Raw genomic sequence first — 72,089 nt, forward strand, 5'->3', positions numbered from 1 at the left:
GGGCCCAACCTACACTTAGCTACTCTACACAGGCTGGCGTTGGTACCTTCGACCCATTCCTATTAAAGGAAACTCATCTTGCAAAGATGACTATGAAATCTCATGGTGAGGAATCTCTGACGGCTGCTCCAATGACTCCCCGACTATCATTATCACAATAACACCTAGTCAAAATCTGATAATCCTTCTTAGGATAAAATGACCATTTTGCCCTTGGTCAAAGTCAACATTCTGGTCAAAGTCAACGCTCTAGGTTGACTCAAATCGCCGAGTTGGCTCATCACCTCGCCAAGTTCTACAAATCAAAAACCCTAAAATCGCGATCCAACTCATCGAGTCATCCCCCTGACTCGCTGAGTTCTCTGGCTACTCATAGTTGTGATTTGGCAAATCAACTCGTCGAGTCCCTTCACATACTCGTCGAGTTCTACCTTAAACTGAATCGGGACAAAACGACTCAACTTGTCGAGTCCCTCTCTGAACTCGTCGAGTTCCCCAGTCTGATTGAGCCATCCTAACAAATTAAGCTCCTACCCTTCATATCCAAACTCCCTACTTCATCTATATACTGGAAATGCACTTTTAAGGGTAAAGCTGTCACACCCCAAACCAGGATGGCGGAAACAGTTGAATATAAATGATCAATGCAACATAACCAGCATATATATAATTGAAATAGTTACACCATTTGTATGCGCTACATGTTTCAAAAGACAATTATAATATGTTGTTAAAAGACTTGTTTAGACGCCTTAGCATCTGATCTTTAAAAGCCAGTGGTTACCTACTTTACTGATTTCTTGAGAATACAAGTTGTTTGAAAAGAGTCTCAACAATTTATTTGGTGAGTTCATAAGTGTTTGTAATATGTAAACCTCTCTTTGTAAACTAATAGTGTTTGTCTTACCAAAAAATCCTATATTTTCCATAAAAAGTATTGTTTTCTTAAATATACCAAGACCGTGATGAATAAGTATTTTCCATACTCAAATAGTATTACACAGTTTTAATCATGTATATAAAACCGTTTGAAGAAATGCTTATACGTAAACTAAAAGAGTCGTTATTGCTTTATGTGAGTTCTTATAACCGTACTACTGACCAATGTTGACCTGTCATGACATTCTTCAGGCGTCGGAATGTTATGACATTTGTCACCCCAGACCTACCGGTCTAACTGTAGCTAACTGTTTAGGTGTGGGATTATTAGTCCCATATAGATGTATACACAAGTATCGCACTCTCTCTCTAGGAGACTCTGGTTATAAAACAGGACTTTCTTTTGTACTTTGTAGTGTATCGTGAAGACTATGTCTCACAAAGTTGTTAAACGAATTTACGTGTTTTTGTACTGAAAACGTTTATATATGTAATTATTCCCTTGGTCAGAATAATAATGAAAATGATGTAATATAATTATATAATTATACCCTTTGCTTGAAATTGTAGAAAGTTCACTCAAAATGGATCACAAGCTCACACAAGGCTCTAAGGTTTTGTGGATTAGGTGTAACAACCCAATTTTTACAAAGAAAATTTGCCATTTTTAGTTAATCAAGCCAATCTCATAAACCATAAGTTCCCAAAATATTAGTTTTCAAACCAACTTTCATTACATCATTATTTTCCCTTTTTAAAACATCAGAGGTTCCCAAACACACAAAAAGAGAGATAGAGTGCTCGCCACATCATCACGCCTTGCCCTTGCCCTTGGGCTAAGAAGTACCTGAAACAAATCAACAACTTGTAAGCGAAATGCTTAGTGATTTTCCCAGAACATACCACACACATCCACATACACATATCCTGATAGCTAATAAAGCTATAATCACGCCACAAAAGCCATGCAATACGATTCAGCAAGAATCTCATGGGCTACCCCATATGATCTTTACCTAGGAATGTCATGGGCTACCCCATATGGTCTTATATCCAATGTCACAGGCTCCCCCCGGGGGTCTTCCATACCAACATAATATCATATAACATATCAATTCATAAATGAATAACACACAAACATAACATGTTCACATAATGGGTCGGCCTTGGTGCCGTAGACCCATAGGTATGGTGAGAAGACTCACCTCCATCCGATGAATACGAATACTGCCCTCCTAATAATTCGCAGCCTCCCAGCTAAATAACAACAATAATAATAGAATCAATGATAGGGCCTTAAATTACCCAAGTAAAGGCCCAACCGATAAGTCTACCCCCAAGGCCCAATTACCCTTTTCTTGCAAATGGGCCCCAAAGTCCAAGTCCAATATCCTTAATAGGCCCCATTGGCCCAATAAGGCCCAACCAATAAGTCTACCCCCAACGCCCAATTACCCTTTTCTTGCAAATGGGCCCCAAAGTCCAAGTCCAATATCCTTAATAGGCCCCATTGGCCCAATAAGGCCCAAGCGATAAGTCCACGACCCAATCAGATGAAAAGGCCTCTAACTCACAGAATCCAATCAAGCCCAACAACCAAATGAGGCCCAAAGGCCCAAAACAGCATAGGTCCAAACTGAGCTGCGTACGCCCAGCATACCACCCTGGTACGCGCAACGTACTGAAGGTCTAGGGACTACACGCTGCGTACAGCCAGTTACGCCCAACGTACAACCATTTTAATCACTATTTCCATTAAGTGCTTAATGCTCGAATCCTTCATGTCCAAAAGCTAGATCTAAGTCTGAAAAGATGTCCTGAGGCATAAAGTTGGCAACTTTATGCCCTTGCATGTTTCATACACACCCAACTACTCCATTAAGACCTTTCCAGGGTCTTTTACCCATGCAAGAGGTCAAATCTCTCATCAAGCTTCAATTTTTATACTTCTAAATGACTAGGAGACCTCAGATATGACTTTCATATCAAAAGGGAAGGCTTAACTCAACAAAAGAGGTCCAAAGTTCATTAAAGGGACAAACTACCAAAACCCTAGCTAGATCTCAAGATTAGAAAGGAAAGATGCAAGCTTTTTACCTCCACATGCTTTGCAAGATGATTTTGGTGCAGGATCTTGAAGCACTCACTTGATCCAATCTTGCTTGACCACCCCTTCTTCTTGAAATACCCACAAAATGACCACAAATGCACTCTTTAAGGCTCAAGAATGAACTCACAAGGTTTCTGGGAGTATATGGACGTTCTAAGGCTGTGGAGGCTCTCTAGGGTTTAGTCCAAGGGACTTCATGTTGCTTAAATAGGCCTCAAGTCCGGAAATTTAGGGTTTTGCGACTCTGGCACATACACCCCGCGTAACTCAAGGTACGCCCAGCGTACCCTGATTCCTCCGCGACCACTTCCATGCAGTACACTAAGCGTACACTTAAGTACCCCCATCATACTTAAGGGACCATTTATGCAAATATTATAAATCCTTAGGGTTTTAAGACATACCATAATTTTGGATGTTACATTAGCGTTTGGAACTTGGAGGCTAGAAATGAGGCCATAATGTGGGGATTAAGATGCTTAAATAGGGTGCAAAACCCCGAAAGACAGCCCTACTCGTTGAGTCGAGGCTCTCAACTCGTCGAGTAGGCAACTTAAATCTCGCATCCAATCTTGTTTCTACTCGACAAGTCTTGGGCTCCCAACTCATCGAGTAGCTCTTCAAAAATGAATAAATTATAATTAAATGCATACCAAGAATCAGGCGTTACAGATCCAGTCAGGCTGAAGGCTCTGTATGCATACTGTTTGTTTATGATATTGTTCTGGTATTTTGGGGGATCTCACTAAGCTTTAGGCTTACAATTTTGGATTATGTTTCAGGTACCTCTGATGATTGTAGAAAGCCAAAGGCTTGATCGTGCACCTCCTCATATTTTATGTTATGATTTATGGGATTACTCTGATGACAAACTATTTTGAAACAATTTGTAGTAAATGGTGATTTTTGGATGTTTGAAAAAGTTTAAAATGGATGTTACAAGTTGGTATCAGAGCCTTGGGTTGAGTGAATTAGAGGAACACTGGTGTGAATCTAGTCACAAACTAAGGAAAATATTTTTAAAATTATTTTCAAAAGGTTTTATGCAAGTGTACGCATAGCCAGAGCCTGTAAGTAGACCCCAAAATACCATGTTATTATTTAATATTGTGATATGTTAGAATAGTAGGCTAGTGATAGGCTAGGGATCTTCAGGAATTGCAAGATAGGATTGCCTGATTATATGATGTATGATAGCCTAGGACCTTTCTTTTATGAAATTGACATCATTAGAGTAGTTGCTTAGTATATGCATCACGGATATATATAACTAAGATCTTATAGCTTGAGAATGTTTGGCTTGGCCGTATTTCCTGTTCTTGTTTAATGAAGGGCTTAGGGTAGGATCAGATATTTGAATGTCTATAGGGTCCAGTGTTATATATGGCTAGCATACATGAGTGTTGCAGGGTTAGTGGAAGTTTCATGGTTGAGTTATGTGAGTTCAGTCGTCCAGTCATGAGATGTTTAGTTTCCTCTAGAAGTGAGGACTGTGCGTTCGATTATGCTTATTAGTATTTTTAGAGTGTTGTGATGATCCTCGAGACAAAAATGGGTAGGTGTGGAAGGTAGTATGGGCCCATACTACTGAAAGCACAAGACTCGTATGCATAGCGAGGAAGTCACAACCCCTAGGGCTTCTTTAGGAGTTGGTTCCCCATTATGTATTGTGACATCCCCAAAATCTCGGCCAGAAAAGACCGATTTTCATTTATGCTTTTAAAATAATTTCAGAGTACATCCTTTTGATTTGAAAGAGTTGCGGAATTTGTTCCCAAAAACAAAACATGATAAAACAACATTTACCAAAGCATTTCATAAATGAAATGTATTTTCATTATATAATCAAAACTCGGGGTGTCATGTTCCGATACAGACCAATAAGCATAAATGATAACATTACAAGTCATTCAACAAATATATACATATACAGACTTGTAAACAAAACAACTTGATGGTTCATCCATCTTACACCCTTGCGCCACTTCCTGTAATACAAATAAAACTGAGTGGGTCAGGCTTGGGAGCCTGGTGAGCATATAGGGTTTTCAACCCAAAATAAATAATTAAATTAATTATTATCAACCAACAATAACCCAATTACCCATTCCCGTTATTCTCACTTTATGTCCCTAAAATAACTAACAACAGGGACCTAGTCTAAGAATATTTCATCGGGGTAACAACACATGCTTCGGGGGTTCCTCAGCAATATAATGTTGGATATAGTGTCTAAGTCCATAACTTTATTTGGTATGAACTTGACCCGACCCGGCATGGTCCATTTGGGTTGCATGGCATTGCAATACTTGGATAGACTAAATGAGAGAATAAGGTACTTATGATTATTAATATATTATAAGTTCTAATATATTAATAATAGTATTATTTAATTAGTATTTGATCAAGTATTAATCTAGTATTAATTTGGTGATCAAAGTGAAACTAATTAAATATGTAAGGGTTGATTATGACAATCATAAATTCTTTTATGGTGGATTAATGATCCATGGTTTATGGGTTATGGATGTAACCATTTGGAGCTCCATGGATAGTCCATGGGAGTTACAAACCCATGGGTCATGAGAAACGAAGAGTCATGATAATTATGGGTCTTCTTAATGAAACCCTAATTGTGACACCACTATAAAAGGAACCCTTTGGCTAGTAAAATCGGACTAATTATGGGTCATGAGAAACGAAGAGGTTACTAGAGAGGGCATAACCGATTTTGAGTGCTACAAGTATTCTCTCAAGTTATTCCAAGTTTTGTGGTGTTGTGAAGCATTTGAGGCACAACATTTGGGGTGCTAGGCTCACAAAGTCTTGAAGGAATCCAAGCAACAACAAGGTATGTATTTCTACTAGTTTTATGTTTTATGTAATCCCCATGCCATGCTAGTTAGGAAATAACCTTGAAAAAGAAATTTGCATGTATATAGAGAAAACATGGATTCAAGGTTATTAGGGTTGCATGTACACTTAGGAAGTGTTAGAATGCTCAAAACCCATCATATAAGTCAAATAAGGCAACCATGAGGGGGATGAAATACAGCGAATGAACACCCAAGTTCATTAAAACCTACAGGTTATGAGCCTGCTAGCGTTCCATGGGACTGTCTAGAAGAGTCTGTGGTCGTCATCTAAATTCCGCTAGATGACTGGATCAAAACAACATCGAGGCCTCTCATCTGTTTATTACACACCAACTATCTACCCATGTTCTACCCAACATATTAGTAGATAAAAATATATATTTTTATACATAGTTTAAAACCTGCATAGCATTCTCATTCAATACATATTCCAAAACAACAGATGAGACACATACACATAACACGTATTTCATAGAGAACAAATCATATCTATGAGATAGATGAAAGTGAATATACCTTCACGCATATAACAACAAAATATACACATAACACGTATTTTATATTAAATACTTGATAATTATGCGTTAGAAGAAAGTAACAACACATTCACACATATAAACAACAATATACTTAATACACTCAAATCATACTTGTATTATTATCGTGTTTATGAAAGGTAGTATACACTCATTTGATCAGAAGATGATCGGACAGCACTACGACTTGCAAAAGTAGTAATCCTCGGCAGATCTGGAAGATCTCTACAAAAATCGAACTTCTCGCAGGTAGAGCTTCAGCTCGGAAACCGCACTTCTCGGTATCTTCGGGATCTCGGGACTTGCTTCGGGACTCGGGAATATTACCGGGGCTTTGGGGTATTTCTGGCATGGAAAACGATGCAAAACGGGAGAGAGAAGAGAGAAAAATAGCAAAGGAGTCGGCTGCCCTCGCATCCTATTTATAGGAGGCTGGGAGCCTCACTTACGCGGGGCGTACTGCTCCGAAGTCGTCATGGCGTTCATCATCCGAAGTGTCGACACTTCTCGGCGTACACAGGGCATACACGAGTACACGGGGCATACCTCGGATCAGATCAGTGACTCCCCTTCGGATAAGGCCGGAATTAAAGATTAAATTTAAATACAAATTATTTAATAAACTTCGGAAATCCATATCTTGTTCATACGAACTCCGTTTTCGACGTTCTTTATATCCACGCGAAGGTGAGACTACGCTCTACAACTTCCGTTTAGACTCCGTCGGAAAATTTTGACTTTATTTTTATTATTTATTTTTAATAGGCCGGGATAGAAAATTTCGTTATAAATTCATAACTTCTTCGTTTGACGTCCGTTCTCGCCTAACTTTTTATCGCTTCGATACTAACAACGAGATCTTAGATTCTTGTTTAGATCACTAAGGCTAACTATCGCTCTAACGTAAATTTCACTTTTTACGTCATTCAGCGTTGTCAGTTCTGTCGCGAAACTTCGACAGGTCATAACTTCTTCGTTATAACTCGGATTTCGGCATTCTTTATATCTCCAGGAACCTTGTTTCAACTACTACAACATTATCTAAAGATATCAAGTTCATTTTAAACCTAAATTTTGATGCTTATTTTTATTCTTAATTAATCAAACCACATAATTAAGCAATTAAGCACAAAACACATAATACTCAAATAATACACTTCTATTATTCCAAAACGGGTTACAAAGGTTAAGCTAGACTATTACATTGCTATAAATGGCAAGCCCATAAATACAGGCGTTACATGTATGTGACTTATCTGATATCTTCCTGGGGTATTTTCAGTATGGTAGTTACAAGACAATTTGATACTTGATCAGGTTCGGGATCGAGGACTGGCAGTCAGGATGGGCCAGCATTGATAGAGGACCGTGTCAAGGAGATCATTTGTGAGGAGGTGGTTACTATTGTCCGCGGCCAGATTTCGGAGATGCCCGGGTCTATCAAGACCACGATGATGGAGTTCTTTGATAACCACTACGTAGCCATTATTGAGACGGCTGTTGCTGTAGCCTCCCTAGCCATGGCGGCTGCAGGTGCTGAGTCAGGTCGGCCTTTTCAGTATCGGGACTTCAATAATACAAAGCCCTCGAATTTTGATGGAGTTTAGGATCCAATTGTGGCCATAAGGTGGCTATCTGATGTGGAGGGGTGTTTATTCACATTTTTATGTCTTGCTGACCAGAAGGTCAGGTGTGCTCTAAACCTTATGAGGTCCGGAGCGAAGGATTGGTGGAGACTTGTTACATGATCATATTCTGACGAGCAGAGGGTGCGGTATCATGGGATCAGTTCAGGGAGATGTTTTGCCCTGAGTTTGCTTTAAAGCAGGCTCAGGTGACTCATTATCTGAGCATGCTCAAGACGGACATTAGAGAATTTGTTTCTACTTAGTGGTGTGATACTTTGTTGGAGTTACAGGAGGCCGCCAGGTGGCGTGAACTGGAGATTGAGTTTCAGTTGAGGGAGTAGAGGCAGGCCCCAGAATAGTTGCAGTCGGTGCCGATGCGGCTCAAGGCCACTGATTCTAGGTCTAGAGGTCAGCGAGGCCGCACTTATAGAAAGTGTGGGAAGGTACATGCCGAAGCTTGTCGATCTGGTGGTGTGTGCCACAAATATGGCAAGGAAGGGCACTTCTCGAGGGATTGCCACCAGTTAGCCCTGGTTCAGAGTATGAGGATTTGCTACTACTGTGATCAGATTGGCCATATGAGGACCAACTTTCCGTTGCTTGCCTCTAAGCCGGGGAAGTCGTCCATGCCAGCTACATTCAGGATCACTTACAGGGGTCAGGGCAGGGCGGAGCCTCCGAGGGCTTGGGGTCGCACTTTTTAGCTCACTGCCGAGGAGGCCAGGGCAGCACCAAACGTCGTGACCAATACTTTCCTATCTCTTATCTTTTGATTATGATTGTTTTATGCTTATATGTTTATACCTTTAAGGTATGTTCCTAGTGAACTCCTTGCCAGATTTAATGTTATTTGACTTGGGTGCGAGTCGGTCTTTTTTTATCGGTCCTTCAGTAGGGAGTTCGCTTTGCCCACAGGGGATTTGGAGTATCTGTTGCGAGTTTCTATCACCAACGAACACGGGGTTCCTGCTTCTTCGGTTTATCAGGGATGTATTTTAGAGATCTTCGGGGTATCCTTTCTGATCGATTTGATTATGAGTCCTATGGGGGATGTCTGTGTGATCGTGGGTTTGGGTTGGCTGAGTCAATTTAGTGCTATGATAGATTGCAAGGGTCAACGTGTGGTAGTTCGAACCCCAAGTGGGGGAGAACTGGTTATTAATGGAGAGGGCACCAGGCAGGGTTCAGGATTTTGTTTGGAAGCCAGGGCTCGGCAGTATATTCAGCATGGGTGCGCGAGTTATTTGGTGTATGTGGTGGATACGCAGATCATGGATCAGGTTTCAATTTCAGATGTTCCAGTCTTCAGGGAGTTCACTAATGTGTTTCCTGAGGAATTACTCGGAGTGCCTCCTGAGAGGCAGGTCAAGTTCCGGATTGAACTTGTGTCAGGTACGACTCCTATTGCCAAGGCACTGTACTGATTGGCACCACCTGAGATGTAGGAGTTGTCATCTCAACTGTAGGAGCTGCTAGGCAAGTAGTTCATCCGTCCGAGCAGTTCTCCGTTGGGAGCGTCGATTCTTTATTTCAAGAAGAGTGATGGTTCGCACCGGATGTGCATCAATTATAGGGAGTTGAACAAGTTAACGGTGAAGAACCGGTATCCTCTTCCTCGTATTGATGATGTTTTTGATCAGTTGTAGGGAGAATCTTGGTTCTCCAAGATCGACCTGAGGTCTAGGTACCATCAGGTCAGGGTGAGGGAGGAGGACGTGGAGAAGACCACGGTCTAGACTCGTTATGGGCATTATGAGTTCGTGGTGATACCCTTTGGGCTCACCAATGCACCGGTGGTGTTCATGGATCTGATGAATCGGGTATGCAGGTAGATGGCGATCGCTCAGTTATTGTATTCATTGATGATATCTTGGTCTATTCCAAAACCAAGGAGCAGCATGAGGAGCATCTTCGCGAGCTTATGGGGTGTTGCGGCGAAAAAGGTTTTATGCTAAGTTCTCAAAGTGTGAGTTTTGGTTGTGATAGGTTCAATTCCTTGGACATCTTGTTAACCAAGATGGGATTTTGGTCGATTCGGCCAAAATCGAGGCGGTGATGCAGTGGGAGGTTCTGAAGTCTCCTTCGGATATCAGGAGTTTCTTGGGGTTGGCAGGGTACTACCGGAGATTTATTCGGGACTTTTCCAAGATTGTGGTACCCCTCACTCGTCTGACAAGGAAGGGGGTGGATTTCTGATGTGGCCCTGAGTAGTAGTCAGCATTCAAGACTCTTCATCAAAGAATTTGCGAGGCTCTAGTTTTGACCCTCCTGGAGGGACTTGAGGATTTTGTATTCTTTTGTGATGTATCCATCACCGGCTTGGGAGCAGTCCTCATGCATAGAGGATGAGTGATAACTTATGCTTCACGAAAGCTGAAGTCGCATGAGACAAGGTACCCTACATACGATCTTGAGTTGGGAGCGGTGCTTTTCGCTCTCAATATTTGGAGGCATTACCTTTATGAGGTCCATTATACTATCTACACAGATCACAAGAGTTTGAGGCATATTATGGATCAACCGAACCTGAACATGAGGCAGCGCAGGTGGCTGGACGTAGTCAAGGATTACGACTGCAAGATCCTTTACCATTCGGGTAAAGAGAATGTGGTGGCGGATGCCCTAAGCCACAACTCGGATGGATCTTCTGTTCTGATGATGTGCATGAGGATATATGGGGATTCTCCACTTGTGGGTTTGATTAGGGAGGCTCAGATTGAGGGTGTTCGAGAGGTGAATTGGAAAATTGAGAGGATCAGGGGTGAGATTACCATATTTATGCCTGACAGTCATGGATTGTTGACCCGTTGCGGTCGGGTATGGGTTCCTAAGCCTGGTGGGGCTAGACAGATTGTATTGGAAGAGGCTCATAAGTCTCGTTTTCTATTCATCCGGGGGCCACCAAGATGTATTGGGATCTGAGATTGAGCTATTAGTGGGCATGCATGAAGAGAGAGATCACCTGGTATGTTGAAAGGTGTTTGACATGCAGCATGGTCAAGGCCGAGCATTAGAGGCCACATGGAAAGGTGCAGCGTTTAGAGGTTCCCACGTGGAAATAGGAGCAGATATCGATGGATTTTATCACCATGTTGCTGAAGACGGCAAAGGTTTTGAATATTATCTGGGTCATCGTGGATCGATTTACCAAGAGTGCTGTAACATCCGGAATTTCAGGTATTATATTTATTCATTTTATTTTGAGTTTTGTGGAAGAACTCGGCGAGTTGGTGCGTGGACTCGCCGAGTAGAGACACGATTTCTCATCCGGATTAATGACCAGACTCGACGAGTCTCATTGGTGGACTCGGCGAGTCCGCGCTGGTTAATGAAACCCTAATTTCTCGGGTTTGGGGCCTATTTAAAGTGCCTTATGGCCGTCAATTGTGCTCACCAGCCCCCAGAGCGAAACCCTAGTGCACTTGAGCGTTTGGAGTGAGAGAAGGAGCCATTATCAACCTTGGAGGTGTTGTCTAGCAAGGGAAAGGAAGCTTTAGCCAAGAAGAAGCAAGAGGGTTAACTTCCTGAAGATCTGAGGTCCAGAACATCACATTTGAGGTACTATTTTCGAACCATTTTCTGTTGAGGTGATGTTCATGTTGATTTAGGGCTTATTGAGCCCTTTTGTGGCTAGATCTAGTGCTCCTTTGGTCCCTTAAGCGGGTTAGGTTCTGGATCTAGACCCTTGGAGGTCCATAATGTCCCTTTGTCCAAGCTTTTTATGAGTCCATGGAGGTTTTGGTTTGGGATCTTTGTGCTTGAGGTCAAAACACCATTTATGAGTCATTAGGTGTGATATGAGCGCCGAGACATGAACTTTACATGATAAATAAGCTTGGAAGGACTGGATCTATGAGTTAGTGGAACAGATCTGACCTCAGAAGGTCGTTTGGGGTTGTGCATGGGATGCACTTGCCGAGTCCATTAGCAGACTCGACGAGTTGGTGCGGGTTGTTCAGGGACTTCGAACCAGGGGTTGAGTAACCGAGTTGGGTGAGTGGCTCGGTGAGTCGGAAGGGACTCAGAGGAATTGGGTCACCATAGAGACTCGGCGAGTCCACGCCAGACTCGGTGAGTTGGGATTGACCGTTGACCATTGACTAGAGTTGACCGGTGTTAACTTAATAGGGTTAGTCATCCTTAGTTGGGAAAGTGTTAATTAGAGATGTATTGTGTTATAGGAGGACTATAGCTCAGGAGATCGATCACTAGTGATTTCAGGGATTTACGAGTTACCGAGATACGCGAGGTGAGTCTTCTTACTATACTTCACCATGATTAGGTAAATAGAGTTATGTGATACAGTGTTTTATATATATTGTTTGTTGCACTGCATTATTCTATGTGATTTATGTTGTGCATGCTTGCAGAGTTGGAACCTAAGGGTTCACAGAGTTTTGGGTGCACGGACCCACAGAGTTATAGCCTCGAGTGGCTAATATGTGTTATATGTGTTATTTTGGGGAATTCACTAAGCTTTGTGCTTACAGTGTTTTGTGTTATGTGTTTCAGGTACTAGTGAGGATCGCGGGAAGGCGCCGGCTTGATCAGTACACACACGGGATTTTTATGATATGAGATCTTTGGATTTTTATATGTTATAAATTGAGTATCAAACAATGATGTTTTTATGATTTACAAATGAATTATGTTTTTATAAATGCAAAAAATTGTTTTGGAAATTTACGGTGTTACAAGTTGGTATCAGAGCCTTGGTTTGAGGGATTCGGGTACACCTTCGGGAGTATTTGAAGTCAAACTGAGGATTTGGCAAATATTTTCAAAAGAGAACCAAGTTTTCTAACAGAAGTAAAAGATTTTTAGAGCAACACAGAGCAAAGACGTGTGTACGATCAGTCAGCGCCCGAACGGTGATTTCCCAAAATACCCTTATGTTATATGTTGATGAGATTGATATGATGTATTCTCTTGCTAGAATGGGCTAGGTATTCCTATTAGGACTAGGGTGGCCTGATTTGTGATGCCTTAGCCTAGGGGAAAGTGAGCTGCTATGAGATGCTTAAGAGTGAGTAGGTAGCAGTGAGGAGCTATGAGAGGTCTATAGAGAGTGGATTATACATAGTAGAGTACTTGGGATTTGGGATCCGAAGAGGAGGACTTGGGGTGTATACTGATACGGTGCAGACAGTAGTATTGGGCCCCTACTACTGAAAACACTGGGGCGGCGTACAGTCCAAGTAAGAATCTTTGGGATGCCAGGGATCAAGGAGGGATGAGTTATCGAGTGCGAGTATACTCGAGTGAATTTCTAATATATCGTATGTTGTATTTCAGAGGTAGATCATGGTGAGGACACGTCTTATGCCAGAGAGTAGTGGGGCTAGTGATGAGGAGATCCGCCGGATCATCCATGAGGAGGTGGCTGCGGCCATCAGGGCAGAGATACCAGAGATGTTCGGGTCTATTAAGACCACGTTGATTGAGACTTTTGATGAGCGTTATGCTGCTCTTTCTGAGGCTGATGTTGCAGCGGCCACCGCAACTGTTGTTGCTGCGAGGCCGTAGGGTGGTGATGCGTTACTGTTCCGAGAGTTCAGCAACACAAAGCCACCAGAGTTTGATGGGACGCAGGATCCGATTGTAGCGATGAGATGGGTGTCTGACATTGAGGGATGTTTCTACACATGCTCGTGCCCGGAGCACTTGAGGGTTCGATTTGCGCTAAACCAGCTTTGCCTGGGGGTGAAGGACTGGTGGAAGTTCACGACAACATACTATTCTCCTACAGAGCTTGCTGCGGTGACCTGGGAGAGGTTCACCACCATGTTTCGTGATGAGTACGTTCCTCCGGTGGAACGGGATCGATTGGCACAGGAGTTTTTGACCCTCAAGCAGGGTACAAAGTCTGTTACGGTCATCACCAGGATGTTTCATGAGAGGGCGATGTTCTGCCCTAAGCACGTGTCATCTGAGCAGGCACGTATGAGCCGTTATTTGAGTATTTTGCGGAGGGATATTCAGGAGTTCGTGGCGAACTCCTCGTACCAGAAATTTACCGAGCTTCAGGCAAATGCACGGAAGAGGGAGATCGAGCTAGAGACTCAGGCAAGGGAGGAGGCAGAGTCTCAGGGGAGGGATCGGCGACTGGCACAGTCTCAGCCAACAGCCAAGCGGGCCAAGCCCGCTGATCCCAGAGCAGGGAGCCAGAAGGGCCGCACTTGTGGGAAGTGCGGCAAGGGTCATGATCGGGTTTGTAGAGCGGGATCTTGCTATAAGTGTGGCAAGGAAAGGCATATGGCCAAGGACTTCCCAAAGGGGTTTGTAGTATGCTTTCACTGCAACCAGACCGGACACCGAAAGGCAGAGTGTCCGTTGTTGCGAGGGACTACCCAGGGAGCACCACAGGGATCTGCCCCTACTGCTATCAGAGCTACTGAGAGCCGACCAGTGAAGGTCGAAGTACCGCAGGCACGACGAAGAGCCTTCCAGTTGACCACAGAGGAGGTCCATGCAGCGCCCGATGTCGTGGCTGGTACGTACTCTTTCATGTAATTATTTAATGTTTAAAATTATATGCTTATATTATGATATGCGTAGGTACTTTCCTTGTGAATTCTGTACCTGCTTTGGTGTTATTTGACTCGGGTGCGAGTCGATCTTTTGTATCGTTGGCTTTCAGTCGGCACATCAGCATTAGTCGAGAGGCAATGAGTCGACCTCTGAGAGTTTCCATCGCCGACGAGAGAGCAGTATATGCCACGGAGGTGATTCGAGGATGTGTACTCGAGATTTTCGGTGTAGAGTTACCTATTGATTTGGTCCCGATTGCGATGGGGGACATCTGTGTCATCATAGGCATGGATTGGTTGACCAATTTGGAGCAGTTATCGACTGCAAGCGACAACTGGTGACTATACGAGACCTAAGTGGGGGAGTTCTTACTGTGTATGGTGAGGGTACCCGTCCCGATTCAGCGTTTTGTTCAGCTGCTAGAGCGAGGCAAAGTCTACAGCAGGGCTGTAGTGGTTTTATAGCGTATGTGTTGGATACGAGGGTTGGTGCAGGGAGACTGAGTGCGGTTGAGGAGGTCCCGATAGTGTGTGAATTCCCGGATGTTTTCCCTGAGGAGTTACTGATCCTGTTCGTGAAGAAAAAGGATGGTTCGCACCTAATGTGCATAGATTATCGGGAGCTGAATAAGTTAACGGTCAAGAACCGTTATCCTTTGCCAAGGATCAACGATTTGTTCGATCAGCTGCAGGGAGCATCTTGGTTTTCCAAGATTGATCTGAGATCTGGATATCATCAGATGAGGGTGCGCGAGGAGGATATTCAGAAGACTGCGTTCAGGACTTGTTATGGGCATTACGAGTTCGTGGTGATGCCATTCGGGCTCACAAATGTACCTGCAGCATTCATGGATCTCATGAACAGGGTATGCAGACCGATGTTGGATCGTTCAGTGATTGTGTTCATTGACGACATTTTGGTGTATTCAAAGTCCCGGGAGCAGCATGAGGAGCATTTGCGGGAGATCCTCAGCATGCTGAGATCGGAGAGGCTTTACGCCAAATTCTCTAAGTGCGATTTTTGGTTACGAGAGGTGCAGTTCCTTGGTCACCTTGTTAACCAAGAGGGGATTTTGGTCGATCCGGCCAAGATCGAGGCGGTAATGAGTTGGGAGGTGCCGAAATCTCCGTCTGAGATCAGGAGTTTTCTAGGGTTGGCCGGCTATTATCGGAGGTTCATTAGGGATTTCTCTAAGATTGTTGTTCCTCTCACCAGATTGACCTGGAAGGGTGTGGTGTTCAGCTGGGGCCTAGAGCAGCAGGCCTCATTTGAGACTCTTCGCCAGAGATTATGCGAAGCCCCGGTGTTGACTCTTCCAGAGGGGTTGGAGGACTTCGTGGTGTATTGTGACACATCGATATCTAGGTTGGGCGCGGTGTTGATGCAGAGGGGGCATGTGATCGCATATGCATCGAGGCAGCTGAAGCCCCATGAGGCAAGATATCCCATCCACGATCTAGAGTTGGGGGCTGTGGTGTTCGCCTTCAAGATTTGGTACCATTACCAGTATGGGGTTCGGTGTATGATATACACGGATCACAAGAGTTTGAAGTATTTACTGGATCAGCAGAATCTGAACATGCATCAGAGGAGATGGTTGGACGTGGTGAAGGATTATGATTGCGAGATCCTATACCACCCGGACAAGGCTAATGTGGTGGCCGACGCCCTGAGTAGTAGAGCAGAGAGCGCCCTGATTCAGGATATTTATATGAGATTTACAGTGATGACTCCGGTATTGGACACCATCAGAGGGGCTCAGGCTGAGGCAGTGAGACCCGAGAACCGCAAAAGAGAGCAAGTTATCAGGCAGGTGATGGAGTTCGTGATCGATAGCAGAGGGCTTATGACATTCCAGGGTCGGATTTGGGTACCGTTTGTTGGAGGAACGCGTACCATCTTGATGGAGGAGGCACATAAATCGAGATTCTCGATCCATCCCGTAGCCACTAAGATGTTTCTAGATCTTAAAAAGGAGTATTGGTGGCCCTGTATGAAGAAAGATGTAGCATGGTTCGTTGAGAGGTGCTTAACCTGTCGCAAGGTTTAGGCTGAGCACCAGCGTCCGCATGGCAAGTTGCAGCCATTGGAGGTTCCCAAGTGGAAGTGGGAACAGATCACCATGGATTTTATCACCAAGTTGCCGAGGACTGCTAGGGGTGTCGATGCAATTTGGGTGATTGTGGACAGGTTGACGAAGAGCGCTCACTTCCTTGCCATTAGTGAGAGCTCTTCTACTGAGAGGTTGGAATAATTGTACGTGAGAGAAGTGGTATCGCGACCTGGGGTGCCAATCTCGATTGTCTCAGATCGAGATGTGCGTTTCACTTCCAGATTTTGGAAGAAATTCCATGAAGAGTTGGGTACGAGGTTACATTTTAGTACCGAATACCACCCGCAAACTGATGGACAGAGTGAGCGGACGATTCAGACGCTCGAGGACATGCTTCGAGCATGTGTGCTAGACTTTGGCGGAAGCTGGGACACGTATTTGCCCTTAGCGGAGTTTTCCTACAACAACAGCCATCATTCGAGCATTGGTATGCCGCCCTTTGAGCTGTTGTATGGAAGAAGGTGTCGGACCCCCATTTGATAGGGAGAAGTAGGGCAGCATGTGATGGGAAGTACAGAGATTGTGCTGCAGACGACAGAGCAGATACAGCGGGTCAGACAGAGATTGTTGACCGCTCAGAGCCGCCAGAAGAGTTATGCGGATAGATGACAATCCGAGCTTGAGTTCCAGGTCGGTGACTATGTTCTCCTGAAGGTATCTCCTTGGAAAGGAGTGCTTCGATTCAGGAAGAGGGGCAAGCTAGGGCCCCAGTATATCGGGCCGTTCAGAGTAATCGCAAGGGTGGGCAAGGTAGCGTATTGCTTAGAGCTACCTGTGGAATTGGAGCGGATTCATAATACCTTCCATGTGTCTTAGTTAAGGTAGTCTATAGCCGACGAGTCTGTGGTAGTGCCGTTAGAGGACATTCAGGTAGATGCGAGCCTAAACTACGCGGAGAGACCAGTTGCGATTATGGATCGGAAGATCAAGGCTCTGAGGAACAAGGAGGTGCCTCTGGTACAGGTCCAGTGGCAGCATCGGAAAGGGTCGGAGCTTACTTGGGAACCGGAGCGTGAGATGCGTGTGCAGCATCCGGAGCTATTTTAGGGATGGGACTATGAGGGCGAATTCAGATTCAAGTGGGGGAGAATTGTAACATCCGGAATTTCAGGTATTATATTTATTCATTTTATTTTGAGTTTTGTGGAAGAACTCGGCGAGTTGGTGCGTGAACTCGCCGAGTAGAGACGCGATTTCTCATCCGGATTAATGACCGGACTTGACGAGTCTCATTAGTGGACCCGGCGAGTCCGCGTTGTTTAATGAAACCCTAATTTCTCGGGTTTAGGGCCTATTTAAAGGGCCTTATGGCCGTCAATTGTGCTCACCATCCCCCAGAGCGAAACCCTAGTGCACTTGAGCGTTTGGAGTGAGAGAAGGAGCCATTATCAACCTTGGAGGTGTTGTCTAGCAAGGGAAAGGAAGCTTTAGCCAAGAAGAAGCAAGAGGGTTAACTTCCTGAAGATCTGAGGTCCAGAACATCACATTTGAGGTACTATTTTCGAACCATTTTCTGTTGAGGTGATGTTCATGTTGATTTAGGGCTTATTGAGCCCTTTTGTGGCTAGATCTAGTGCTCCTTTGGTCCCTTAAGCAAGTTAGGTTCTGGATCTGGACCCTTGGAGGTCCAGAGTGTCCCTTTGTCCAAGCTTTTTATGAGTCCATGGAGGTTTTGGTTTGGGATCTTTGTGCTTGAGGTCAAAACACCATTTATGAGTCATTAGGTGTGATATGAGCGCCAAGACATGAACTTTACATGATAAATAAGCTTGGAAGGACTGGATCTATGAGTTAGTGGAACAGATCTGACCTCAAAAGGTCGTTTGGGGTTATGCATTGGATGCACCCGCCGAGTACATTGGCAGACTCAACGAGTTGGCGTGGGTTGTTCAGGGATTTCGAACCAAGGGTTGAGTTTGGGTGAGTGACTCGGTGAGTCGGAAGGGACTCAGAAGAATCGGGTCCCCATAGAGACTCGGCGAGTCCACGCCAGACTCGGCAAGTTGGGATTGACCGTTGACCATTGACCAGAGTTGACCGGTATTGACTTGATAGGGTTAGTCAACCTTAGTTAGGAAAGTGTTAATTAGAGATGTATTGTGTTATAGGAGGATTATAGCTCGGTAGATCGAGCACTTGTGATTTCAGGGATTTACGAGTTACCGAGATACGCGAGGTGAGTCTTCTCACTATACTTTACCTTGAGTAGGTAAATAGAGTTATGTGATACAGTGTTTTATATATATTGTTTGTTGCACTGCATTCTTCTATGTGATTTATGCTGTGCATGCTTGCAGAGTTGGAACCTGAGGGTTCACAGAGTTTTGGGTGCACGGACCCACAGAGTTATAGCCTCGAGTGGCTAATATGTGTTATATGTGGTATTTTGGGGAACTCACTAAGCTTTGTGCTTACAGTGTTTTGTGTTATGTGTTTCAGGTACTAGTGAGGATCGCGAGAAGGCGCCGGCTTGATCAGTACACACACGGGATTTTTATGATATGAGATCTTGGGATTTTTATATGTTATAAATTGAATATTAAACAATGATGTTTTTATGATTTACAAATGAATTGTGTTTTTATAAATGCGAAAAATTGTTTTGGAAATTTACAGTGTTACAAGTGCCCATTTTCTGGCAATTCGGGAGAGCTCGTCGGTCGAGAAGTTGGCCGATGTGTATATTCGCGAGATCGTTGCTCGCCATGTGGTTCCATTCTCTATTGTTTCGGACTGTGATGTTCGGTTCACCTCTTGTTTTTGGCAGAAGTTACATGAGGAACTAGGCACGAGGTTGCATTTCAGTACAACGTATCATCCACAGAGCGACGGCCCGAGTGAGCGGACCATTCAGACTCTCGAGGATATGTTGTGTGCATGTGTTATTAATTTTGGTGGGAGTTGGGAATCCTACCTACTTCTTGCAGAGTTCTCCTATAACAACAACTTCCACTCCGATATTGGTGCTCCGCTTTTTGAACTATTGTATGGGCAGAAATGTCGTACCCTAGTCTGTTGAGCCGAGGTTGGTCACAAGGTGATGGGTCGGATTGAGGTGGTTCTGCAGACTACCGAGATGATTCAACAGATCAGGCAGCGGTTGCAGACTACTTAGAGTCGACAGAAGAGTTACACCGACTGGCGTCGATCTAAGTTCGAGTTTGAGGCCGGTGACTTGGTGTTACTGAAGGTCTCATCATGAAAGGGTGTGATCCGCTTCAGGAAGAAGGGAAGATTAGGTCCCTGATTTATTGGACCATTCTAGGTTATTTCCAGGGTTGGTAGGGTTTCTTACAGATTGGATCTTGCAAAGAACTCAGTCAGATTCATAGCACTTTTCATGTTTCGTAGTTTCGGAAGTGTGTGTTGGACGAGGATGCAGTGGTTTCATTGGATGACATTCAGGTTGATGAGCGCCTGAATTATGTTGAGAGGCCAGTGGCGGTTCTACAAAAGAAGGTAAAGAATATGAGGAACAAGGAGATACCTTTAGTAAAGGTACAGTGGCAGCATCGGAAAGGATCTTAGTGAACCTGGGAGCTGGAGGCTGAGATGCGAGAGCATTATCCGTATTTGTTCACCGCAGCAGGCTTCAAGGATGAAGCCTAGTTCAAGTGGGGGGGAGTTGTAACATCACGACTCTCAGGTATGAGATTTATTGCTTAAAAGACAAATTCTTCTTTGGAACTAGTCGAGTTGATGGCCTTAGACCCGGCGAGTTGGAAGCTCTCAACTCGACGAGTTGTTAAGAAAAAGTCGACGAGTTGACGGTTGCTTATGCAACCCTAAATTTTAGGGTTTTGCACCCAATATAAAGAACTTAAAACTCATGGATGACCTCTCTTATCGTCCCCTCAGTCCAGAGAAACCCGAATTTGCGCCTCATCTCTCATTTTGAGTGTGTGTGAGCTTGGAGTGTGATTTTTTGGTGCTCTTTTGGAAGGAACTTGAAGCTTGAAGTGGATTGATTCATAGGAAGGCTTTAGATCCAAGATTTTCTTTGTTGTTGCAATCATTCTGAGGTATAAAGTCGATACCTTGACCATCCCTTTGCTAGATCTCATCATTTGAAAGTTTATGGCCATTATTAACCCATTTTGGGATTTCAGCATGTTATGTAGTTATGACTTCAAATGTGGATTTCTCATGGCCTCCATGGACTTAAAGTCTCCAGCTTTATCAAGTCTTCGACCTCCTTCATGCTCTAAGTCCCTTAATAAGCTTGATTTTAGTGTTTTAGCTTCTTGATGTCATGCATGGACGTAAAGTTAGCAACTTTACGTCGTATTTCAGTTCTAAGGGACCAGATCTATGGTTTGTGGCACTATATCTGCTTAGGAATTGGGTGAGTGCTTTAAGACTAGGAGAAACTCGAAGAGTTGCCCGAAGGACTGGATAAGTTGGCTCGGACTTTTCCCTGTTCCTTTGAGCACTATAGAAACTCAGCAAATTGTTCTAACAACTTTGCTAGTTGGTTCAGGTTTTTCTCGTTTTCTGGAAAACTGAAGGAACCCGACGAGTCGATAGATGCACTCGACGAGTTGGGTCAACATGGATTGTTGATCTTGGCTATTGACCTTGGCCGTTGACTTTGACTTTGGCAATGGTTGACCAAGTTTGACTTGGAGGGCATTTTGGGTATTTAGAGGTTTTAATAGAACGGTCATATGGTGGTTATAGGATGTTGAGTCCGAAGCTGAGATTTTGGAGTTAGCTTTCGCAGGTTCAGCGGTGAGTTCTCCTCACTAAACTAACAGGGTCGAAGGCACCAATGTCGGCCCTTTGGATTGTATCCTGGTTTATTATATGATGTTATATGTAGTGATATGTTAGATCTATGTCCTAGTATATAGGATAATGTTATGATTGATGATCGATTTGGCGTGTGTGATTATCGTATATGCTAGCTAGCATTTGATATTTATGTGATGTTATGTAATGGCAGGTAGGTTGAGGCGGTCCTGCTATGTGCTGAAGGATAACAGGCCCAGGGTGGCCCGGATAGACTGAAGGCCCAGCCGAGCATACTAGTCAACCGAAGGCCTAGAGAATGGTCCAGATAGGTTGAAGGCCCGGCGAGGCGGTCCAATCATACTGAAGGTTCTGTAAGCGATCCATTCAGGCTAAAGGCTCTGTATGCATACTGTTTGTTTATGATATTGTTCTGGTTTGTATGGTGCAGGTATTTTGGGGGAACTTACTAAGTTTTGGGCTTATAGTTTTGGATTATTTTTTAGGTACCTCTGATGATCGTGGAAAGGCAAAGCTTGATCGTACACCTCCTCGTATTTTATGTTATGATTTCTGAGATTACTCTGATGACAAACTATTTTGAAAACAATTTGTAATAAATTGTGGTTTTTGGATGTTTGAAAAAGTTTAAAATTTTTATGAATTTTATGGATGTTACATCGAAAGTATCTGAAACCATAAACATAAACTATAAGTACAAAGTTTACTGAGTTCCCCAAAGTACCACATACCAAACATACAAATATGGGCCCCGCCTTGGGGTATATTTCAACCCAATAATATGATACTTACAAGAAATACCATGGGGGTGGCCCATGGCCCTTGTATGTAAGACCAGGATTTGGCCCTCAGCATTACAAGGAAATACCATGGGGTGGTCCACAACATTTGTATGTAAGACCGAGATCTGGCCCTCGGCATTATAAGTTTAATATTATTGGGTTGAAATATACCCCAGTACGGGGCCTATATTTGTATGTTTGCTATGTGGTACTTTGGGGAACTCACTAAGCTTGCTTACAGTTTATGTTTATGGTTTCAGGTTCTTTCGATTCGAAAGAGAAGGGCCCGGTGTGACATCACCATTTTCTCGGCCAGAAAAGACCGATTTTGTTTATGCTTTATAGAAATCAGAGTACCTCTTTTAATAATAAAAATGTTGCGGAATTTGTTCCCAGTAAAACATGATAAATACGTTATCAAAGCATTTCTGTAGAAAAGTATTTTTATTCATTTTAAAACATTTGGGGTGTCATCGTCAATACTGAAACATAAGCATAAACAGAACTTATATTCATTATCGCTAGTGATTTATATCTCCTTAATCTCTCAGTGTAATGTGACTTCATATCAACACATGTATTATAAATAAACTGAGTGGGTCAGGTTGGGAAACCTGGTGAGTACATAGGGTTTTCAACCCACAATAAAATAATTATTATGTTTAATCATCAAACAGTTAACCCAATTACCCATCCCCATTATCTTCTTTAATCTTAAGGATCTACCCTAAGAATCAGTTATTTCTTGTTCATTCATTCCTAAGGATTATCCTAAGGAATAGGTACGAAGTCCATCGTTGTCAATGACACAGTTGTCAAGCACATCTGCTAGTTCTATCACTTAGGCACAACTGCCATAATTGTGATATTCTATATGAGGCGCAGCTGCCAGTATTGTCCTTCGAGCACAGCTGCTAGGGTTATATCGTTTATTGACAGTATCATTTTCAAGAGTCCACTCGCAATACATGTCAATGGGTTTTTAGAGTACATCGGTGAACACATCGTTCACAACACCTACAGGTTGCGAGCCTGTTAGTGTTCCACTGGACTGTCTAGAATAGTCTGTGGTTGTCATCCATACTTTGCTAGATGACGGGGCCAACATTTGGGAACAAGGCTTCTCACATCGTCCACTTCTCACCCTTACCTCATGGTCTATATCACCTCTCAACTCATCATCCAACTCATATTTCATCTACCCATGTTTTACCCAACATATTATGTAGATATAAATACATTTACAGTTTAAATCATATAAAACTTGTATAAAATCGTTCATGCAGCATAGATAGCAAGTATACAGATAATATGCACACATAGCACGTAGTTTATATAAATACTTCATATCTATGTGTAAGATGAAAGGGACCATGCACTCACTTGAAAAGGTGGTGATTCCGAACTCAGACAACGATTCACTTCTTAAAAATAATTTTCTTCGACGAAACCTAGTATTATTACCACTAGAGTTTAATCTATTATTCACCGAGACTAATTAATAGTCTAGCTATTATTACTATTATATAAGTGTTAAACAATACTTATATAACCCATAATAATAGCCCAAGTACTTATTATAAGTTCCTAATAACGTTACTATAATTAAATAAAAGCTATATTAAAAATAGCGTAGGCGTAGCTCACTTAAAGCGGGTTTTATAGAAAACCGGGCTTTGCTTGGAGCAGCGTTCCCAAGCCGAAAATCTCTTCTTCTCGGAGTCGTCGAGCACTCTGACGCTTCCGTCTTGTGCCAGGGAGGTTCCCTAGGCTTTTCGGGGGGTTTCGGGGCTAGAGAGAGGTTCTAGAGAGAAAGTAAAGAGAAGAAAGAATGTGAAAGGTGTGAAAAAAAAAAATGAATGTGGAGAGGTTCTATTTATAGAGTGAAATATGGCTAAAATTGGTGCCACATGTCCTTCTGGTGGCAAGACTTTGGGAGAAAAAAAGGCCACATCACTCATTTTCGCACAACACACTTCTGAATTCTAAAATCCGTAACTTTCACATACGACCTCCGTCTTCTATATACGGACTTTGTTTCCGTCTGTCTTTTTACCGTTAAGTTCCTATTAATGAGATCTTCAATTCTCATTTAGGTCGCGTAGGCCAAAAACCGCTCGATCCAAAATTCGAGTTTCGGGCTATGCACTGCTAAGCCAAATCTTAGAAAATTCATAACTTCCTCATACGAAGTCAGATTTGGGCGTTCTTTTTTTGTATGTTCTCGGTTTAATGTATACTACAACTTTTTTTTAGATCACTAAGGCCAAAAAGTCCTCTATCGTAAATTCACTAATTACGTCTCCCGGTGTCGTGCCGGTTTTGCTGTAAAACTTCGACGGACCATAACATCTTCGTTATAACTCGGATTTCAGCGTTCTTTATATGTACAGAACCCTTGTAACATATACTAACACTTGGTTAAGATTACTCCTTCTAAATAATATTTCATCAATAACTCATTTTTGATGCTTATTGTCTCTAAATTAACTAGCCCAGATCTACGGGCGCTACACCCGGCGTCATGGCACAGCATCTTCCCTCATCATTTCTACAAATTGAATAATTGTACTCTAATGTTTTGAATATTATGGTTTGGTTTTGGAATTTGAAACATTTGGTGGATGATTTGATTAAGTTTCAATGAAAAATTTTATTACTGTTTTTGGGACGTTACAAAATGCTAAGACTAGATGTTAAATTGAGAAAAACGAGGTGACATTCAGAAAGCTCATGTGGTAAGGTGTTAGGAGTGTTACCACTCCCCATAGTATTAGAGTTTTTAACCAAATCATAATTAGAATTTTTATTTACCAATCAATTGTAAATTCAAATTTAGTTACTTAAAAACATAATGTTTTGAGTAAATTACACGGATCGTCCCTCGTGCAAGTGCCAAAACACATGTTTAGACCTTATTTTTAAAAATTAACTCGGACTATCCCTTGTTAATTTAAAACTTACACGATCCTTCCCTCCGTACATAAAAAAAAACCATCTTTACCCTTATTTATTTATTTTCTATGTATTTGTTATTTATTTATTTATTAGAGTTTTTAACCAAATCGTAATTAGAATTTTTATTTACCAATCAATCGTAAATTCAAATTTAGTTACGTGCAAGTGCCAAAACACATATTTAGACCTTATTTTTAAAAATTAACTCGGACTATCCCTTGTTAATTTAAAACTTACACGATCCTTCCCTCCGTACATAAAAAAAAAAAACATCTTTACCCTTATTTATTTATTTTCCCTTATTTATTTATTTTCTATGTATTTGTTATTTATTTATTTATTTATTATAAAAAATTATTATTATTTTCTTTTTACAAAAGAAATAGGCCTAACACATTTGATAACTCATTCCCCTCCTCCCTTTCTTTTTCTTCGTCGGTACATCTCATATCCATTATCCACCTTCACCATCCACACCGACCGACTACAATAAATCTTCGGTTTCAAACAGAGGTGATCACCGACCAACTTTAGTCTTTATTTCACTCTCCTCTTCTATTGCATATCTTCCGATCTCATACTTGCATCCTCGGGATTCTTCTCACTCATCTCTTTTGCAGAAGAGCACCACCTCAGATATAGGGTTTCGACCCTAGGCGGCGAACAGATGACGATGGTGATGCGGGTGTACAGGAGACGATCTGTGAATGATGGCAATGGTGGAGCTCAGTCTAAAACCCTAGACGGTGGATCGATTGAGAACAACTAACTAGATCGGGTGAACAAAACAGGTGAATAAAACCACCACCACCAGCAACAGTTATGTTGCTTCCTTTCCTCCTCCGCCACCTCTCTTCTTCTCGTCCCATCTCACTCTCATTCTTGATTTCTATAACCATTTAGGTTACATGATTCAAATTTGGGAACCGAAGGTGGAAGATGCAAATTGGGGTAGTCGGAAATGATGGAAGGAGTAGGATTAGAGGAAGGCGGAAGAGAGCAGGTCGAGTGGGTGAGGTAAGGGTAAAGGTGAGGGGTGGTGGGAGTGTAAAACGGAGGTTGTTCCCGACGAATATGGGTTGGAGATGATCGCAGAGAGAGTGCTCGTCAGGGAGATTATACAACTCCATTGGTTCGATCATGTGAGGTGAGATTTTGAGATGAAGATAGAGAAACATGGTAGATGGGGGTAGGGTGTGTAAGGATGAGGGCACTTCATATTTCATATATTATAATTAATAGAAAAAGAAAACAACCAAAAGAAAATAAACAAGAGCAAGATAGTTTTTTTCAAATCTCGCAAAATGTGCAGATTGAGGGATAAATTAATAAGGGATGAGGCGTGCAATTTTAACCAAATAAGAGACGAGTCAAGTTAATTTTTGAAAAATAAAGATTAGACTTTTGAAAAATAAAGATTAGACCAAATAAGAGACGAGTCAAGTTAATTTTTGAAAAATAAAGATTAGACGCTTATTTTGATATTTGTATGAGAACGATTCTTGTTATTACCAATTAAAAACACTAAAAACGAACCCATATTGCATTTACCAAATTGCCCTAAGCTTCGTCACCTGTCTCCTTGGTGGCTATATGCACTACTTCATCCTCTCTGCATTTTTTCTATATCCACCACCGCTACCATCACCGATCAACACCCGTCACATCCCCTTTTTATCTCCATCAACCGCAACTCCTACAACCGGCAGTTAATTATCATTGTTAAGTATATACGGTGACCACACACAAAAAATTGGATTTGATTTTGGTTTTATCAAAGGGTTTCGACCAATGGTGGTTTAGATATTGACGGAGGTCGAGGGGCGCATGTGTGGGAGGATTTGGAGGTTTTCTGCTTCGAATTGTGCGATTTTTTAGTTATCTCTTCAAGCAAGATGGAAGAATCTCCTTTTCTCCCTCTTTTTCACTGTTGGTTTAAATGAGATTGAAAGAGTATCTATTGGGGATAGGAATAGGAAGTCGAAGTTGGAGATGGCAATTGATGGTCACCTGTTTGTAGAAACAGATGCGATGATGAAGAAGTGGATGGGAGGGAGATAAGGGTCATTTGTCAACTGAGAACTTTGGTGACAGTTTGTAACTTGTAAGTGAAAACATCCTCCATCAAACTTTTCTTTTTCTCTCTGCTAGCCGCCCCCCTCCTTCCTCTTCTTCAGCGGAAACCTCTTTTATGTCCATCGGATGGATTTCTAACATTGAACAATATTAAATTACCAGAGAATGTGATCGTTAATCATATGATGAAGTTGAGTGACTATGTTAAGATTGCAAATGGAAGTATTCTTGTGCTACTTATGCTAATTTGGATATCAGTTGCGGCGGATCTGATTGTGTTATTGACACCATTCCCGAAAGCTAAGATGAAATAGTGTTGATGCTTGCACTGAAAACGTGTAGTATCCAGGCTAGTAAGGCACAGATTTTATCAGGCAAAAGTTAAGATTTAATAGAGGAGAAAAACTTTTCCGGCAGAGAAAACGGTGAAGACGATGGAGATGAGAAATAAATAAATAAATAAATGAAATAAAAGGTTGACGCAAAAATGTTGGGGCATCATTTATTTATTGATTTCTTTAATAAAAGAGAAATTAATATGCATCCGTTTACAAATATTCATATCCATTAAAAAATTATGATAGTGTCATCTTTCCATCATTCAATTTGATTTTATTTGTAATATACTCTTAATAAGATAGTAAAAAATATGACATTTATCATAGTTTAAGTAGAAATATTTTTAAAAATAAAAGATAGAAAACAATTTAATTTCGCTAACACAAACCTTTTTTTATATAATTTTATTATTATTTGGTAAATATTTCTCAGATTACTATTACTTGGTAAATATTTTTTCTAGTAAATCGACAGGTCTTACTATAGGGCAGATTGTCATTTGACAAATTAGAGTAAAAAAATTATATCATCTTTCAAAGTAAATCGGCGTTTAAATCGCATCCGGTATTAGAGAAATGCCAGCACATCGCCAAAGCCTTTCGGTATGTCCCTAACAACTTCAGCACAATTATGTCTTTTCATTTTGGATGACTTCTATTTTATTGGGTTCTATGTTTATAATTTTTATTGAGTTAATTGTTTCGTTAATTTTGCGCAACTCGTTAAAAAGTTCAAACGTAAAACATTTATATAAACAATAATAGCTCCCCAACCTAAGAAAAGTTATATTCATATTAACATGTGTACAAATTTTATTTCATTTTAGTTTAATAACTAAAACCTAGACATCTCAAAGTATTTTACTGCCTCAATTAAAGCTTAATTGAAATGTTTAATGACCATTTCACATATGAAAAGTATCATTTAGCCGACAACCGATGCAAAATGATCGAAAATTTATTTTTTCGCATATGAATTTTGCCATTTCGCATTCGGCATCCACACCCTATGCTAAAAGTTTATAATTTTATAGCAAAAACAGAGACCAAATATTTGAGATAAAGAAACAAGAAAAAAGTCTCAAATCTAGTAAACAAGAAATAAAAAAAACACTTAAATGTCATCTTAAACTTGTGAAATCATAAGAAAATACATTCAACTTTAACATTTTTTTAATAACAAAATACCAACTCAAGCAGCTACAGCTTCAGTCATTTCCTGTTCAACAATTGCAGGTTCAACCGGATAGTAAGAGTAGTGAAGCTCCCCAACATCATCACCCGATAGCTTTGTCCATCCAGTCGGCCCCACATGATACACTACCAACAATAACACCAATTTTTTCAAATCATCCATATAAATATATAAAAATATAAAACCCAAATGAAATAAGAAGAAAAAATCTAGAGAGAGAGAGAGTACCGCTGGCAACACCACCACTAGCTCCATCACGGAACGTAGCATGATAAATGGATCTTCTCGCCAGCTCAGCAGCTTCCTCAATTGACATATCATATCGATACCTAAATTTCACAAAAGGAATACAATTAGGTAATGGAATTTATTAATTAATTTTTATATTTTTTCTTTCAGGGGGGGGGGGGGGGGGGGGGGGTACTCACCCGCTATCAAGTACACCGTAAGCATACGGTGAACCAGACCCAACGGAGAATTTTGTTCCCTTGAGGCGTCCGCCTTCGCTGTCGACATAATACAGACCAGGGCCCTACAAAAATAAAGTAACGTACATGTAAAATGACTATTTTGCCCCTCGTTTTTAATATATATATATAGAGAGAGAGAGACCTTTTCATCCCATCCTGCAATCATTGTCCCAACAGACAAACCCATGCCACGGTAAGAATAGAGAATGTTGGCGAGCATCTTTGAAGCGCCTGTCACTGAAATCCTTCTCTTGTTTGCCAATTCATGCAGACGACACTGAAGTTTAAATAAATAAATAAATAAATTAATATTGCTTAGAATAATTCAAATGGATAAATAAAAAAGGTGATTTTGATATAAAGAAATGAAAGTAGGATATGCCTTAATGCCTAAATTTCTGTGCCAAAACTGACAATCTGCAGCTCCTCCAGCCATTGTACCCAGCATATACGGATTAATTTCAATGATTTTTTTCACAGATTGAGATGCTGAAAAAAAACAAAATTAAAAGAGCATATTAGACTAGTAAATGCTCTTTCAAATCACGAGTCATAATTAATCATTGATCAAGTAAAGATAAAATTTTAAATGAATAAAAACAGCATGATATCTCGAAGAAGAAGAAGAAGTGCATACATATATAGCCTCCCATGCTAGCTCGGGAATCTGCAGCAACCATCACACCCTCCTTGAAAATAAAAGCCAAAGTGGTTGTTCCCTTTGCTGGTTTTACCATTTGGATAGAATTCTTCTGAAATCCATCAAACTGAAACAAAGGATTTGATGTTGTGTTTTTAGCAATAAATACATTCACTTAATATCTAGCAGAAAGGTTAAAAAAGAAAAAGGCAAGAATTGTGAAGAAACTCACGTCTGATGTAACTGGAAGGTCAAATGAAGGGGCATCTGAAAACCCATCAGAAAGCAAGTCGTCACTTCCTCCATAGAGTGGTGCACTTGATTCTAGTCCACTAAAGTCGAGCTTCATGATTTCCACCTAAACACATCAAAATTCATCAGTAAGGTTTCTAGTTCACAATCTCTATACACAAATTTCATGCTCTCCTCAACTGTATGGATAAAGTGCTGAATTGATAAATGAAATCTGTAGAGACTAAGGTGTTGTTTCTCTTTGATTTAATAGGCTAATGGATGAAAGACTTCTGGGGTACATATATCTAAGGTCGTTTTCTTTTAGACTTCTGGAAGCTACATGATTTGCAGTATAACTAAACCCCCTCCCCTTTATCTTTTTTCGCTGCACAACATCTAAACAAACCTAAGGAAAATACGTTTCCTATTGTGTAGAAGATGGACTGATCTGCGTACATCTTCCTCAACATCTTCTCCCGCTGCTCCAGATTCCTTCGATTTTTCTAATGGGTTAACGAATCCGTCACTCAAGCCCGACCAATTGCGTTGCTAAATCGATGATATCAGTTTTGAAGGAGTGGTTTTTTTTAACAACAAAATGTACAACTCGTAACAAACCCTAGATTATGAAGACCTGATTCTGAGCGAGATCAAAGAAAATGCATACAGCAATCTGTCTGGCTAAATTGAAGAGTAAATAGAGTCGAAGAACTAAGTCGAGATCATACCTTTAAATCGGAAAGAAAAGACCAGATTGTTAATACGTTGATTCAGCAGAGAGAAAACTCAAATCAGAGTATTTGAAGGAGTGATTTCTTGAACAACACTATAACTTAAAATCCGACTCTCGATGGGTTCGGAGTTCTGACCCGGTTCATGTGGATCCAATAAGTCCAGCCCATTAAGATGAGTTCGTCATTTTCGCTGCTCCAGTACTAAATTTTAGTTCGGCCCATATTTAAGGCCTAAGAAACATTATAACAACGTTCGAAAAAAATTCATTTTAATTCTAAAAATTATTTTTGAACAGAAAAGTCCTGATTATTTTATTTTGGTTCAAATTAACAAAAAAATTATTTTTTTTCTTTTAACAGGAAATGACATATTATCGTCTAAAATGAAATAATCAAGACTTTTCTGTTCAAAAAAAAGTTATGATTAAAATGAAATTTTTCTAAAAATATTATGATTTTTCTGACAATTTCCCTAACAACATTTTACCGGTAACCAATTATCAATTTATTCTTTTAAAAACTTTTACTTATGTGGATATCAACTAGCATCTAATGTGGACTAACAAATAAGAACTCGACCATCAAAGGATACGACTCAGACATCAAATGATCTAACATGGACTCACAAATAACACATCAATATTCAAAGGAAAGATCGACTCTATGATCAACAGAAGCGGGAACATGATAAGGTTCATAATGATAACCGTACTCATATAACCACAATCAAACTCATCGTTATCCTAATCCAACTACTTCAAATAATCTGCAAGTTTTCAAATCGGTACCTTCAAGAAACAATTTACAAATCAAAATGAAAAATTGCAAAGATGTGCTACAGGAGTAAAATTATGCTTGATTACCTTGTATAAAGTGAACCTAAGGTATATATAGTCTTTAATTGTGATCAATTTGTGTAATTTTGTCGTGTTTTGATGGATTGTGTTGGATTACCAACCATCCTTACGTTCATAGGGTTTGGTTGAAGCATACATATATATATTTACTTCAATTATACATAGATATAGTTTTTATATATATATACATATAGTTGTTATTAAAAAGGTTTTTTTTTATTCTTTTAACATAATGACATCTTCTTCATCAACAACATTGTTTCCTTTGAGATAAACTACAAAGGTTTGTTCGTGTTTGGGCCATTTAGTTATTATGAAGGTGGGGAGACATTAACCCTTGAGAATATTAATTTCACCAGCATGGAATACACATAGTTTTTTGATCTTATGAAGAAGGGAACAATAATGATGTGCTCATGTGTATATTATGTTGTTCCTGGAAAAGAATTACATAACGGGTTTAAAAATACTCAAATATGATGTTGATTTTAAACATTTTGTTGCTTATGGGTGTGTGTGTGTGTATACATATATATATATATATATATATATATATATATATATATATATGTGTGTGTGTGTGTGTGTGTGTGTCACCATGATGAAGATCTTGTTGGATTAGTGTTTGAGTCTGTAACTATATTTGGTATGTACTTGACCCGGTTGTGCATGGTCTTTTTGGGTTGCCTTCACTGAAGCAACTTGACAAGGTAATTTGAGGATATAGAGAGGATATTATGGTTTATTAATATATTATAAGAATAATATATTAAAGGAGAAATCATATTTATTTAACTAGTATTGGTCATATATTAATTAGGAATTAATTTGGTGACTAAAAGAGATTAATTAAATAAAGGGGCATAAACTGTCAAATGTGTGATAGTTGAGTTTTGGGCTGGGAAACCTAATGTACTAAGGGGGAACGAAATTATGATGAAAGATCATCATATTTTCATCCAAGGGCCTTATTCCAGAAGGCTCCTTGGGTTGCTTGGTGGCTAAGTTATCCATTTGGGTTTAGATTGAAACCCTAGCAGCTTGCACTATAAATAAGACCCCAAGGCTTCAATTTTCACACTTGCTTCCAAGAGAAACCCTAAGGCCGAAAATTAGCATCTTCCCTCCTCTCTAAAAGTTGCCTTCTTGCTTGTGGTGTTTGTGATCCATTAGAGGAGTTACAATTGTGACTCTAAGCTCAAGAGAAGAAGATTCAAGCCACTATTTGAAGAGGTAAGCATCTAGATATGATGTTATTAGCTAATTTCGAAATTATGTATTCTAGATTAGGGTTTTCAAGTCTTGGATTCATTGCATGTATAATAGAGAAACCTAGATCCAAGCATTAGGGTTTGTATGAGCACATAGGATTGTTCTTATGCCTAAAACCCAACAATGGTATCAAAGCCTTGATTGGTTTCAATTGTATGTGATGCTTTGATTGAATGTCTGTTGAAAAACATTTTCATGCCTTCTGTTCGAACTGACTCGGCGAGTCAACCCAACTTGGCGAGTCCAGTGAGTGACTCAGCGAGTCAGAGCATCAGACAGAGGAATTTTCGGATTTTCTTGTTGTTTTGATGAAGGATAATTGCCTTATATGTATTTAACTGATGAGATTCGAATTTTATTGTTATTGGAAGATTATCCTTGCCAAAACACAAGATAATTACCAATTTATTAGATAATAAATTCCTTATATGATTAAAATTTATTATTTGTATTAATTTGGTAACTTTTATTGCAAGAAATTGGATTAGGTCAAATATAGATAATCACTAAATTAATTGTTTGATTTATATAATTTGTTATTTGATCCCTTGGATTTTGAAAAGTTCAAAACTTGTCCTCATGTTTTGAAATTTAAATTCTTTGATTAAAAGTTTAATAATTGAAAAGTTTTAAATTTCAACCCTTAGATTTTTACAAGTTTAAAATCAACCTTATACTTTATTTGTTATAAGATATATATATATATATATATATATATATATATATATATATATATATATATATATATATATATATATATATATATATATATATGAATAAGCTAGTCTTATCGCTAGTAGGCCTCATTCACGAAGCCGATCTATAAGGTGGGTGTAACGTCTGTGTTTCTGGGCTTGCCATTTTTAGCAATGTAATAGTCTAGGTTAACCTTTGTAACCCGTTTTGAAATAATAGAAGTGTATTATTTGAGTATTATGTGTTTTGTGCTTAATTGCTTAATTATGTGGTTTGATTAATTAAGAATAAAAATAAGCGTCAACATTTAAGAGTAAAATAAACTTGATATCTTTAGATAATGTTGTAGTAGTTGAAACAAGGTTTCCGAAGATATAAAGAATGCCGAAATCCGAGTTATAACGAGGAAGTTATGACCTGTCGAAGTTTCGCGACAGAACCGGCAACGTTGAATGACGTAAAAAGTGAAATTTACGTTAGAGCGATATTTAGTCTTAGTGATCTAAACGAGAATCGAAGATCTCGTTGTTAGTATCAAAGCGGTAAAAAGTGAAATTTACGTTAAAGCGATATTTACCCCTGAAGCCCCGTTATCATTCCTGAGTCCCGAAGCAAGTCCCGAGATCCCGAAGATCCCGAGAAGTGCGGTTCCCAAGCCGAAGCTCTGCCCGTGAGAAGTTCGATTTTTTTAGAGATCTTCCAGATCTGCTGAGAAATACTACTCCTACGAGCCGTAGTGCTGTCCGATCATCTTCTGATCAAGTGAGTGTATACTACCTTTCATAAACACGATAATAATACAAGTATGATTTGAGTGTATTAAGTATATTGTTATTTATATGTGTGAATGTGTTGTTACTTTCTTCTAACGCATAATTATCAAGTATTTAATATAAAATACGTGTTATTTGTATATTTTGTTGTTATATGCGTGAAGGTATATTCACTTTCATCTATCTCATAGATATGATTTGTTCTCTATGAAATACGTGTTATGTGTATGTGTCTCATCTGTTGTTTTGGAATATGTATTGAATGAGAATGCTATGCAGGTTTTAAACTATGTATAAAAATATATATTTTTATCTACTAATATGTTGGGTAGAGCATGGGTAGATAGTTGGTGTGTAATAAATAGATGAAAGGCCTCGATGTTGTTTTGATCCAGTCATCTAGCGGAATTTAGATGACGACCACGAGCTTTTCTAGACAGTCCAGTGGAACGCTAGCAGGCTCATAACCTGTAGGTGTTAATGAACTTGGGTGTTCATTCGTTGTATTCCATCCCCCTCATGGTTGCCTTATTTGACTTATATTGCTGAGGAACCCCCGAAGCATGTGTTGTCACCCCGATGAAATATTCTTAGACTAGGTCCCTTGTGTTAGTTATTTTAGGGACATAAAGTGAGAATAACGGGAATGGGTAATTGGGTTATTGTTGGTTGATAATAATAAATTTAATTATTTATTGTGGGTTGAAAACCCTATATGCTCACCAGGCTCCCAAGCCTGACCCACTCAGTTTTATTTGTATTACAGGAAGTGCCGCAAGGGCATAAGATGGATGAACCATCAAGTTGTTTTGTTTGCAAGTCTGTATATGTATATATTTGTTAAATGACTTGTAATGTTATCGTTTATGCTTATTGGTCTGTATCGGAACATGACACCCCGATTTTTGATTATTAATGAAAATACATTTCTTTTATGAAATGCTTTGGTAAACATTGTTTTATCATGTTTTGTTTTTGGGAACAAATTCCGCAACTCTTTCAAATCAAAAGGATTTACTCTGAAATTATTTTAAAAGCATAAATGAAAATCGGTCTTTTTCCAGGCCGAGATTTTGGGGATGTCACAGTGGGTATAAGGTTGTTGCCTATAAAATGGCGTTTAATGGGTGTACACTCACACCCACCACTTGCTTGATTAGTGGAGGGTCGTTAGCCAAATGGATAGGATATGGCACTTAATTCCTCATTATAAGTATAATGAATATTACAAAGTAACTAACATGTTTTTACAAATTCGAAATCTTAGTTACTTTAGGGTAAAATGTGAAAATGATGCTATTCCATGGAATTACACTTTGTACCCTTGTCAAACATTAGTGGAGCATGCGTGGTTAACCGGAACACTAATTTGGGATTGACATTGGTGGCAAAGGGTGGCTTGATGTTTGTCATAGATCAATTGAGCGTGCGTGGCTAATCGGCACATTGATTAGGTGATAGAGACATTGAGTGCACCATGTTGATTCGCATGGTTATTCACAACTTGTTTGCGATCCTCGGCATCCCAGTCGCAAATTTGAAGTAAATATCAAGATTTAAACATGCCATTGAAAAGTTCAATGAATCTCAAAGATCTAGGAGTTTTCAAATACGTTTAAAACTTCATCTCTTTTTCGTTTTTCGTGTTGAAAATTAGTGAATCGTCATTCACTTACCTTTAAATTATTTAATTATAGAGTACGTCATCCCTTTCTAAGTTGTAAATACTGTTGTTGGATCCTAGCCCTAATTTCTCATTTGGGTGTTTAATTGGGGATTCAATTCTAATCAAACTTTATTCCTTTCTATTTTCAGATGTCTAATGCAAACGCAAACAACGCTGCTCCTGGCTCATTCTCGCTAATGAGCCTATGTCAAAAGGTGACATTTGATGGATCGAATTTCAACGAATAGATGAGATACATTCGCATGATTGCTCGTTACGGGGACAAAGAATATGTCCTCGACGAGAAGATTGAAAAGATCAATCTAGAAGTCGTTATTCCCGAAGAATTGGCCGTCTTTGAGGCCCACGAGCGTGATGCAACGAAAGTTCATTGCATTATGCTGGCCACTATGAATCTTGAACTCCAAAAGTCCTATGAGGACATGTCTCTGTATGAAATGCATCAAGATTTTCTGGAGAGGTACCACCAAAGCGCAATGCAAGAACACTATGAGATCATCACCAACATGATCACCATTAAGATGGGGAGTGGAGAGTCCCTAACCTCGCATTTGCAGAAGATGCAGAGGTTTGTTTATTGTCTTTTCAAGTTAAGTGTTAACTTTGGGGAAGATTTGGCTATCAACATCCTTCTCCACTCCTTTCCCTTGTGCTCCAACTAATTTAGGATGACCTACCATATGAATAAGGAAGAGGTCACCTTGAACAAACTCCAAGGACTCCTAGGGACTGTTGAGAGCAACCTCAAGGAAAAATCTATTGCATCATCCTGTACTGTGGCTTCTCCCGTGTTGGAAATTGGTCAAGGAAAGGGTAAAAAGAGGAAGGCCCTAAGTAAGAGCCACCAAAAGGGTAAGCCCCATGATGGTTCCCCTTCTAGTGGAACCAAATCTGGTTCAGTCAAACCCTCTTCCGACCCCAAAGAAGCAGAGTGCTACTGCTGCCACGAGAAGGGCCACTGGAAAAGAAGTTGCCCTAAGTATCTACAAGACATAAAGGATGGGAAGATAAAGCCTACCTTTTCAAGTATGTATTCTATTAAATCTAACAATTCATCATTTGCTACTTCATGGGTTCTTGATACAGGATGTGGTTTCCACATTTTTTCTGATTTGCAGGGCCTAAGAAGAAGTAGGGAGGTGGAACATGGCAAGATAAACTTGATTATGGGAAACAGAAGATTGTCGCCTGTGACCAGAGTCAGAGTTTATTCTTGAGTGTTGAGTAATGGATTAGGGTTAGATTTACATACTTTTTTCTATTCGCCAGATATGGCAAGGAACATCATTTCATTTCATAGATTGTTTAGACAAGGTTTTAGATACTCATTTGATAATAATAATGGTTCTATTAATGTTTATTTGAATGGTGTCTTTTATTTCAATGCATTTGTAATGGGATTTATCAATCTGTGTTGGTTGTTGATAATTTAGGAAATGATGTGTTGAATATTGATTTGTCTAATAGTCTAGACAAAGCATGCTTGTGGCATTGTCGCCTTGGCCATGTCAAGAAGAAACGCATAGCCCAACTCCAAAAAGATGGAGTGTTGGAGTCATTCGACCTTAGGGACGATGACATGTGTGAATCTTGTTTACTTAGGAAGATAACAAGTCACCCTTTACTGGAACTTGTGAAAGGGGTGAGGGTCTATTGGATCTCATACACACCGATGTGTGTGGGCCCTTTAGATCCACCACAAGGGATGCTTGCCGCTTCTACGTGACTTTTACGGATGATTATAGCAGATATGGATATATCTACTTAATCTAAGTCAGAAACCTTTGAAAAGTTCAAAGAGTTTAAGAATGAAGTGGAGAATCAGCTGGGCAGGAAAATCAAGATGCTTCGGTCAGACCGAGGAGGAGAGTACCTGAGTCTTGAGTTTCACGACTATCTAAGGGAATGCGGAATTGTTTCGCAATTGACGCCTCCGAGAACGCCATAATTAAATGGTGTGGCTGAGAGACGTAATCGAACCTTGTTGGACATGGTTCGTTCCATGATGAGTCGGGCTTCGTTACCAATATCTTTCTGGGGGTATGCCTTAGAGACCGCTGCCCATATCCTTAACTTAGTTCCCACCAAGAAGGTTACCAAGACACCTCACGAGATGTAGACAGGGAAAGCTCCCTCGTTGGCACATATCAAGGTTTGGGGTTGCGAGGCTTTCGTAAGATGAGAGACTCATGATAATCTCGGGCCTCATAGTGAGAAGTGTTATTTCATCAGCTGCCCACAGAAGTCTTTTGGCTATCTCTTCTATAGACCGAGTGACAATGTTGTCTTCATTGCTAGAAGATGAGTTTTCCGAGAAAAGGAACTGATAAGTCAAGAGGATAGTGGGAGGCAAATTGATCTTGAATAGATTCAAGAGAAAAGCAATGAAGGAACCTCTTACACTGGCACTCAACTCGATGAGGAAACTCCGGTTGAACCAATTGATGAGTCCTTACCTCTTAGACGTTCCAGTAGGGTTAGTGTTCAACCCTATTTTTATGGTTTTCATATTCCTACTGAAGGGGATATGTTTATCAGTGATGAAACACTAATAAATTTGGACGAACCTAACAACTACAAGGAAGTCATGGCAGGCTCGGAGTCTACTAAATGGAAAGAGGCGATGGACAGCGAGATTCAGTCCATGTACGATAACCAAGTTTGGAAGTTGGTTGAAAATGTGTCGGGTCGTAAGACAGTCGGGTGCAAGTGGATCTTCAAGAAGAAGACGACCATAGATGGGAATGTGCACACTTATAAAGTGCGAGTGGTCGCGAAGGGCTTTACTAAAACTCTTGGAGTTGACTATGATGAGACCTTCTCACCAGTTGCGAAGATAAAGTCTATTAGGGTAATGCTCGCAATAGCTGCGTTTCATGATTATGAAGTATGGCAGATGGACGTGAAAACCGTTTTTCTTAATGGAAAGTTGGCTGAGGATGTTTACATGAATCATCCATAGGATTTTGTCGATGCGAAGTATCCAAATAGAGTGTGCAAGCTTGAGAAATCCATTTATGGATTGAAACAAGCGTCTCACAGATGGAATCTTTGTTTTGACGAGAAAGTCAAAGAGTTTGGCTTTTTGCGAAGCGAAGATGAATCTTGTGTATATGTCAAATCCAGTGGGAGTATAGTGAGCTTCCTCGTATTGTATGTTGATGACATACTACTCATAGGAAATGACGTCCCAACCTTGCAGGAGGTCAAATTCTGGTTTGGGAAGTGTTTCGCTATGAAGGACCTCGGAGAGGCTGCTTATATTTTGGGAATAAGGATAGTGAGAAACAGGGAAAAGAGACTAATAGGACTCAGTCAGGATACATACTTGGATAAGGTACTAAAGCGTTTTAGTATGGAAAATTCAAAGAAAGGGGAGTTGCCAATCCAAAGCAATACTAAGCTGAGTAAGACTCAGAACCCAAGTACAAAGGCAGAGATAACTAATATGAGCCGAGTACCTTAAGCTTCCGCAGTCAGTTCTATCATGTACGCTATGACTTTTACTCGCCCTGATGTGGCCTTCACTTTGAGCATGGTCAGCAGATATCAAGGGAACCCTAGTAGAGCTCATTGGATTGTAGTTAAGAATATTCTTAAGTACCTACGAAGGACCAAGGAATGGTTTCTAGTCCTCGGTGGGAGTGATGACTTATGGGTACGAGGGTACAGTGATGCTAGTTTTCAAACGGATCGGGATAATTACCGATCATAGTTGGGTAGGGTCTTTACCCTTAATGGAGGAATAGTAACTTAGAAAAGTTCCAAGCAGGAAACCATAGCTGATTCGACGTGCGAATCGGAGTACATTACGGCGAGTGAAGCATCAAAGGAGGCTATATGGTTGAAGAACTTCATTGGAGACCTTGGAGTTGTGCCATCCATAAAGGAGCTAATGGAAATTTTATGTGATAATGGAGGAGTGGTTGCCTTAACCAAGGAACCGAGAGATCATGGCAGATCTCGACATATCGATAGAAAATACCACTTTATCAGACATCGGGTAGAAGAGGGACTCCTCGTTGTGAAGTGGGTATCGTCAGAAGAAAACCCAGCAGATCCCCTTACGAAGGGATTGAGTAGGGTCAAACACTTGCAGCACACTAGGAGCATTGGGCTGAAGGACGATATAAGTTTGGATTGGATATATAAGAAACATGTAATAGATAATTTGTACTTGACATTTGATGAATAAATAAAGTTGTGTTATTTATGAGTAAAGCTACTATCTTGTGTTGGTTATTTATCTATTGTTTCAATTTTGCATGTTTTGACTTCCTGAATAATAAGATTGTTTGAACAGTCCACAGTCGTTCATATTTTGGAAGTAGATGTGAATGAAGAGTGTCATGAATTTGTTTGTAGATTGTCTAAAAGGTTTTGGACATAACAAAGGTTTGATACAAAGTTCATGAGTGCTTATGAATATGATTTGAGCATTGGAATAAACCCGCGCTTGCTGGTATCACTACTTTTATAACGAGTGATCGCAAGATGATAATATCATATGATCTTTGAACCTAGAGATATGGTTATTGTTTGCTAGTTGATTGTACATTGATAATGTGAAAACGCATCGGTAACTTGATGTTATAAAATGAATTGTTGTGTATGACTTAGCTGGTGAGTGATAAAAGCATATAAGTCAAAGTTTTCCTGTTCCTCTTATTCTAAAAGGGTCAGAGCGATATCTGGCTACTCGATGATTTGATTTTGTCACAACTGAAAATTTTGAGCTATGTAATCCATACATTCAAGTTAATGTGAATCAAAAACTTCAATCAAACACATCATACAAGTACTACAAATAGTCGTCAAACAATTGGAAACCCTAAAAGTTTTTGTTTAGGTACACCTTGGACTAGAACTTCATTATTGGATCCAAATGGACCAATAAGCTTCCAATTAGACTATCATGGGTTTAGAACCCTAATTGGGCTCTAATTGGACCCACACTTATTTATTTTAACATTTTGGGCCATATTGGGCCTAGAATGAAATGAATTAAGAGCTTTGAGCCATGAATAACCTAAACTAGTCCAATAAAAATAAAAATAAAAAATCCTACAACATTCTTTTAAGCTTAAAACACACCTAAGATTAACTCTAATAGTGGGCTTAGGGGCAAAAGCCCAAATTTTTCCTTTTTCCCTTCACATTCTCGGCCCAAAGGCCCAAATCCAAGAAGATAAGGAAGAGTTGACTTAAGTATGCCACCTCATTATTGTCCATAGGATCTCCATGCAAGATATTTCCTTTTCCCATGCAAGTATCACTTCAAAAATCATCTCACTCCTTCCTCTCTCTCACTCTCGGCCATACACCCACACACACACACAAAAATCTCTCAAATCCTCTCTAGATCACTCAAGAACAACTCTCCCTCTCCACTCAAAAATCTCGAGTTCTAGGAAGCATTCAAGAGGAAATCTCCACAAAATTCTTCATCTAAGGTAAGATTATGCATAGATCTATGGTTTAAATTCTTTTGTTATCAAAAATCCTTTCCTAATCTATGCAAAAATCGTGATCTTGCATCCTAGAACCATCTCAAAACTCGAGATCTTCATCAAAGGGAGCTAAGGCCAAAAACACTTCATTTTCCTTCCATTTTTCCTTGCAAAACCGAATCAACACCCCAAGGTGAGCTTCATACCCCCTATTTTCTGTTTTTATGAGTTTTGTGGGGGGGGGGGGAATACAAGTGAAAGTGTAGATCTATATGTGTTTTGTATGCCTTGTATGATTTCCATGCTTATATGTATGCTTTTATGTGTTTTTATGTTGGATCTAGCATTAAAACCCATCAAAACCGAGATATATCTTGTGTTAAATGATTTTAGCTTCAAATATATTTCTAAACACAAAGTATTTCAAGAAAAATGGCTAAGTGGTTTAGTAATAATTTTCTTTGGGTTAAAAACACAAATTTTGGGCCTAAAATGTGAAAAATGCAAAAATAAGGGCCCAAATTGACATTTCACAGATTCTGATGGATGAAGTGTGCCAAAACAGTTTCCATAAATAAATTTCTGGAAATATACTCATTTAGGGGATTAAAAACATAAATTCCAAGCTTAATGGGCTAAAAATGAAAATTTCGGCCCAATAAGGCCCATTATGCGAATTTTTCTGTTTTGGAGGGCCAAAACTGTAACTTTCTGTAAAACAGCAGACTATAAGTGTTCCAAATCCTTTTCAAAGGTTTAAAATGCTTTTTAAATTTAAAAAGGACCAAAGTTGCAAAAATTTTCCAATTTGGGCCAAAATTGTCAAAGTTGCGAAAAGAAGGGATTAAAACTGAGAAAACTGCATTTTCAAGGACTTAAACTGTTTTCTATGAAAAATATGCTGAAAAATATTAATTTCAATAATTTTTGGTGTTAAAATGTCAAGAAAAATAGTTTAAGGACCAAACCGGGAAGTATTTAATAAAAAGGGTTGAAAATGTAAATTTTACAAATAATGAGGGGCTGAAAACAGGAATATTTCAAGGCTAGTTCAATGTACACAATTTGATCAAATAATTGCACCGCGACTATCGACGAAATACAATACATTATAATACCCAAAAGTCGTTGTTAAACGAATTGGCTCGGTCTCGAGCCAATAGAAATCTACAACTGCTAACACTACGACACTACGATTCATGCAAGTAACGTTTGGTAATACATATACATGCGAGTGTGCACAGATGTCTACGCACCATCTTTGGGCCCCACAAGTGTAAAATCTTGTTCGTTGAGCCTAGCTAGCCCAATGACCTGATCTTAAGGCCCGAAGACATTTTTTTTACGGTGTGTTGGGTTTTACCGATCCGACACAACGTAAATGGACTTTCAATGGCTTGTATACCACCGGTCCCCAAGGGTCCTTTGGTATTGCTAGTAAAATCTACATTTCATGCGAGGCGGGTCGGGGACCCCTCGTACATTTTATCCCCAACCGGCTAATGGAGTTACCGGGGTCTTCGTGATCTCTTTCTCTTCGGATGTGGGACTACACCTAGTCAGGGCGATTGGATAACGCGATTAGTACTGACGACGCCTTCGGAGTCGTTAGTATAACTATAAACTGGGCGTTTGTGTAACGCGGGTTTGTAGTAAATAATCCTGCTCGAAAACCTTCCAACGTCGCCTGGGACTGACACTATACGCTATGCAATGGTTTCAATGTAACATCACGTAATTCAAGGAACTAGGAGAACATCGGGTTTTCCTAGGGTTTTCAATACGAACTGATTTGAAATGCATACATTTTCAATGAACATTTTTTTACAAGTATAGAAACGAACAAGCATACCTATGGATCTTCACAAACGTTTTCGAAAACCTATCTTTTCAGAAAATATCGGATTTTCTGGTGGTTCTTCAAACAATACAAACATTCGATTTCAAACACTACTTATGAACTCACCAACATTTCATATGTTGACGTTTTTCAAAATACTTGTATTCTCAGGGAGCCAGTGAATCAAGGGAAATCATATCCAGTGACGGTTGCGGTTTATTTTTGTATGAATTGAACAAATTAATTTTTGGGGAATGTAATGTTTAAACAATGTATGATATGTAAACACTACTGGTTGTACTATGTTGATGAATGGTGACGAATGTTGTTATGTTTCATATATATTCAATGTTATGGTATTCAATTGAGTCACGACAGCCCCCGGACGTTTCCGCCGTCTGGTTCGGGGGTGTGACAGGTTGGTATCAGAGCTTTGTTTATAGTGAACTAGCATGTCGAGCCATACATTGATATGCAACTATAAACCAAAAAGAGGGACTAACATAACTCTGAACAACACAAGTAAATAAAACACACTTGCATGCATTAGGGATAAGAACCTAACGTCGAATCAAACACAATAATACTGGTATCTCGGTTAATTCGGGACTGTTCTTAGTGATACCAAGGAGTGAATGTAGCCTGATCAACTACATTCTCTCCAAGGTAAAATTAACACACGTCTTGATGAGATCGGGATAGCCAGGGCACCTAACACTATACCTTTTATCACCCCAAAAGAGAATGTTTGCCTAGTATGTATGATAGACATAGCAACCTAGGATAATGTAGCATATTTACGTACTCGCGCAGACAACATGGCCGGCTTTCATCACCCGGGAGACCCCTACTTCCCTAATCAGGGAAACAACGGGTGGCTAGAGGAGGAGGAGGAGCCTGAGGAGGAGCAGCAGGGTATCCAGTATCATCAGGCCTTAGTAGCTCACGGGATGCTTGTGGATGAGCCAAGAGAGAATCCAGGTGAAGCACACGATGTCGGACCCGACGAATACGTAGACACTGACTACGAGTTTGGAGGAATCGACAGTGACGACGAGGAAGGTCAGGCTGGGGACCAGGACCCCATCCCGCCATATGAGGACGTAGCACAACCCGATCACCCCGCTCCACCAGTGAACCCCCCAAGAGAGAACCGTTCCCTCGAAGCTGAGGTCGTCGCACTGCGACAACAGCTGTATGCTATGGAAGCTCGGGCGGTGCGAACAGAGCATGAGAGGGATGAGGTTATTGGAGACATGGTAGAGATGGCGCAGTTACTGGCGCAACATTTCGGCATGTGACTTCGGCACCCCCTCCTGACGCAGCTCAACGCGGTTAGGAATAGATTTATCATAGTAGGTTATTAGGAACTATGTTATGTACTCCGGCTCTATGTTTAAGTGACTACACTACTCATGGAGCCGTTATGCTGTCGGATTAGTGTTACTTATGTATGCTCCTACGAGCAAATTTTCTTGTACTAAATGCGGATAATATTAATAAACTTTTGTGTGTTTTGCTATGATATTCTCAGTTGTTATGTGCTGAGACGTTATGATTGTATGCTTGATGATAGTAACGTTTAGGTTCGTACCATACACCTAGTTAGTAGAGTCGCCACCTCACAGAAACCACGTACACTCAACATCTTTCCGTTTCATGACAGAAAGATGCCTCGCCCAGCTACTCGCGGAAATCCCGAACCAACCCCGCCGGAAGTTGACTCCACTGCTTTCCAGGCAGCCGTGTCTGCTGCAGTCACAGCAGCTATGGCACAACTTCACCGAGGGAACAACGGAGGAGGTAACGGGCAAGGATCCGGAAGTTCGAACAACGGGACGAACCAAGGACTCACTAAAACATGCACCTACAAGGATTTTGCGAACGCTAAACCCCAAACTTTCAACGGTACCGGAGGAGTGATCGCCCTGAAGCGATGGATCGAGAAGGTAGAGTCGGTATTCGAGATATGCGAGTGCCCCGAGCAGATGAAAGTGAAGTTCGCGGCCTGCACTTTTGTGGACCAAGCACTTACTTGGTGGAATGGTCATGTAGAAGCTATGACACTTCCTGTCGCCAACTCTATTCCCTGGGCAGAAATGAAAGAGATGTTGACGGCTGAGTACTGCCCCCGAGGCGAAATACAGAAGATGGAGTAGGAACTATGGAATCTCACGGTGCAGAATGGGAACATCGATGCTTACATATCGAGATTCAGCGAACTATCTCTGTTGTGCCCGGGTATGATCACATCAGAGGGAAAGAAGATTGAACAATTCATTTGGGGACTGACATCCCCCATTCAAGGGAATGTGATAGCTGCGAACCCTGAAACTTTTGACAGTGCGAAGAGATTGGCAAAGAGGCTATACGATCATAACCACAAAACGGGCGAGAAACCGGTAGAGACTGAGAAGAAGAAGGAGAGTAATGGTAAGAAAGGATGGAACAACAAGAGGAAGGGGCGTCAGGGTCCCGAGACCTCTAAAAAGCAGCAAACGGTGGCAGTTCACGCTGTCACTGCGCCGGTACCAGTCACATCACATGCTCCAGCCTCAGCTGCTTCAAATACTTCAAAACCCTATTCCGGTAATCATCCCAAATGCAACAAGGGCGGTTTCCATCACCAAGGAGAATGTAGGGAGTTCCATTGCACCAGTTGCAACCGAAGGGGACACACTGCAAGGTTCTGCAGGACTTATCCTTCTCAGAACCAGAGTCAGGGAAACAACCAGAACAACAACAACAACCACCGCAATACCAACAACACCAATGCCGGCGGCAACAACGCAGGGCCTAGCCACACCTGTTTCGGGTGTGGAAGGATGGGACATTTCCGTCGAGACTGCCCTAACAACAACAACAACTCAGGAAACAGAGGAGCAGGAAGAATGCTGACTATGGGTCAGAGTGATGCAGTTCAGGACCCCGCAGTTGTGACCGGTACGTTCCTCCTAAACCACGCCTATGCATGCATCTTATTTGATACCGGAGCGGAGCGAAGTTTCGTAAGCGAGAAGTTTAAACATTTATTAAAACAACAACCCCAGAAGCTAAATGAAACCTATACGGTGGAAATGGCCAATGGGAAAACCGAATCCACTAGGGAGATCTACATCGGATGTACCCTAACCCTTAACCAACACGTCTTACGAATAGATCTGATGCCAGTGTCAATTAGGAGTTTCGATGTGATTATCGGCATGGATTGGTTAAGCCCCCACCATGCTGAGATTATGTGCCACGAGAAGGCCGTTCGCCTTCGTCTCCCGAATCACGAAACCCTAGTAATTTACGGAGACAAACCTAGCACGAGTCTTCGTCTTATCTCGTGCATCAAAGCACAAAAACATCTGCGAAAGAACAACTTAGCGTTCTTGGCCCACATAGTGGACAAGGCTAAAGAAGAAATTAACATCCAAGACATTCCGGTAGCGTGTGAATTCTCGGACGTGTTTCCTGAAGATCTTCCAGGAGTACCCCCAGAGAGACAGGTTGAGTTCCGAATCGACCTCGTCCCAGGAGCAACTCCCCTCGCTAAATCACCATATCGATTGGCACCTGCTGAAATGCAGGAATTGTCCAGCCAACTCAGTGAGCTTCTGGACAAGGGATTTATCCGACCTAGCTACTCGCCGTGGGGAGCTCCGGTGCTCTTTGTCAAAAAGAAGGACGGATCTTTCAGAATGTGCATCGATTACAGAGAGTTGAATAAACTCACTGTTAAAAACCGCTACCCACTCCCACGAATCGATGATCTATTCGACCAGCTCCAAGGAGCTAGCTATTTTTCTAAAATAGATCTACGGTCCGGATACCATCAACTCAAGGTCCGAGAAGAAGATATTCCTAAAACCGCTTTCCGAACCCGCTATGGACATTATGAATTCGTCGTAATGCCCTTCGGTCTAACAAATGCACCCGCCGCATTTATGGACCTAATGAACCGAATCTGTCGACCGTTCTTGGACAACTTCGTCATTGTGTTTATCGATGACATCCTCGTCTATTCTCGAAGCAAAGAGGAGCATGGCCAACATCTCCGACAAGTCCTAGAGACGCTGCGATCGGAAAGGCTTTACGCCAAACTCTCTAAGTGTGAGTTTTGGCTACGGAGCGTGAATTTTCTCGGTCACGTAGTTAGCCAAGATGGAATTCATGTGGATCCCTCTAAGGTCAAAGCTGTGGAAGGATGGGCAACTCCGACTACGCCCAAAGAAATTCGTCAGTTCTTAGGCCTAGCAGGCTACTATAGGAGATTCATCCAAAACTTCTCTAAAATCGCCAAGCCACTTACCTTGCTTACGCAAAAGAGTGTGCCATTCAAGTGGACAGACCGACAAGAGACTGCGTTTCGAGCCTTGAAGCAAGCTCTTTGTAGCGCTCCTGTACTATCTCTACCCGAAGGAACGGAAGATTTTGTAGTTTACTGTGACGCGTCAAATCAAGGTTTAGGTTGCGTTCTCATGCAACGTGGAAGAGTGATAGCATATGCGTCCCGTCAACTAAAGACGCACGAAGTAAATTACACAACCCATGACCTAGAACTGGGAGCCGTGGTCTTCGCCCTAAAAATTTGGAGGCACTACCTGTACGGTACAAAGTGCACCATCTTCACAGACCACAAGAGCCTCCAGCACATCTTGAATCAGAAGGAGCTGAACATGAGACAACGAAGATGGGTGGAGTTGTTAAACGACTACGAATGCGAGATCAAGTACCATCCAGGCAAGGCCAACGTGGTAGCTGACGCGTTAAGTCGGAAGGAGTACACAAATCGCCGTACGAAAATGCACTCGATAACCATTCAGTCTCATCTGACCGCTCAAATTGCATCAGTCCAGGCAGAGGCTATGAAAACGGAAAATAGAACTAGCGAGGCATTACGCGGAATGGAGAAGAACCTGGAAGTCAAAGAGAATGGGGTATACTACTTCATGAACCATATTTGGGTTCCAAAGATCGGAGGATTCAGGGAGATCGTTATGAAGGAAGCCCACAAGACACGATACTCCATTCATCCTGGTTCGGACAAGATGTATTTGGACATTAAGCAGCACTATTGGTGGCCTAACATGAAGGCGGAAATCGCAACTTATGTTAGTAAGTGCCTTACGTGTGCCAATGTAAAAGTGGAATACCAGAAACCTTCCGGATTGTTACAGCAACCGGCAATCCCTGAGTGGAAATGGGAGGGGATTTCTATGGACTTCGTGACCAAGCTGCCCAAGACGTCGGACGGATTGGACACCATATGGGTAATAATCGACCGACTGACGAAATCTGCCCATTTCCTGCCCATCAAAGAGTCCTACAAGATGGAGAGGCTGACGCGTTTGTACCTACGAGAGATTGTAAGACTTCATGGAGTGCCAAAATCTATCATCTCGGATAGGGACAGTAGGTTCACGTCACGCTTTTGGCAGTCGCTCCACAAGGCCATGGGAACTCATCTTGATATGAGCACCGCGTATCACCCACAAACGGACGATCAAAGCGAACGAACCATTCAGACGCTTGAGGACATGCTTCGTGCATGTGTGATAGACTTCGGAAAGTCTTGGGATACCCACCTACCGTTGATCGAGTTTTCATATAACAATAGTTATCATTCGAGCATTAAGGTGGCCCCTTTCGAAGCACTGTACGGGCGTAAATGTAGATCACCGTTATGTTGGGCTGAAGTAGGTGACACCCAGCTAGCAAGAACACATACGTCAAACAGGGCATTAACGGGACCGGAAATCATTCGCGAGACCACAAAAAAGATTGTCCAGATCAAAGCTCGATTACAGGCATCGCGTGACCGGCAAAAGAGCTACGCTGATAAACGGCGAAAGCCCTTAGAATTCCAGGTCGGTGATCGAGTATTGTTGAAGGTCTCACCCTGGAAAGGGGTTATACGTTTCGGAAAACGGGGAAAGCTGAACCCGCGATACATTGGACCTTTCGAAATCGTCGCCCGAATAGGTCCAGTAGCATACAGACTACAACTACCCGCAGAGCTAAACGGTGTACACCCCGTGTTCCATGTTTCTAATCTGAAAAAGTGCCTGTCAGATGAAACCCTAGTCATTCCTCTTGACGAAATCGAAATCAATGAGAATCTCCTGTTCGTCGAAGAGCCAATCGAAATCATGGACAGGGAGGTGAAGCGTACTAAGCAGAGTCGCATCCCGATCGTGAAGGTACGGTGGAACGCAAAGCGTGGGCCAGAATTCACGTGGGAACGCGAAGATCAAATGAAGCAGAAGTACCCTCACCTATTCTAGCATTCTCAAATCTAGCTTTCAAACAGAATTTCGGGACGAAATTCCCTCTAACGGGGGGATGATGTCACAACTGAAAATTTTGAGCTATGTAATCCATACATTCAAGTTAATGTGAATCAAAAACTTCAATCAAACACATCATACAAGTACTACAAATAGTCGTCAAACAATTGGAAACCCTAAAAGTTTTTGTTTAGGTACACCTTGGACTAGAACTTCATTATTGGATCCAAATGGACCAATAAGCTTCCAATTAGACTATCATGGGTTTAGAACCCTAATTGGGCTCTAATTGGACCCACACTTATTTATTTTAACATTTTGGGCCATATTGGGCCTAGAATGAAATGAATTAAGAGCTTTGAGCCATGAATAACCTAAACTAGTCCAATAAAAATAAAAATAAAAAATCCTACAACATTCTTTTAAGCTTAAAACACACCTAAGATTAACTCTAATAGTGGGCTTAGGGGCAAAAGCCCAAATTTTTCCTTTTTCCCTTCACATTCTCGGCCCAAAGGCCCAAATCCAAGAAGATAAGGAAGAGTTGACTTAAGTATGCCACCTCATTATTGTCCATAGGATCTCCATGCAAGATATTTCCTTTTCCCATGCAAGTATCACTTCAAAAATCATCTCACTCCTTCCTCTCTCTCACTCTCGGCCATACACCCACACACACACACAAAAATCTCTCAAATCCTCTCTAGATCACTCAAGAACAACTCTCCCTCTCCATTCAAAAATCTCGAGTTCTAGGAAGCATTCAAGAGGAAATCTCCACAAAATTCTTCATCTAAGGTAAGATTATGCATAGATCTATGGTTTAAATTCTTTTGTTATCAAAAATCCTTTCCTAATCTATGCAAAAATCGTGATCTTGCATCCTAGAACCATCTCAAAACTCAAGATCTTCATCAAAGGGAGCTAAGGCCAAAAACACTTCATTTTCCTTCCATTTTTCCTTGCAAAACCGAATCAACACCCCAAGGTGAGCTTCATATCCCCTATTTTCTGTTTTTATGAGTTTTGTGGGGGGGGGGGGGGGGGGGGAATACAAGTGAAAGTGTAGATCTATATGTGTTTTGTATGCCTTGTATGATTTCCATGCTTATATGTATGCTTTTATGTGTTTTTATGTTGGATCTAGCATTAAAACCCATCAAAACCGAGATATATCTTGTGTTAAATGATTTTAGCTTCAAATATATTTCTAAACACAAAGTATTTCAAGAAAAATGGCTAAGTGGTTTAGTAATAATTTTCTTTGGGTTAAAAACACAAATTTTGGGCCTAAAATGTGAAAAATGCAAAAATAAGGGCCCAAATTGACATTTCACAGATTCTGATGGATGAAGTGTGCCAAAACAGTTTCCATAAATAAATTTCTGGAAATATACTCATTTAGGGGATTAAAAACATAAATTCCAAGCTTAATGGGCTAAAAATGAAAATTTCGGCCCAATAAGGCCCATTATGCGAATTTTTCTGTTTTGGAGGGCCAAAACTGTAACTTTCTGTAAAACAGCAGACTATAAGTGTTCCAAATCCTTTTCAAAGGTTTAAAATGCTTTTTAAATTTAAAAAGGACCAAAGTTGCAAAAATTTTCCAATTTGGGCCAAAATTGTCAAAGTTGCGAAAAGAAGGGATTAAAACCGAGAAAACTGCATTTTCAAGGACTTAAACTGTTTTCTATGAAAAATATGCTGAAAAATATTAATTTCAATAATTTTTGGTGTTAAAATGTCAAGAAAAATAGTTTAAGGACCAAACCGGGAAGTATTTAATAAAAAGGGTTGAAAATGTAAATTTTACAAATAATGAGGGGCTGAAAACAGGAATATTTCAAGGCTAGTTCAATGTACACAATTTGATCAAATAATTGCACCGCGACTATCGACGAAATACAATACATTACAATACCCAAAAGTCGTTGTTAAACGAATTGGCTCGGTCTCGAGCCAATAGAAATCTACAACTGCTAACACTACGACACTACGATTCATGCAAGTAACGTTTGGTAATACATATACATGCGAGTGTGCACAGACGTCTACGCACCATCTTTGGGCCCCACAAGTGTAAAATCTTGTTCGTTGAGCCTAGATAGCCCAATGACCTGATCTTAAGGCCCGAAGACATTTTTTTTACGGTGTGTTGGGTTTTACCGATCCGACACAACATAAATGGACTTTCAATGGCTTGTATACCACCGGTCCCCAAGGGTCCTTTGGTATTGCTAGTAAAGTCTACATTTCATGCGAGGCGGGTCGGGGACCCCTCGTACATTTTATCCCCAACCGGCTAATGGAGTTACCGGGGTCTTCGTGATCTCTTTCTCTTCGGATGTGGGACTACACCTAGTCAGGGCGATTGGATAATGCGATTAGTACTGACGACGCCTTCGGAGTCGTTAGTATAACTATAAACTGGGCGTTTGTGTAACGCGGGTTTGTAGTAAATAATCCTGCTCGAAAACCTTCCAACGTCGCCTGGGACTGACACTATACGCTATGCAATGGTTTCAATGTAACATCACGTAATTCAAGGAACTAGGAGAACATCGGGTTTTCCTAGGGTTTTCAATACGAACTGATTTGAAATGCATACATTTTCAATGAACATTTTTTTACAAGTATAGAAACGAACAAGCATACCTATGGATCTTCACAAACGTTTTCGAAAACCTATCTTTTCAGAAAATATCGGATTTTCTGGTGGTTCTTCAAACAATACAAACATTCGATTTCAAACACTACTTATGAACTCACCAACATTTCATATGTTGACGTTTTTCAAAATACTTGTATTCTCAGGGAGCCAGTGAATCAAGGGAAATCATATCTAGTGACGGTTGCGGTTTATTTTTGTATGAATTGAACAAATTAATTTTTGGGGAATGTAATGTTTAAACAATGTATGATATGTAAACACTACTGGTTGTACTATGTTGATGAATGGTGACGAATGTTGTTATGTTTCATATATATTCAATGTTATGGTATTCAATTGAGTCACGACAGCCCCCGGACGTTTCCGCCGTCTGGTTCGGGGGTGTGACAGATTTGACTTATGTGCCGGACCTGGTCAGGATGAAGTTGATGTGTTCAACTAAATTCTATGTCGAACAAATCAGAGATCGAGAAACAAATGCTGGACAATAAGTATTGACAGCATGATATCTAGAACGGAGGATTGTATGATCCCTTATCTGAAGGACTAGTTTTGATCAGAGTTGACAGAGGCGTATAAGAGCTACGGTTGCTGATCGGATTCTGAAGTCATATATGAGATATAGTTACTAGACTTATCCAAGTAGGAGACTTTTGGATTAGTGTCTAAGTCCGTAACCATATTTGGTATGTACTTGACCCGGTTGTGCATGGTCCTTTTGGGTTGCCTTCACCGAAGCAACTTGACAAAGTAATTTGAGGAGAGAGAGAGAGAGAGAGAGGATACTATGGTTTATTAATATATTATAAGAATAATATATTAAAGGAGCAATCATATTTATTTAATTAGTATTGGTTATATATTAATTAGGAATTAGTTTGGTGACTAAAAGATATTAATTAAATAAAGGGGCATAAACTGTCAAATGTGTAATAGTTGAGTTTTGGGCTGGGAAACCTAATGGACTAAGGGGGGAACGAAATTATGATGAAAGATCATCATATTTTCGTCCAAGGGCGTTATTCCAGAAGGTTCCTTGGGCTGCTTGGTGGCTAAGTTATCCATTAGGGTTTAGACTGAAACCCTAGCAACTTGCACTATAAATAAGACCCCAATGCTTCAATTTTCGCACTTGCTTCCAAGAGAAACCATAGGGCTGAAAAGTAGCATCCTCCCTCCTCTCTAAAAGTTGACTTCTTCTTATGGTTTTTGTGATCCATTAGAGCAGTTACAATTGTGACTCCAAGCTCAAGAGAAGAAGATTCAAGCCACTATTTGAAGAGGTAAGCATCTAGATATGATGTTATTAGCTAATTTCGAAATTATGTATGCTAGATTAGGGTTTGCAAGTCTTGGATTCATTGCATGTATAATAGAGAAACCTAGATCCAAGCATTAGGGTTTGTATGAGCACATATGATTGTTCTTATGCCTAAAACCCAACAAATCTCTTGGAGAGGTAGACCCTATGGTTGAATACGATGTATGGTGAGAGTGAAAATGAATATGACAATTCTAAAAATAATACAAGTGATAATGACGATGATGAAACAACTTCGTTAGATCACTTGTCAGCCCGTAAGGATGAAGTCTCTTAGGTTAGGAAAAATAAAAAAGTTATATGGTGTTTCCCTTACTAATGAACTTATAGGGTCATTTGAAAGGGACAAGCAAGTTGACATTGCAACAAAACTATAAACCATATGAATCAAATTCATGAATAGAACCATATACCTCTTGCTTGATTTGAAACAAGCTAATCAAATACCTTTTGTAGTCTCCTTGAAAAAATAGCTCCAAAAGTATGGACGACTCTAATAGTTCACACCTAAAACTCAGGAAACCCTAGTATTAAAGGAGAGAGGGGATAGAATAAAGAATTTTTTGAATTATCTTTATGGTTAAGGTTAGGCCAAAAATCACAAGGGGTATGCCCCTTTATATAGCTGCCTGATAATCCCAGAAACCCTAGATTTATACTTAAAACAATAATATTTCAATCAGTGATTATCTGGTTTCTTTTTATCATTTGGAGATTTCTAGAAGCTCTATCAAGAGCCTCTTAAAACCATCCACACATAAGAGGATTCTAGATCTTCTGCCCTTGTACCTTTAATTAATTATAATTAACCCATACTTAATTCCAAATTAATTATAATTATCTTAATTAATTATTATTATTTATAATTAATATATTAATCATATAATATATTAATAAATCATTTATCTATTTCCTTTAATTAATTCATGCCATTTTATGGTTATGAGGGCAACCTAAAAAGGACTTTACTTTTATTCATCAACATTATATCAATTTACTTAGGACCTTAGACACCTTAATCCAACAGTCTCCCACGTGGATAAGTCGCAAACTAAGATTACAAGTACAACTCCGAATAGCCAGTAAGAGTGTTTTCCAAAGACACTTCGAAACTCTGATTAGACGTTGGTCCTAAGATATGTGATCAGTTATCCCTTCGTTCTACAAGATATCGTATGGACATGAGACATCGATTAGAATCTATCTCATGATCCAGAATTCTATTTCTCGATTTCCGATTTACAACAACTAATTCAGACTACTAGTCGAACACATCAATTTAGTTCGGGCTTGGCCAAGCACTTCAGATGTCGGCAATGATGGGCACAAAAGTATCTACTAGTCTTAAATTTTTAACCTAACAGACTCTTACTGACTATGCAACTATAGGCAGTGCACCGAGTCAGATTATAGTGTAGTTCAGGTAAGTCGGGTGTTGATCACAGGGAACAAAATTCAATTAAATAAATTAACTACTTCTGATTATACTAAAAAACAACCTATGGTTGGGGGGGGGGGGGGGGTTTACTGATTTTTCAAGATCAGAAGAACTTAAACTATCAACTAGCAATTAAGAAAAAAAATAAGTCAACTTCAAGAATTAAAAGAACACTTCTGCCTAGATCCGATTTCACTTTCTCCTATGGTTGATTTCTAATGGATATATTATACTGATTACCAATTTTCTAGCTATTATGATCAAATATGTAGGCCTACCAATTTATGAATTAACAAACAATCATCATGCATAAGTTAAAAACCAATTTGATATTAAACTCAATTGGACTATGAATGATAGTAGTTACTTTCCTATGATTAAGTTAAGCAACCAAGCACTAATTAATATTAATTATGTTCTCTAACACAATTAAAGTTACTAGCTTTCATTAATTAATCTAAGATGTGATTAATCCTAGTTCTAATTATTTAAAGATCATAAACAATTAGGAGATAGATTCATGCAATTAATATGATCAATTATTACACAAAATCTGATTTATAAGTAATATAAATTAGAAATAAACATGCTAGGGTTTATATATCAAACACAAGTAAAATCAAATATAATCATCCAATAATCGAAATCAACATATATGGATCAAGTTCATCTTCACCAAACATAAGTAAAAGGTATTTAGCTTCTCATTATAACAGAAAAACACAATAGATCCATGTAAAATAAGCTAGACCTAGGTATGAAAAGCAAACCAACTAGATCAATGTTGAATGTCTTCTAAATCTTCTTTAATCCTTAAACTTCACTTGACTTTCGATATTTTTCTAGGTTTCTAAAGGTTTTGGTCAACATTCACCTCAGAAAAACCGATTGCATGACTCTCACTTCAACCTAATGTTTGGGATTTTATAATTGTCAAAATCGGTACACCACGCCGTGGTTGACCGCCACCACGACGTGGTCTTCGAGTTAAACCCGTATCTGTTATGTCATCTTATTGGTCACAAATATTCCGTTCACCACGTCATGTTAGAGATCACCATGACATGGTCTTCAATCTACTTTACTTCTTTTTTTGTTTTAGCTCTCGTTTCCTGCTTCCGGCTCCTCGTATGCTTCCTTTTTGTCCCGAGCAAGTCTTTGCGACTACAAAACATATTTAAAACATAATAAGTATCTTTTATTCCAAAATAAACATAATAGTAGCTAAAAGTATTAGAAATATGTATGAATTATATAGTTAAATATACATATATCAGGCAACAACTCATCAAAGGGCCCAAAGATATCGCTTTTCATGTTATGAAAAAAGGAAAGAATAAACTTGAACTATATAATCATACATTTCACTCATCATATCATACATGGACATATACTTATAACACCCAATTACGAAATGTGTTGGAGTAAACCAATGCACAACTGATTTGCAAAATATGACTTATATATCATTGTTTTAAAATAGATGATATTATTGTCTTATAATTACTCGTGATTGAATCCATGAAGTAATATATAAGTGTAGGTTTAACCAATACTTAAAATCCCTATTTTCAAGAACTCATGAATATTGCAACAATCCATATGCAATGGACAATTCCTATGGACAATCTACAATCAAGTCATGATAGTCTTAAATCAATACCTACTCCCAGAAGTGTAACTGACTCTAGCATTTCAAATAAATTAATAGTTAGGAAGTAACACACAAAAGGAAACATAATAACAAACTAATAGTTCTATGACATCATACTTTTTGAATATAAATAATTCCTTATTATTTAATCACCATAACAACTATAGATTTATCTATTGTATAAACGTTACAACATCTCGATTTCCAAATATTTTACATTTTGACCCTTGGTATGAGAATTGCTTGCAGATTGCTCACAAATGGCACTTAAATGAAAGGTGGGGGCTACTAAGTACGTTAGGCATACGTTGAGTACGTTAGGCGTACGTGGTCAAGGGCAAACCCTAATTTTTAGCTGTTGGGCCCTATTTAAACATCCTTAACTCATTGATACCTCTTCATTCTTTAGCCTCCACCTCCATATTGGACCCTAGCTAACCCTAATCCATTTTTGAGCATCCTTGAACCATTAGTGTGTGTTTTGGTGTTCTTAGAGAAAGGAGAAGGAAAGGAGAACATCTTGGAAGCTTGGAACAACCTTGTATCTAGATGTTTTACACCCTTCTCCATCTCCAGAAGGTATAAAGTTTATACCTTGATGGTTATTTGGTTAGATCTAGCTTGTATCATGTTATTATGTTATTTTGTCCCCAAACAATGAAGTTCTTGAGTATGTCATGCTCTAGACCTAGTTGATTGTCTTTTCAAATGTTTTGGAGTGTCTAAGGCCATAAAAAGGCAATCTTGGTTATTAGTTTCCTTCCATGCATGGGTTATAATGTCTTAATGAGTTAAGAAGTTAGGGTTTTTTAGTATTGAGCACTTCTTAACCATGAAAAGTCATAACTTATAAAGATGGAAACTTTATGACTTAAGTTGTTATTTTGGGACTAGATCTGGATTTTGGATGAAAGGGGCTTAAGGGATTAAGTTCAGAGTAGAAGGAAAAGTTGGCTGACACGTATGATGGGCGTACCCTATGGTACGCTGCGCGTACGTGGTCAACAGCCCGTAGTTGGTCAAGATTCTTGTACACCGTGTGTACAAGCTGAGTACGTTGGGCATACTCAGATAAGTTGACTCAGTTGACTTCTTTGACTTTTGACTTTGACCAAGATTTAACCAAGTTTGACCTAAGGGTATTTTGGTTATTTTGAGTTGTAGTTGAGATTGGTCACTATTTGATGTATAGGTGACTTGTAGACATGATATTCGGAGTAGTGTCCTATTCAGCTATCTTTCCAGACTAAGAGGTGGGTTTTCCTCACTGTAGTTGTGGGTCAAAAGCACCAATGCTAGCCCAATGGGTTATGTATCCTGGTTTAGAGGATGTTGTTTGTAACAACTGATAAAAATTAGTTAGAATTCGACAGTCAAACCACAGTGAACCACTATGTATTAAGGACCAATTGTGTGTATTTTTATCTTTATAATGTATATTAAAGATATTATATTCATAATTAATTTTGGAATATCTCAAACTACTCAAACCATCCATCGTTGGAGATCGAATCGAAAATAACCAAAAATTAAATTTATTTGTGATGTTAAAATTAAAATTTTGTATTAAGTATACTTGAGAGCTATGGAAATAAATATAAATAGATTATGTTCCTTGATTTCGTGGATATAAAGAGCGTCCAAAACGGAGATCGTATGAAGATGTTACGCCTCTTTCAAATTATAAAAATAAGTATTTATATGCATTTCCTGAAACACACCATACACTGCTTCATTTGGACTAGCTACGAACCTCGTAAATTGTTTTTGAGAACATTTTTGAACTCAGATGATGGTCTATTATTTAATTCTATTATATATATATATATATATATATATATATATATATATATATATATATATATATATATATATATATATATATATATATATATATATTAAAGTTGTGCACCCGGAACAGTAAACTTCCTAAGGGGTTGGCGGAAATGATCCCCTCATTATCATTTAGTTGTAATTTCGGTTTGGTTTTTGTATCCGAACATTTTATGGGATTACATTCTTTTATACATGTGTTGTTCATCATTGGATTTATCCGCTTCCGGATCCTACCCACCGCCTCTTTATCAAATATCTTCACTTACGCTTATTCAGAAGATTCTTCCGCTCAACTCTTCGTCTGGGTTTATAGTTTCATCTCGATTATTCTTCTCCTCTCGACCCTTTCTCAGTCTGGGATTTTGCGTTGATTAAAAATCCACCATTTGTGCTTTAGTCACTTGATACCTCCATCATTTACCTGACATGGAGCGATTGTTGTGACAGTGGTCATCGGCACTGCCCTAGGAGGAAACCAACTCATCACACCGAAGAACGAGGGGAGCCCCCAAGCAGAGATGGAGAGCGAAGACCGCCACTGGTGCTTCATCTGCGACGTCATCTCCCATAGATCTGTAGTTATCGCAACGTGAATCTCAGCTACGAAACACTTACAAAACCTTAGGGTTCTTTTTTGTGCCAAATATTCCATCGCCTATTCTACTTCTCATCATCTTCTATTTATCTATACCTTTAGGTACCATCTTTCTCTTCTCCAGTTTTGTTATTACAGGTTGATGATTTTAACCATTTTCAGTTTTCTTAGATGTGAATCTTTTTTACAAAAGTCATTATTCTCCTTGGATATCGGCGTCAAGGCAGAATCAGTTGGGGATAAAGTTGTGGCCACCAGGTATTCGATGAAATGTCTTACTCATTTTCCCGTTTTTTCTTCTCTTGGGTTCACATGTAGTTTATGATTTCACAACCGGATTTCATAACAGTTTATTGGATTCGATGGCATTTTATTGGTATATAATTGATTGAAATCTTGTAATCAAATGCTAAATATGTTGCAGTACTGTATTTGGAACAGAGATACAGCATGCAACTGGACTGATTATATATATATATATATATATATATATATATATATATATATATATATATATATATATATATATAAGCTAACATAAGAAAAAAAGATGACAAAGGAGGAAAGGAAGGCTTTGATTAAAGCAGGAAGAGAAGATGGAGAAAAGTATCAAGCACGAGATGCTATCAAGCAGAAAAAGGTCTCTTTTCTATTATTATTATTATTATTATTATTATTATTATTATTATTATTATTATTATTATTATTATATGATTTGCTGATCATAATACTGCTTCCATGAGGATACTATGTGATATTAACGAATTAGCCTTGCATTAGGCTTACAAATAAAATGAAGTATAAGGAAGTAGACTAACCAGAAAGGTGAATCCAATATTGTCTTGTAGTAAAACTTTGATACTCCAAATTTATTTCAAACTATTTATTGCAGAAGGATTTCTTACAAGATAAGATTACAAGAGAGAAATATAGAAATGGCTCCAGGCCCGTCTCAAACATAATAGAAAGGCTACATAAATAGATCAGGAGGCCACAAAAACAAACAAAACCTAAATTATTACATTTATCATTGGCAAACAGCTTTAAGAAAAGTAGAAATGACTCTTTGTTTGATTCCCTTGCTTTAATAATATCTGACGAATATTATTCTTTGTCTTCAATAATTTTTGAAGAATATCATCCTCTTTTATTTTGGTCCATCCACTTGTCACCTTGAGTCTATTGTGGTGCTGTCCTTTTTGTCTTGGAAAGATTCTTTCTTTGAGTGATTGATTCCTCAATCATGTCAATCGTGCAATCAATGGGGAGGTCTTCTTCTGGAATTTCTTCATCATCTGGTTGGGATTCTCCCGCTAAACACTGTGTTTGGCTGTGGTTATCAACTGACATATTATCTGAAATATCTTCACTTGAACCTTCATCTTTTGCATTTTCATGTTTGGTAAACCGTTTAAGGTTTTCTTTTAATTCAGAACAGTATAACCTGAATGACTTGATTATTTCTTCTTTAGTTAGATTGACCTTTTGAGAAGTTGAGGGGGCTGCTTCTGTCGAGGAGGCTATTTCCGAGAATTTTTTCTGGTCTTGGTATTTCTTAATTTGCTGATTGATATGATCAATTGTTTCCTGTGCATTAAGAATTTTTGTTTCTGGATTTTTATGAAGCATTTTAGGCCAAAATTTGGTAAAGTATGACCTTTGTAGAGAAGGAAATTTGGAGGGAGTATAATCCACATGTGGGGACCATTTCCAAATCCAAGGAATAGAAAATTCCATGAAAAAATGCATGGAAGATATTGCTTCCAGCCCTTCTGATTTCAAAGGAATGGCTTGGTTTTGGTATCTAGGAGAGACGGGTAACCATTCCCCATATAATCTCCTAAATGGTTCCTCAGGGAGAATATCTATACTTGGGCCATATGAGATCCACCAATTACTGAACCAATTTGGTATATCTTTACTTTGGTTATAAACCTTTTCACATACTTTAAAGAACCAAGTATGTTTTCTTTGAGGGTTCTCATATAGGAAGGCTTTATGAAAGCTTTCAATATAATCCCAGTATGTAAATTTCATTGGTGTCTTCGAAGGAGGGAGTATAAACTCTTTTTCTTTAAGGGTACTTAATCCCAATTCCTCAGGTGATATGATCTTTTTGATAATGGCTTTGCTAAAATTGTAAACACTGGTATTACCTCCGGATGTAAAATGAGAAAATTCAATTGATCCAGTTATTTTCAAAATATTCTCATAATATAATCTTTGTTTATAAGAATATCCAGCATATGTTGTTGTATCCAAGTATCTTGTCATTAGAAACCATGGGTCATCATTGTTTTCAAAATAAAGCATTATATCTTTATGTTCTAAGATAATAATATTATCTCTATGAGATGATTCCTTATATTCAAAATTATCGTTGATGGTTTCACCATCTGTGATCATTTGGGCGAAACTAGGAATATTTTCCTTTTTTGATTCTAAAAATGCTTTAAACTCCTCATATAATGGGCTTCCAGGAATTGGAAGAGACTGATCATTTGCTTGTGACGAATTTCCAGTTCTATAAGAACTGCTTGAAGCCGCAGGATTTCCTCGACCTCTACTATAACCACCCCTGTATAAAGGATGGCCTCTTCCACGATTGGAATTCATCCTGCAAATTAGCATGTGGTTTCTGAGATTTTCTTACGAAGATATTTGAACATAATGTTATATCGTTTCATGTCAGTTCTTGTTATTAGTCTATCTTTATCTTCTTTACTTCGTTTGATAAACGATTCTAAGACCTTGATATGTTTACAATGAAGATTATTCTTTACTTGTAATCTTGAGTCACCCATAAGAAATTTACCTGAAAATGTCAATTTAAGAGTAATATAAGTTTGTTCTCAAGATTTTTGAGCTGAATTTTTAAACCAATTAATCTTAAATTAATTATTGTTCTCCTGAAATATGGCTCATTTGTTAAGTTGGTTAATTCAACTTCCGCTTTATTAATTAAATTTTTTGTATTAATGATATCATGAGATAACTGTCTTAGTTGGCTATAACTCATTCAGAAACTCTCTAGTTAAAAAAACGGGAAGACTATTATCACTTCCTTTTTTATATTGAATTTCAAAATCAAAACATGCTAATGTAGCTTGCCATCTGGTAAACATTTGTTTAGAAACATCATGTTTGAAGTCTTTATTAAACATGAATTTAGCTGCCTGACAATCTGTTTTTATAATGAAATGTTGATTATATAAATCGTCTTGAAATTTAAGAATACATTTTACTAATGCTAAAATTTCTTTAGCAGTAGTAGAATAATTCTTTTGACTAGGAGTCCACTTTCCAGAATGAAACCTGACTAAAAATTCATGCTTATTGTTAGGGTGAATTTGTTTTAAAATTCCTCCAAACCCTATTTCAGAGGCATCTGTTTCCACTATCTTTTCCCAATTAGGATTATGCATGGTAGATTTTTTACTTTGTCTTTTATTCTTTTAACCGCTTGGGTATGATTACTAGTCCAAGCACTAGGGTTCTTTTTCAACCTGTCATAAAGAATTGCACTATCGGTTGATAAATCTTTATAAAAAGGTGATATATAATTCAGGCTACCTGAAAATCTTTATAGCTGAGTTTCATCTTTTATTTCATCTGGGAATTTTGCAGCAAAATCTATACTTCTTTGTATAGGGATGACTTGTCCCTTTTCAATATTATGACCCAAAAATCTTACCTTTGTTTGAAATAAAGACATTTTAGATTGTGATATTACCAGACCATTGTTTATTATTATTTTTTCAAAAGTATGCAGATGATCAAAATGTTCTTGAATATTTTTTGAGAATACTAAAATATCATCTATATAAACAATAATAAAATTGCTATAAGGATTAAATATATCATTCATTATATTTTGAAATTCCGAAGGGGCATTTTTTAGGCCGAATGGCATAACATTCCATTCGTATTGTCCAAAAGGAACATTAAAGGCAGTTTTATATCTATCCTTGATATCAATTTGAATTTGCCAATACCCTGATTTTAAGTCAAACTTTGAGAATATTAAAGAGTCATGTAAACGATCTAATAAATCCTTCTTATTAGGAATAGGATACCTAATCCATTTTAAGACCTTATTAAGTGGCTTATAATTGATAACAAGTCTTGGTACTCCCCTTTCTTGTTCTGAATGTTTGTTAACATAAAACGCGGTACACGACCATGGAGATTTAGAAGGTTGTGTTAAATTTTTATCTAATAAGGAAGTTATTTCTTTTTTACATATATTCAAATATTCAAAATTCATTTGACATGGTCTTGCCTTGGTAGGAATTTGTTTTTCATTGAAACCTTCCTCATAGGGAAGCATAACTATATGTTTTTTTCTTTCCCAAAAAGCATTAGGATGGTCATTACAAATGTTTAAGGAAAATTGGTTTGTTAAAAGTTTAATTTTTTCTTGTAATTTAGATTGTTCTAACTGTTCATCTATTTGAACCGTTCTAATTTCTTCTTTAAGAAAATTTATTTGGTTTTTCTTTAAATTTAACTCATTGACCCAGATAGAGTAAAGGTCAGAGACAAAATTTAATATAACAGGTTTATTCTTATAAGATCCTACAATTTTATTTTTATCAATAGTTAGAGGTAATATCATTTCCAAAAAGGGATTTCCTAGAATCATTGTATTACTAGTCATATTTTTAATTATAGTGAAATTAATAGGTATGCAGACATTTTTTGTACAAATTTTTGCGTCTGTTAGTTTATATCTAATATCTAATTTGGAACCTGATACTTCTCTTAACGTATGCGTCGATTTTTGAAAATATTTCGTAGGTATTAATCCTTCTCTTATGCAATTTAGATCTGCTCCGCTGTCTATTAGGGCAACAAAATTCCTTTGATAATTGTAAGTAATAAATAGATTAATTGTAACATGCCATTTTCTAGATATTACTAGTTCCATTGATTGAAGAAAATTATTATCAGTATTATTGCTAGTACCATCATCCTGGTTATTTTGTAATTTTTCTAATTTATTAATTCTTTGATTATTTATTAATTGATCATTTTTTATTTTGGATATATCCTGTTTTAGAGATTGAATTTCATCTTGTAAGTCCTGTACGGTAGGTATATTAGTAGAATTTTTATTTCTTCTTTCTCTTAACATATTATGTACATTTTTCATTGAATAAATCCCTTCTTCTTTTATATTATGTTCCTTTGTATTTAAATTTTCTAGTATTTTTTGCCTTATTTCTGGATCATTAACTTCTTTCAATAAGTCTGCAATATCATTACTAATTACATTTATGGTTAAATCTTCTTTAAATTGAGATTGGAATAGATATAATTGATGATCCATGTTACATGAACATTGTTCTAGATTATCACAATTACATTCAATTTCTTCAGAATCTGAATCATAATTAGAATCATAATCTGTCATATTGATATCAGAATTATTGTCTGAGATTTCCTCGCCGTCTGACGAATTATCTATTAAATTTATTAATTGAAGTTTTATGTCCTCACTTATATCCATATTATTAATTTGTTTCTTTATTTTTTTTTTATTTCTGCATTTATTAGCATAATGACCGGTTTTTCCACATGAAAAGCAAGTAGGAGGTTTTTTATTTTCTTTTTTAATAAATTTCTTTTTTATGTGTTTATCTTTTCTATTAAAATCGTTATGTTTTCTTTTATAAAATCTTTTTTTTTCTGTTGAAATTCTTTTCTCTGTTTCTTCTTATTTTTACTGGTTTCTATTTCGAACTGATCACAAAATTCTCCTAATTGTCTTTTTTCATTAAGATGTTGGGTTTTTATTTGATGGTTGAGTTTTATTTCACTACATAGGGCCAAACCTTCCTGTATACAAGTTCCTATTAATTTTCCATATGTGTAATCTTCGTAAGGAATTGTATTATCTATTCTTAGTTGGTTTTTAACTCTTTCAGCAAAAAGATTTGGCAAACCATCTATGAATTTTGATTTCCAATAAACACTATTACAATCATTAAGCTCCATAACTCTACTTAGAAAAGTATCCTTATACCATCGAAAGGACGTAAGTACGAATGTTTTCAGAATTATCTGACCATCTTCGTGTAAAATGTTCTATTATGGTACAAGTAAGAGTGTATACCACATTGGGAGTAGTTATTCCATTTTCTGTTTTTACTGTATTAAGAATAGCTTGTTGAGTTTTTTCATCAACATAATTGTCCCACCAGCCTTTTAGTTGGCCAGTGAATCCGGCAATTAGCATGTTAGCTACTTGTTTATCACTATTTCCTGTATTTTTAGCAATTGTGCTATACATTAACATTCTATGAATCATATTATATATTTGTCTTTCAGTATATCCATCTAGATTCCATTCATAAACATTTTTACCACTGTAACTATTATTAATTTCATATTCTTGTTCCTCGTGTAGGACATCTTGGGGACTTGGTGTTGGATAATAATATAATCTTTGGACAGGCTTTCTAGCAAATTTACTGTCGTAATTATTAATTTTATTTATTTGGGCATCATCTATGTCTGACTCATCATCCGAGTCTTTATTTATGGTATTAATGTGTAGTTTTTTCATTTGTTCTTGTATAATATCTAGCATATAATCGTAGTTTTTTAATTTATAACCAATAATATTTGGTGGTGGTTGAATAGTAGCGTTTATTTGTTTTTCTTTCTCTTTTTTTTGTATTATTATTTCTTTCTGACTATTTATTTTTTCTATTTTTTTATGTAAATCCATTAATTGTTCTCCTATTATTATAGAATATAAATTATGGAAATGTAATTGTTGGATCATACTATTAATATGATTTATATCTACAGTAAGAGTCTTTTCTTCCAAAAGTTTTTGATAAGCTGAAAATTTTATGGTAACATTGTTATTTGTAATTGTAAAAGGGATTTGAGGTGGAAATATGCTTGTTATTATCTAGTCTCCTGATAGAGTATAATCGCTTTCTATGTTGTGAATATCATGTAGAAAAGTATAAGTAAACCAAGGAATAAAATGTATAATATGATTTATAGAGGATAAATGTTCATAAAATTTATTTTGTATCTCTTGTAACTCCTCTTTAGAATAATTTTTAAATAACCAATCTTTAAAAAATGTCCATTTAGTTGAATAAAATTCTTCTGAAATAATTTTTCTTGCCTGAGAACCAGGGCTAAAATCTATTTTTTCGTCTAAATCCATTAAACTGTAAAATTCATTTCAGAAGGAGTAGATGCCTCCGCCTCATACACAATATCATCATGTATATTTAGATTATTTATTTTTCTGATATCAACAGAAGCACGAGTAGAGGGGACTTCTACCTTATAATCTAGTGGTGATATGTATGAATGTGAAGATCTTGCCGATCTTGTTCGTTTTATTAGGTCGTGTTCATATTCTATTTCCTTGTTAAATTCTATAGTAACGACCCCATCAGAAGTTTGTATAATACTTTCTATATTATTATTTATTAAAGGCGTGAGTGGTATATTATCTTCTAAAATCCAGTGTTGGGAAAATTTTATTTCATCCCATTTTATGGCTTTTCTAGTTGTAATTTTTGACATATCGAAATTACTTTCTATTAAAATTATTTCATTTATAGGTTTATTAACTTTCTTAAATTTAGGATTCATCGTTTTTAATGGTTTAAAATATATACGATAACATATACATATTACTTTCGATCCTGGTAAATAATTATAACCATGTGTTTTAACATTTAATGTTAAAGCTTGAAAAATATTCCTATCAAACAAAGAAAGTTGTAAATTTGGGTAAACATTATTATTATTATTATTATTATTGTTATTATTATTATTATTATTCTTATTGTTATTATTATTATTATTGTTATTATTATTATTGTTATTGTTATTGTTATTGTTATTATTATTATTCTTATTATTATTGTTATTATTATTATTGTTATTGTTATTATTATTATTATTATTATAACAATTATTATTATTATTATTATTGTTATTATTATTATTATTATTCATTTAAGAACCAACACATTTAATTTGTTTAATGGGTTGAAACTTGTTTATCAAAGAGACCAAGGGCATTTCGGTCAGATTTGAGATTTTACTATTAAAATTGAGTTTTTGGTAAATTTTATAATCATTTTTTCTGTTCCAGTCTTGTTTAATTTGGAAGTACTCGAAGATCTGAATTGAGAATATGATAAATGAATTTTTATTGAATCCTAAGACTAAAAATATATTTTCAAAAACATAAAGAAATAATTTCTCAATTTATAGTTTGCCTTCAAATATTGGTATTTATATATAGGTAAGTTTTGGATTGGAAGTTCTAGATTTTATTTAACTTGTTTAAAGATATATTTTCAGATCATTTGTATGTGAACGCTGAGTATGAGTGGGAGCTAGCGCATATTCAGATGGTTTAGTCATGGAAAACAATCTGCCAGAGAGAAACTTTAGATTCGATATCAACTTTAATTTTATGTATTATTTTTTATCGTCCTAAGTTCTTTTTGCTGATTTTTTATTTAATTTATCATGTAGATAATAATAAACTACTAAACACTTTAAATTTCAAATTTGATTATGACAATTACATTTTCCATGTGCTAAACATATGAGAAACGGTGGTTATAGTTGACTCTTTTTGAATGTAATATTTGACACATGTTTTTATTTCAAAGCAACCGCCAACTCAATAACTTATCGTTCCTGATTTGCATGATAATACATGGAGACTTCATTAGGGGTGTTGAATGGGTAATTTTTTCAGGTTTCGGGTAATTCGGGTTTTTCATGTTAGAAAAATTACCCGTTACCTTACCCAAACTAACTTCGGGTAATTCGGGTTTGAGTAATTCGGGTATCGGGTCGGGTTTGGGTAATTCGGGTATTACCCGAAATATATAATTTTTTTTTTGAATTTCACCTGAAAATAAATTTAATAAAATAAATATGTCGTGCTTTATTAGTCTTGTTTATATAAATAAACGAGACATAAACGAAGTTACTCAAGCTTTGAACATTGAGATTTTTTAGTCAATAAATCATGAGATATCAAGTAATTTTTTAACAACTTAATCTAATCTAATAAGATGTTAAAAAAACAAATACCTAAAGATCTTAATTTAAAAGTTTAAAATGTTTAAGATAAATGTAGCCATAAGTTTTGCCATGTTCTGAAGTTTTGTCAAGATAATGAGTTTGTTAGTTGCAATAAAAACTATAATCAAGAAAACAGTTAAGTTTTAAAGAACGTGATGATATTTAAAAATTATTTTTAATATTATTAGTGTCGTATTGTCATAATAAATATATTTATGTTTTACAATAATGATATAGTTTAAGCGTGATCAAATATCTGCTATATCGTACAAGCTCTACAAAAAAAAAAGAATTTTTAAAATAATTTGGGTAATTCGGGTATACTCGAAACCCAAAAAATGTACCTTTTACCTACCCGAAAAAAAAATCGGGTAACCCGATTACCCGGAAAAATTTACCTGTTACCCGATTTACCCGATACCCGAAAAAATCGAACGGGTAATTCGGGTAACGGGTATTTTCGACAGGGCTAGAATTCATCATATCTACCACGGTGAGCATTTTCTCTATGGCTTTAGTAAGGTTAATATTTACCGGCTAAAGTTTTTTGTATTCTTATAATATAAAAAACATATTGATAAAAAAAAGCACAACTTTTTCATAATTTTACTATAGTATTTTCTTTCACCATTTCACATGAGATACGTTATTTACTAACAATTTTATAATTTTGGGTTTTCTTCCACGATTTAAAAAGAATCAATTTAAAGTAAAAGTTTATAAATGATGTGTATATTTGTAAATTATGGTGGTTTTGTGTATAACTGTGCCTTCTTGGATTTCTTTTCTTAAGTTTCTTATATTAATTGATTAGCAATGTTCATTCTTCTTTTTTTTATTTAAAACGATCATTTTGACATTTTTGGTCAAGTTTGTTATTCTTGCCAACAAAATTGGTTTCACAAAAATTATCGATTTAAACATAAAACAAAAACACTACACTAATATGACATTCTTAAAACATGAAATATGATTTTTATTAAAAGAAACAATTAGTATTGAATTTACAAATGGGTTATTTTCAATTCGTTAAAAATCATTTCTTATTTATTACTGTCTGTAAACAATCAATAATTTGTCAAACTTGTGGGATTCATTTGTTTTCCCCTAACTTTATGTATTAAACCGCAATTCATTCTACATTAAATTGAAAATAAACACCTATATATTATATATCAATATCAATAGCATACGCCCCAACCCCATTCACTTAGATATAAATATTCTTCTTTTTCTTGATTGTTTTGTTATTTATTCAGATGGGTTTAGTGTACTTCTGAAAATGATAGCTTGCTCTCTCAAAAAAAGATGTGTACTTCTCAAGTGCATCAGGTACGATATTAATATTCAATATAAACAAACAGAAGGTTAAAATGGTCATTTACTCCTTCGTTTCAGTCAACTGCAACCGCTTGCATCTGAAAGAGAACTTATATTCATGTTGCTCAACCCGAATGATCCAACAATGAGGCACATAAATTCCAATACTTTTCATAGCATATTTGTTGGTAAGAGAACAATGATATTCAACTCAATTTGTTTGCATATTGTTGTATTAAATTCATTTTAATGTGTATTTTTTTCAGCTTTGAACCACCATCTAGAGTAATTGATCAGAACAGAACAGAACAGAGAAAGCTATAATGTTTTTTGTGGATTAAGAAATGGAGGTGCTAAGACTATTGAGACTCGCCAAAAATTTGATGATAATGAGAGTATATTTGTCTTTTTTCCTTTGGTAGTTGTATACATCTTATTCGACTCTTTTTGGATGTAGTATTTGACTTCCTACATAAAGACATAAAAACATGGCATTTAACCTATTTTGCTTGCTTTGTGTGTCTGTAATAATAGATGAGTAAGTGGATTTACGTTGATTTTGTTGTGCGGTTAGCTTTTTTTTTCTATGTATTATCTTAAAAACTATTATGTTATAGTCTTTATATTCGCTCCAAATTACTATGTAATTCTTTCTATTGATAAAAAGCACGAAATGACCGAAATGATCGAAGTTGTCCAAATCCATATCCCCGTAGAGCGGAATTTCTCATTTAGTTTTTATGATATTTTAATCTCAGCCAAAATCATATTCGTAAAATCTGTCGAATCGGATCCAATTAATCACGAAAATTTAAACGACATTTCATGGAGTTCGGTATATTAGAATTAAATTTCATCAATGTTTCTGGAATTACCACGACCGAGACAACAAGTACACATTTTTAGAAAGAAATAAATTGCATCTATGTTTCTAGAATCACCACGACCGAGACAACAAGAAGACATTTTCAGAAAGAAATTTCATGAGACGATATGATAGCACGAAAATTGAAAAATCAGACTTAGATCACAAATATAAATTATACATATTTAAAACCCAATATATCTTTAAAAAAATTAAAGAAAGACTTTGACTTTTGAAAGTTAGCTAACATTCAAATTGAAGCTTCTCTCTATGATCCCTCTAACTCACTGTCGATTTTGCCATACACTGAGCATATTTAACTTAAATCTTCAATATATATCTTCTAAATATATCAAAAATCTTCCATATACCAACTCTAAATCTCTAAGATCCTTTTTAACATACAAGTACTAGTAGATCACCAAAAATTCATCATTCACCATTCCCTCTCATCTCACTCCCTCTTGAACTTTTTCTCTCGATCTCAAGAAAATCCAAAGAAGAAGAGGATTGTTGCACCTCTCTATTATTCTTCGACCAAAGCAGCCCACAAACCAACCCTCACCCGAGACCGAAAACAACCTCAAAGAGGCTTAGGTGTTGTTTGCTTTTTGAAAAAAAAAACTCTTCAGACCACTTATTGTTGGGCGACGCAGCACACACGCATCACTTGTCATCTTCAAGCTGTTTGTTTTTCAGAATTATTCAGATTAAAAAACCTTTACGGGTGTTCTTCTTGGCGCAACATTTGTTTAGCCTCTTCCTACCTTTTCCAACCTCTTTTTTTTTCTTGCTAAAATATTGATTATATATTGTTGAAATCTTATTTCACTTTTTTTTTTTTCATTTTTTTCGTTTTTTTTTTGTTTATTCTTGTTGATTTTTTTTATCTTGAATAATAATAATTTGTTGATGAAATATCATTATTTTATACTAAAATATCTTTATTTTTTTGTTAAAATATAATTATTTTTTTGCTGAAATATCATAAATTCTTGCCGAAATGTCATACATTATTAAATTTTCGCTATTAAAAAACTATTTTTCAGATTATAAAATAAGTTTATTCTAATTTTTTAATATCTGCAGCAGCATGCAGATGTTAAAAAAAAAAACAAACATGCTTCTTATTACAGTCTGCAACGTTTGGTCCACCTCTTCTACTGCAGTCTACTGCAGAGGGTTGCAGAAGTGGTCCGCAGACTTTATGGATTTTTGCTTCGAAAAAACAAACAGCACCTTAGAAATCGCAAGTAACTAGCAAGGAAAAAACCCACCAACTGCTACCCTTCTCCACCTACTGCCAGAGTTCGAAGCCACAACTCTGACGAGTGAATTAGCAACCGAGAAACAAAACTTTCCAAAAAAATGGGTCCCTCCGCCCCTCCTCATGATTTCCCAGCAACCACGGGAGCTCTATCGATTTGCCTTTCATTCGTTTTTTCGTGCTTGATTAGATGGAGACGGAGACCCACCCACTTTTTCTTCCTTCTTTTCTTGCCGATCAAAGCTACCAAAAATCTGCCTTAATATCGATTGTTGCTATTGTTCTATCTCCAATTTGCCTTTCCCCTTTCATTTGCGTTTTTTGTTGGATTGA

General features: G+C 38.1%; 1 protein-coding gene and 1 long non-coding RNA gene across 3 annotated transcripts; one reads left to right on the forward strand and one right to left on the reverse strand.

Annotated features, from left to right (window-relative positions):
* The first annotated feature begins 25,559 nt into the window (after nucleotides 1-25,559).
* On the forward strand, nucleotides 25,560-27,796 carry LOC145007989 (uncharacterized). Of its 2 annotated transcripts, XR_013663218.1 has the most exons (4): nucleotides 25,560-25,678; nucleotides 25,786-25,956; nucleotides 26,069-27,269; nucleotides 27,404-27,796. It is a non-coding gene; the product is annotated as an uncharacterized LOC145007989 (long non-coding RNA). The 2 variants fall into 2 exon arrangements; XR_013663217.1 differs by having other exon boundaries at nucleotides 26,069-27,796.
* An 885-nt stretch (nucleotides 27,797-28,681) lies between these two features.
* Nucleotides 28,682-30,935, reverse strand: LOC145011631 (proteasome subunit beta type-5-B). Its single transcript, XM_078970371.1, has 8 exons — nucleotides 30,847-30,935; nucleotides 30,117-30,242; nucleotides 29,882-30,011; nucleotides 29,627-29,733; nucleotides 29,387-29,521; nucleotides 29,203-29,306; nucleotides 29,003-29,103; nucleotides 28,682-28,899 (listed from the first exon to the last, which is right to left on the reverse strand). The coding sequence occupies exons 2-8, from the start codon at nucleotides 30,231-30,233 to the stop codon at nucleotides 28,772-28,774; spliced, it is 822 nt and encodes a 273-aa protein (XP_078826497.1). The 5' UTR covers nucleotides 30,234-30,242; nucleotides 30,847-30,935; the 3' UTR covers nucleotides 28,682-28,771.
* Nucleotides 30,936-72,089: the final 41,154 nt, after the last annotated feature.

This window comes from Lactuca saligna, chromosome 8 (genome assembly GCF_052625555.1).
Source record: "Lactuca saligna cultivar CGN05327 chromosome 8, ASM5262555v1, whole genome shotgun sequence".
NCBI classification, from domain to species: domain Eukaryota; kingdom Viridiplantae; phylum Streptophyta; class Magnoliopsida; order Asterales; family Asteraceae; genus Lactuca; species Lactuca saligna.

Bases quoted from the DNA above. Each gene is read 5' to 3' on its own strand.
- LOC145011631 (XM_078970371.1), bottom strand. From the start codon at position 30,233: ATGAAGCTCGACTTTAGTGGACTAGAATCAAGTGCACCACTCTATGGA. The intron at 30,012-30,116 runs GTGAGTTTCTTC...CCTTTGTTTCAG, and splicing joins ACCTTCCAGTTACATCAGAC to TTTGATGGATTTCAGAAGAA. The intron at 29,307-29,386 runs GTCTCTCTCTCT...TTATTTTTGTAG, and splicing joins TTGCAGGATGGGATGAAAAG to GGCCCTGGTCTGTATTATGT.